General features: G+C 38.2%; 3 protein-coding genes across 4 annotated transcripts; 2 read left to right on the forward strand and 1 right to left on the reverse strand.

Moving 5' to 3' along the window:
- The first annotated feature begins 3,038 nt into the window (after nucleotides 1-3,038).
- On the forward strand, nucleotides 3,039-45,031 carry reep3b (receptor accessory protein 3b). 2 transcript variants are annotated; one of them, XM_028475947.1, is made up of 8 exons: nucleotides 3,039-3,330; nucleotides 17,336-17,408; nucleotides 25,958-26,034; nucleotides 30,583-30,703; nucleotides 30,805-30,918; nucleotides 36,079-36,241; nucleotides 43,445-43,581; nucleotides 44,177-45,031. In XM_028475947.1, the coding sequence occupies exons 1-8, from the start codon at nucleotides 3,299-3,301 to the stop codon at nucleotides 44,246-44,248; spliced, it is 789 nt and encodes a 262-aa protein (XP_028331748.1). In that variant the 5' UTR covers nucleotides 3,039-3,298; the 3' UTR covers nucleotides 44,249-45,031. The 2 variants fall into 2 exon arrangements, with proteins under 2 accessions (XP_028331748.1, XP_028331749.1); XM_028475948.1 differs by lacking the exon at nucleotides 3,039-3,330 and adding an exon at nucleotides 14,944-15,081.
- A 4,751-nt stretch (nucleotides 45,032-49,782) lies between these two features.
- On the reverse strand, nucleotides 49,783-60,155 carry nrbf2b (nuclear receptor binding factor 2b). Its single transcript, XM_028476433.1, has 4 exons — nucleotides 59,950-60,155; nucleotides 58,791-58,875; nucleotides 52,129-52,169; nucleotides 49,783-51,360 (listed from the first exon to the last, which is right to left on the reverse strand). The coding sequence occupies exons 1-4, from the start codon at nucleotides 60,004-60,006 to the stop codon at nucleotides 50,701-50,703; spliced, it is 843 nt and encodes a 280-aa protein (XP_028332234.1). The 5' UTR covers nucleotides 60,007-60,155; the 3' UTR covers nucleotides 49,783-50,700.
- Nucleotides 60,156-62,108: 1,953 nt separating this feature from the next.
- LOC114481522 (NHL repeat-containing protein 3-like) lies at nucleotides 62,109-70,042 on the forward strand. Its single transcript, XM_028476432.1, has 3 exons — nucleotides 62,109-62,488; nucleotides 66,679-66,881; nucleotides 68,942-70,042. Exons 1-3 carry the CDS (start codon nucleotides 62,248-62,250, stop codon nucleotides 69,539-69,541), a joined length of 1,044 nt encoding a protein of 347 aa, XP_028332233.1. The 5' UTR covers nucleotides 62,109-62,247; the 3' UTR covers nucleotides 69,542-70,042.
- Nucleotides 70,043-72,089: the final 2,047 nt, after the last annotated feature.

A 72,089-nucleotide genomic window follows, 5' to 3' on the forward strand; every position in this document is an offset into this window, starting at 1 on the left:
AGACTTCCAGCAACTCAGGATGCAGGACAAAGTCGCAGGAATCGCAAGAGTCACGTTGCTTGACGTCACTTGACGTTGCGTCATTTACATTGATCTTGAATGTAATCTAGTCGCCAGAGTCGCTGAAGTTTGGTGTGAACGCACAAGTGATGCTGCTGCCCAATTACTGTGCTCCGGCAATCAATGTCACATTTTGGCCTGACTCCGATGGCAAGTAAGCATGAGAAATTATACCTGAAAGTATCCCATATAGGTCAAAGGAAAAACAACTAAACTGTTGGGTGCGGAGTAGATACTGAGGAAAGGGCTTTAGGACTTGCAGAAAACTGCAGATTTTAGGCTAATAGCCCTTCTTTCTTCAACAGGTGCTGTCCAACCTCAGCTAACACAGGGTCACCAGCAACAATATATTTTAATTATTAGTAGTCATACCCTGCCTTGGTCTCTGCTTGGTGGGTTTCGTAGGGCCTTCCTAGTAGATTTCCCCTGGCAGTAAGCACAGTGCTTGGAGTCTCAAACATCTCTGCTGCTCTTTGGAGCTTCTGAGCCACGTCCAGTTCTTTATTGTATAAGCTCTGAAGGTGTCGGCCTATTTTCGCCACAGACTTGCCTTTAAGCAGTACATACAGTAATGTCATAGACCGTTTTTCCATCCCAAAGAGAAAATGATAATCTGGTTATCAGCGACACAGCTTAAAGTTGTAACTGCAACTGCATTTGTATGTCAGGACAACATTAAACCAAGTAAAGCTTCTCATCATTGAGTGTGATGACTTATACTGTAGCTCCACAAACTAGAGGCAGCTGTTCTTAATTTGACATACACAGAGTTTTGGCCTGCCGGATAGTGTCCACAGTCTGAGGTGGTGGTTTGAGTAGAGTACATTTGAGTAGCATTTATCCATGGTCAGAGAGGATCATGTTTCTTGTTTTACAAACCCACCCCTCCTCTGGTGCTGGGGTGTTATAAGGTCAGAAAAAATGGTTTAAAAAAGTCCTCTTTGGAGTTGTTGCTTTTCTGTCTCCTGGAACTATGGTGTCCAATCTACTGAGACCCAGATCTGGTTCTCACCCTCTTTGAAAATCCAAATAGATCAGCAGTCACTGAAAAACCTTTTCTCCAGACAAGAAGGATACATTTCAGGTTGTAAATAAATCAAAATTCTGTTTTCTCTGATTACGTGTTATATAGAAGGCTACATTTGTGTTTTAATATTAGATACCGTCTTTTGTGTTGTACTACTGTGCGTATCATTTCATGTTTTGTAATTTAAGTTGATTTGTTTTGTGGTTTTTGCTTGTTCATTTTCAGTTCGGTTTTTGTGGTTCTTGTTTCTGTTTTTTTGCTTGTGGCTTTTCAGTGTGATTCTGAAACTTCAATATGAAGTAGCTCAGTGGTACACAAAGGTACAAAGGTAAAATGCTGTCATTAGAACTAAGGGTCATGGATTCAAACCCTGGTGATTCATTTCTATTAGTCTTGTTCTCGTTACTCTCAAGTTACTTTATTATTATCTGGTATAGGTTTTTTAGTTTTAGTTTCTGTCTATGAGTCAAAGATTCCTGTCTGTTTCAACACACCCTGTCTTGTCAGTATACGGTATATACTGTATGCTGAGAGAGTGAGTTGGCGCCCCGATCTCAGCCAAGGTGTGCCCAGTCTCCTGATTGCCTTACCACCACAATCAGTTAAACAGCAACACTGAGCACAAGAGCTCACAACAACAGCTTCATACACGTCAGCAGGAGCTTCAACACACATCCTTGTGTTGTCCCAGTAAGAAATAAAGCCAGATTAAATAAAATGTGGAGAAAAGCACTACAAAATAAATGAATAAAAAAAGATAAAATAAATCAGGTGGACCTAATGTAAACACTGTGCCAGAATCACGTGACGTTACATCTGGCTGAACATGGCTAGATTGAATTTTAAGGTAGAACCAGAGATATAAAGAGTACTGATATATCCTACTTAAGTAGAAGTATTGTTACTTGGTTGAAGTGTACTCAAGCGCTTTGAGTCACCAAAATAAGGCTCTATATGAATCCAATTAATTATTATTATTATTATTTAAGTACAAGCACAACTAAGTCCTACAAAAAATACATAAATACTGTTCTCTTGCATACAGTAAACATCTCATGTATAAACTTAAAAAGGAAGAGATGAGATTTTGCACAACTGGAACTTAATTCCAGTTAAGTTTGTACAGATGCCTTTTACACAAAGGCATCTGTACAAAATAATAGTTTTGTCAAAATGTACAATTCTTTTTTTTAAATAAAATAACATCCATTAATTCAATTCAAAATAAAACAAATGATCATGCTCCAAGTAAAGCTACATTTATGAACTCCAAAACTGAGAAAATAACCTCCATTCAATGCTGTTTTGTCGCCGTGTATTGCGTTTAATCTGGTTGATCGGCTATGATGTGATGCATTTGATTGTTGTCTGGCCATTTTATTTTTTGTAGTTTCACAATGTCCGTTGATCAATTTTAAAACAAAAAATAATAAGTTCATCAGTAAAGGTTGGGTGTATGAATGTAACAAATTACTTTACATCTTTTAAAAGGTACTTAGGTACAAGTAAAATGACTGAAAATATACTCAAAAAAGTACTCAAGCAACTCAATTACAGTAACGTGAGTACTCTTAATCCGTTACTTTCACCTCTGGTTATGACGTTGTGCAAAAAGTGCTTAAAATGTATTTTTTATTTAATTTAATTTTTTAGAAATAAATGAACAAACAAACCAATAGATACATTTATCAACATATGTTGTTTATTTGCAATACATAAAACCCGTTTTTGTTATTCATTTCCACTAAGGACAGTTACCCTTTAAAACATCTGTCCATTAAATCCACTGCTCTTTTACTATTCGCTGATATTCGCCACGAATCAAAAAATGACCAATCAGGGCAAAGTTGTTCTATTTAAAATCCCACCCGTTTTGGAGGAGCAGAGTCACGTGAACTGGGCAGCCAATAGAATCAGCGCATGCTGTAAACAGAGTGCAGTAGCCAATAGGAGCAACGCTAGCGTCGAAGTTGGTGGAGGTGGTAACTGCTGGTGCCAGGATCGGGCAGAGGTTCGACCTCAGACCGAGGAAACTCACACGGGAGAGCGGCTAGTCATCTGTCTGTCAGACACTGTGTTTCTAGCAAGTTTCTGTGGCTATTTTACAGCCTAGTGATCCGTATCTGAGTGGTTTTGAGGAGTTCCTGGCCCGCTGATCGGTATCACATTAATCGCAACCGTCCTCCACCTGTGACGCACACAGGAGTCATCATGGTGTCCTGGATCATCTCGAGAGGTGTTGTGTAAGTACGCACCGCCTAAAACATTTATTCTGATATTCATTCGTCCTCATAGTGGGAAAATCAGCGCCTGGTTCACTTTAAGCGGTAAAGTAATGTTTTGGTTATGAGCTCAAGTTTCTTTCTAGCTTGTTTGGCTAACTTGTTGTGACATTATTCCTTCCGATGCCTTAAAACTCCCTACAAGGGTTTGCTTTTACAGTTTTGTTTAACTGTCCTTCAGGATGTCCTGACTGGTAATGCTTGCTGTATGTGTGAGCGTGTGTTTACTGAGTTTAGGTTAATGCTAATGCTAACGTTTCTTTGTGTGTGTGTGTGTGTGTGTGTGTGTGTGTGTGTGTGTGTGTGTGTGTGTGTGTGTGTGTGTGTCAGTCCAAAGTAAGCACAGGTCGTGTCTGTGCATGTCTGTGATAAAAAAACAAAAAAAACAAAAAAAAAAAACACATTAAAGCACAAAGAGAAATATTACAGTCAGTTTCATGCTTCGTTTTAAGTCCTATAACACGTTTCAAGGTGCACTTTAACAATGGTATTAAACTAGATTTTAACATCTTATTTTCCATTTAACACAAGAGGAAAGTTTAGTTAGTTTTTTTTCTTCTTCCTGCTTTTAATCGGTGATAATGTGGGGTTTGTGTATAAAAAGTCTTAAGAGTCAAACCTTTATCTACAGATACCACCATTTGATTTTAGTTCAAATAATTGAACTGTTTTCTTCTTCTCACGGTCATCTAATATCTTTCTCTCTCTGTCTGTCTCTTTTACTCTTGCCATCTCTGTAGCTGGATACTTTTTGGTGCAGTAGTTACATAACAGATTAAAATGGAGGATAGGAATGCTATGGAAATACCACAAGGAAAGGGTGGACCTAAAGAATACTTTTGACTTTTATCTCATGCAATAAAGCTGTTGTGAAGTAGGGGTGGGCAATATGGACCAAAACTCATCTTGATATATTTCAAAATGGCGATATACGGTATGAATCTCTATATTTCTAACTCAAAGTCTGACCAGAAAGACAATTCTGGGTTAAATTTGCTGATGAAAAATGGCACACACGCATTTATTAACGGCTGCGGCTATTGATTGATTGATTTGATTTTGTCTATTCATACGCAGTGCCCCTCATTGGCCAATTTAGGTCACGTGATGGGTGCACGACTTGACTTAAAGTTCCGTCAGTTTTATTTTAGCTCCTATTTATTTTTAGCTAACAGTTATTTTTACCCTAACCCAGGAAATACCCTAAATGTTTCATTTTTGTATATGTATTTTTAAAGGTGGAATTTGCCTTGTAAAATATGTTAAAATGAAAGAAAAAAAAAAGTCAAAAGCGGGATTCAAATCCACGTCAACGGAAGTAAGAATTCTTGAGTCAGCTGCTTACGACCACTCAGCCTTCCTGACACAGTGAAAAGACAGGCTCATTACGCTTATGTAGAAAAGGTCCGGAAAACGTACCCATAGTCCTGGGGGCTATTGATACATTTCCGTATCAATAGACACTTCCTTTATTAACAAGCAGCTGCACAATATGTGCCACTTTTGGCTTTTTTTCCTTTAAGGGACAGCACGTGTGATTGACTTCTGTAGTATGGCTTGTTTAGTGGAAGGTCTGGGTTAGAACACACTCAGTAATCCATCTAACTGCGCTTTTCATTCTGTTCTGAGGGGTAGCGAAAATGGCAACTCGTAAAATGAGCATTTTGTTAATACAAAATAAGGTATGAAATGGGCGATGTATTTTTCTATATCATCAACAGAGAAAACTTAATATATAATCAATAAAGGTCTCTGATTCTTGCCCAGGCCTATTGTGAAGCTTTATTTATCAATGCATCATTAATCATAAATAATCTGACAGTGTGTAGTTGCGTAAAAAGGCATTTTCTCCTGATTTACCAGAATGTTTTCATTCAAACCTGTACTATATGTCCACTGTAGATGCTTGAAGGTGTGACATAGTCCAATTGTTTGTATTTTGGCATGTGAACTGAAAATCAACATTCTTTTTACTTTTTACAAAATATTGTGGCAAATGCTCACATCACTATCATCATTCATCTCAAAAGTTTGTTTTTACCGCTTGCAATTGAGCCAATTTCACATGGGATGTTGAAACATTTTCTGTTTAACTATTTAATATTCTGAATCTTTCATTTGGGTTTTAACTCATTTAGCAGTTTTTAAACTATCGTAGATGAAGTGGTTTGGTTTCAGACTGGTTCTACATGAAGTGTCAAAGGTCACTTGTCATGTTGGATAAGTAAGACATCTAATCTACTGCCACATGGCAATTTAAGATTTGATTTTGATAAACTGACCTATATTTCACTAATAAATGTTTAACCATTCAGTTGTCCGTAAGTTTATAATGTGTATCATCTTTCACCAAGATTTAGTTTGACTCAGTTTATACGCGTCAACAAACTTGTCTCAGCAACTACAGATTTAATCATTTTATTAGTGTTTTCATCACAGTTTGGCTTCAAAAATAAAGAAAATGATTAAACAATGACCATGAAAAGTATTTTGATCATAAGAAATGAAATGATCCAATCTTTTTATTAATGCTTTCCTTACATACAGTAACCCAGAGCTGACCAGATTTAGCTCTCGGTTAGATCAATTGTGATGGATCTGACTTTGATCTATCAAGGATTTTCTTTCAACAGATACACAAACAAATTTATGCTTTATACCAAAAACTGATAAATTTTGCCCAAGTTGACAGTTAAAAACAAATCTGTTCTAAAAATAAGAAATGAAAAATGTGATTATGTTACAATATAAAAAATATTTTTCCTTCCATTATATTTGTGTCAAGATGGACAAAAAATGTCCTCAACTTATTGATCAAAGTCAGTTCAGGGGTCCACCACGTTCCTGGATCAGAACCAGGCTGTGCACATGTTGAACCCCTCTGTCCATGCCAAAAAAAAGGCAGCTATGAGTACGATCTTCACTCTGACACTAGAAAATCATGAAAACTATTCAATTTATTCCCTGAACCGCATGCTGTAGCGACTATAAGAGGGTGGCTGTTTTCACACTTCAGAGCTATTTCCAGGTTCTGTCAGGTGCACAGCTGTAGCACACGCACTCTCCTGTTTCAACCAATCCCCCATAATGCTTAGAGATGTCCAATATTTTAGAGAAATTGGATGAGAGCATCTCACGCTGCTCTTCACTCAGGCCATCCATTACGTCCACGAACAAAATGAGCAGTGTAATGGATAATTATGTTAGGTATTTGTGTTTAGTTGCACAATGTGCGACTAACTTATTTTCACGATTCGTACGTCGGTTGTTTTAGGGGCAAATGTGAGAAAAATGCTTGCACTGTAGAGCCCTGATACATTTAGGTAAAATTGTTATCTATGAACATTTTGTATTTCCTTATATAGGAATATCTTTACATTATTGCTCAGACCCCCTCCCCTGTAACCTTACGTGCGCCGCCCAAAAATCCTGACTACCCGTCAAGTCAACGCCTTGACGAGGCATTAACCGTAAACGATGACCAACATACTGTGGAGGCTGCCACAGGAGCAGACATGACATTATGTTTAAAGTGATCTTTACATTCCTGTCTCCCTCCAATTCCCCACTTCCGTGGAAATGGTTACCTCGCTGCTCTCTCTCCGCTTTACTGCGTGGTCTGGGTCCCTTCACCCCCGGTGTGACTCTTGACCGGAGCAGTCGACAGTCCGCTTGATACGCTTTTATTTTTTGTTTACAAGTTGCTTATGTTTATATTGAAAAATAAAGTGCATGTTTTGAAAACGTTGTTTTAATGTTTGTGTCAAACAAAAAACACATGGTTTCATGGCAATATTTTCTGGGCTATTGAACGCACCGCTGTATTGGTTGTATTTCAATAATTGAGCAATTTTACAAAGAAGTTTCACATAAAGGCTGCTCCGTGACATAGGCCGCACCCTATTGGCTGATGAGGGTGCCCTTCAAATGACTCGGCCAATCGGAACGGGCAGGTAGGCGGGCTGCTGTACTCTTGTTAACGGAGGTTTTCCGTGTATTTCCGCGTATTCTGATCAGTTTCAACAGATGAGTTTCCATCTCTACATTAAGTCTCCTAATCACTGTCCCACATCTGGATCCAGACTGATAAACCGTTCTGTCTGCCCCTGTGCACTTGATGCTGTTTATTATTAATTTCTATTAAAAACTTGGTGAAATATCTTACATTACATTATTCTACTTTTTATACGCTCTTCTCACCGTGAATGCATAGATGCACACCGTTCCCCAAACTTAAATTTATTATGGGTATTTGATTTTTGTTAAATATATACATATAAATAAAAACAAATATAGAACATATGTATGACTTCTGCTGTCACTCGCTCCCACATATGTTCCCTCCACAATAGGACGCTGTCCTGTGGACCATGATGCATTCGTCCTGAGTTATTAAACTAAAGCTATGAGAGCTTTACTTTTCCCCACATTACCCGAAGCTAGTTTCTGAACATTTATTTCACAGTGATGTTCAGTGGCTGTTACAGTTCATTCATTTCACTGTAGGGGCTGTCGGTATTATACTGCCTCCCGACAAAAAAATTCAGAGTGCACTGCCGCATTGGCCGCACCCTCAACTTTAAAGAAAAAAAATTGCGTCCTATACGCTGCAAAATCCAGTAGTTACGCAGCTGTGACGGACCACATAACGCATGCAGTGTAATTTGACACATTGACTTAAAGGGGACATATCATGGTTTTAAATCCTTCCTTTTTACATATAAATCATACAGTTGTGGTCTATATAAAGCGGAACTGCAATGCTTGGGTCTGAATTCCTCATTATTATAGCTCCACCCCTTTTCTACCCCTTTTCTGATGTGCTTCTGAGAGCAACCCGTTTTGGTGCGGTCTCTTTAAATGCAAATGAGACACTCCATACCCCGCCCCCTCTTCAGGTGACACTCGGTTCAACTCCACCCTGCTCGGCCATTTTTGTAGTTTGATAGAGATACGGCTATGTAGCGGCGCATAAACTTTTTATTCAGAGGTTATTTACAAAATGTCAACAACGGAAGACTTGTCCATCCAGCCTTACATGTTTGAGCCAGAGTCGGACCCAGCGGAGCGAGATGAAAATGAAGATGATGAACCTGCAGAACCCTAACAAGTGAGCTAACACAAGCACTGAGCTAACGCTAGTGTCAAGCTAGCGTCACAAGATGCATTTTAATACAGTCTTTTCAAAGACAAAAACGGCAAAATGAAATGACTAATGAAAACTTTAGACTTAAATTAAATCACGTAGGCCATATCATCAAGGATCTAAAATGAGCACACAGCGCTAACATATGAAGTCTGAAGACGGTGCAACTGCTAAGCAACTGCTAACAAAACAATGACGGGGACGTCTTATCACACTTTTTAGCGTTATTTACAGCTTACCGAAGTGCTCTGTTCGTCATCTCCAAAGATAGAAGGAATTGACCCCTTAATCAGACAAAGTCTTTGGCAAATCCTTCTTTATACTGGTGGAGGTTGCTGAAGCAGTCATCCATGAAGTGCTTCGCGCACACAAAAATGACCTTACCCACAAATGTGGGTACATTTCCGTGAAAAATAAAACTCAACCAGGAACATCGGAAAGGTTCTGATGCTGGGAGACGGTGTAATGAAGCGTGTGGGTTTCTACATCCAGCAACTGAACATTTTGACTTATCCTCTCGTAACTTCTGCATCCTTGAGCTTGGACTACAAAATAAAATCGAGAAATAAAAATGGTGGATTGCTCGAAGTGTTGGACCTGGAGTTGATGTACTAATTTGGCAGTTCAGCTGCAAATACTGTGATGTAATGGTTCAAAAAACATAATAGAGAATAGAAAAATCGAAACAGATTGAAAAATATGAGCAAAACAGAATATAAAGATATCTACGGAGCACCTGTACTTCTAAGCACTCTAAATATACAACAAAATGCATTTAAGGGCTAAAAAAGTGGATTTAGCATGATATGCCCCCTTTAAATGGAAACGTATCAGCTCCGTTGCTGTTACACAGCATTTACACATCCAGTGGAAATTTGGGGGCTTCATCAGCTGCACTTAATGAGCGAGTGAATGAGAGATTTAGTGAAGTGTTTCACCTTTATCATTTTCTGTTTTCTGTCTTTTAGTGCCGTTAATCCTGTATGATTTGAGTTATAGCTTTGAAAACTGAGCTAAATCAAGGTGATAAATATTGTCAGCTATTCTCTGCCTATTCCGCCCAGTGCTCGGACTACTTATATGTAAAAGCAGCCTTAGTCTGTTTAAGGAGTTGCAATACCAAAGTGTACACTCAGCCATGACAAGGTTTTATTTGTTCCACTCAGTCACTGTGCTTAGCAACAGAAATGTGGTTGTGTAATACAGAGTTTAACATAGTCACTGTTTTTTTTTCTTCTAAAAATCATTTCGTTTTTTTTTTAATTTGTTGATGTAATTTAAGGTAACAACTTGTTCATAGAGCTAAACTTTGATTATGCACAGTATGTGTGGCATCTGGTGCATTTCCTTCATTTTCTTTTTTCAAGCATTGGATTCAGTCGGAGCACAAACCCATACACCTCACTGTGCATGGGTTTGCCTTCAGGTCTCTAAATTCCACAATATTCTTGTACGAAACAAAGCCCGATTTGATGTGTTTTTTTATAATTTTTATGTGAAATTAAGTAAAGCATTTATAGCATTAACAGACAAAAAATAATGTTTGATATCAGGTATTGCTGGGCATTATATTTATATATAAACATATTTTTTTAAATTTTTTATTTCACGATCTAAATTTTTCATGAGGTCCAATACTGGTTTATAGAGGCACAAAGTTGCAGAGCAGCATAATGCTGCACCATGGAATGGTGCTTAGGATGAGACTGTATAGTTGCAATAACTAAGAAAGCATGTAAAAGTACAACTTGGTTGAAGCATTTGAATGCAGACATCTCAAATATCCCAAGTATCTTGCAAGTGGCCTGCTGTATATTAACAGTATTTTCCTGATGCCTGCAAATCATGCATAAACTCCAGGGAGTGAGGGAGAATTTAACTTTGTCGGGTTAGGTGGTAGAGAAAAAAATGGAAGTTATTAATTACTACTATTACTTTCATTATCACCATCATTGCAGCCCACTGATTCCCCTCCTCCCCCCCCACCTCTGTGCACCACGGCTCCAAACAAACCCCTCCACCAACAGCAAACACTCCCCCACAATGTCTAATACAGTGCCTGTGCTAGAGGGAGCATTAAAATGTATATTACACTTGCACCAACGTGACCAGAGAAAATGTTCTCTCTTGCAGTCTTGAGCCCTGTTGCCCTTCTTGGGGTCTGCTGAAGCTTATTCCACTTGCTGCGATCTGGGACCAGTCTATATTTGTCAGATTCTACTATAGTGAGTTATGAAATAAAATAAAATAAGACAACTTTTTCTTCACTTTTTCTCACATTTTACTCTGTGGCAATCACAGTATTTACAGAGGTGACATCGTGCTGTCATTTACTTGTTTTTATTTTATTAGATACTGAATTACTTTACATTTTCTGGCCACAACCACATTTACAAACACCTCTACTTTGTAATGAATTGAACTTTTTCTTTTCTGCCACGATCAAGCATAAAATCAGATTCCTTTATATGCAGAAAACAATCATCAGGTACTTTGCATTGAACATTTCTGCTAAAACAGGACAGGGTGAGATACAAGGTACAGAAACTTCTAGGTAGACTGTGGTTTATGAAAGGAAAAGGGTTTGGAAGTTTTGGGGGGGGGGGTTGCACATGTCTTTTTTTAGTTTTTTAGCTCTGTTGTATGCAGTATCAATCATACAGATTGTTTTATAAATGGGATCTTGGTCTTTATGTGCTAACTCAGCTTTGTGTATATTAGGATTTTGGTAGTGAGTTTTCCTGCTAATTGTTTAGATCTCTTCAGTGTTCTGCTCAGTGGTTGTTAATGTTGGAATACTGAGAGTAGTGGGAGCAGTTGGAACAATGTCTGCCAGTTATTTCCACACACACAGGAAATGTTGCTTGGAGGCTGAGACCTGTTATAGCCCCATTCGCTGGAGCAGCAGTTCTCTCAACAATTCTCTCTCTGTGTTTTCAGGGGAAAAGTCAAGTAACTAAATTCCTCATCCTGAAGTCTAAACCAGATGGTGGTAGTCAAATCTTGGAGCTCTTTCAGCTTTTCACCCCTTTATTCCCCCCTCCACTACGTGTTTTATTTAGGCTAGAACTACCGGTAGGCCTGGGTGACATGATGGCATTTGTAATATTTGTTTTATTTTTTAGGCAAAATAGAAAATGACCAATTAACCAAGGACAATATCATTCTCTGTTAAAGCTTAGTATGAGTCAAAATAGCATATATATATATACATATTTTTTTAAATGAGGTCATTTTGGAGTCATCCATATCAGTTTTCTGAACTATGTGGTGATTAACTGTCAGAGGCACAGTGGAGATATCCAGTTGTTCTCAGTATGATTCCCTCATGTTATGAGTGCTGGAAGCACCGAGCTAACGTGGGTGGAAGTAGTGCATTTATTCTGTAACAGAAACGCACTTTCCTGTAGCCTTCTCTCTCCCTCTCTTACATGCATGGAACGTTGCATAGTTCTATGTAGTTGTAATTGCCCTCAGAACTGCATTCAGAAACCCAGATCTAGCCTTACACATGCTGTCCCCAAGGAGAGAAAAAAAAGAAAAATGAGCGGCACATGTTGTTGATGTGTAGCTGGTGATAAAAGAGTCTGTTTGTATTTTTATTCATACTGGTTGCCAGATCTTTAAGCACATAAATAACCACATCTCTCTATAAAAGCAAGGAATCTCTGTCTGTCTGTGTGTCTGTCTTAGTGTGTGTTCCTCAAATATTCAGACTGACCTGAGAGTTTCAACATGGCTGCTGCTTGGTTCAGGGGTGTGCAATGTCTGATTTGTTTGGACGCCCCACCTCCTGAGTCGACGGACTCAGTGATGATGTCATCAGTACTACCTCTTCAGTGATGATGTCATCAGTTAGAACATTGGTCCTTCCTCTAGGGTGATGATGTCATCAGTCCTACATCTACATGACATCCCATCTTCATTCACAACCGCATTTGGCCAGCCATGAAAAAGCTACTTACTTACTATGTATGTATTTAGCTTTCCAATTTTATATAGCTGACCATTATTGAAAGTTGGTACCTTTGTTTAATTTTTTTCAAGTTAATGCCAATTAAATTGCATAAGGAGTCACCAATGAAACCTGCTGGATTATAAAGCTTGTTAAAGACTTTTGATCTAAATTTTGGCAGTGCTAGGAAAGTTCACTTTCTAAATGAACGACTTCCACGTCATGGCCACAAAGTTTAAAATGAACAAGTTCAATTTAGAGTTGTAATTTAAGATTTTCAACTAAGTTCTGAGCTCCAAATATGAACTACTTCATAGTTGAGTGTCTGTGTGTTTTGCCACAGGCTTTTAGGATCCCAACATTTCTCCACATTGAACTAAAGCACCTGGCGGGATTGAAATGGAATTTGATGTGAATTGTTTGCAGGTTATGAAAATTATTGCCCCTTGCAGTGATGTTGCTAGGTACACATCCTGCGTCCCTGACGCATAAAAATCTAAAAGGACGCAGTAAATCCACTATCCCTGGGACGCACTTCATTTTTCACATGAAAAACGACACATTGTGAACAACAACTTCACACAGTAACTAGCAAAAGAAACCTAGCCGTCAGCGGACCCCTTTCTGCATTAACTTAGCGCACACATGTTTAGCCGCTACAACAACAACTCGCAAGTTAACACAGATTTAATTTCAAAATGTTTCCTGGGACCGCTTATTAAGTGCACCGCCCTCCCCCCTCCGTGAGAACGTGATCAGCTTTAATCATCTTCACCTGCTCAGTGTTGGAACTGTTGTGCCTGGCTAACTAAGAATAACTCAGTCCGTGTTTTCCTTTAGTTCTTTTTAATCCAGCCTTTTGTCCATGTCTATAGGGCGACCGTGGCTCAGGTGGTAGTGGGTCGTCTTCTGATCGAGAGGTTGGGGGTTCGATCCCAGTACCTGACTATGTGTCGAAGTGTCCTTGGGCAAGACACTGAACCCTAAGTTGCTCCCAGTGGTCGACTAGCGCCTTGCATGGCAGTCCTGTCCCACTGGTGTGTGAATGTGAGAGTGATTGGGTGAATGAGCTGATATGTAAAGCGCTTTGAGACTGCTTCAGTGTGGGGATAAAGCCATATATAAAATCAAGTCCATTTACCATTTAGTCCAAGTCCATTTACATTCACAGTCAGCAAGCTACCTCAAGTACAGTTTCTGTGGGAACTTCTGGTATACAAAATAAAAGTCCGTTGGAGCCACGTTATTATAATTATACATTCTAACAACTTCAGAGCTACAACAATCAGAGCTACAGAAAATAGTTTAAGTTAACCTAATTTAAATTATTCTATGTTGATCAAAACTTAATCATTAAACATGATCAGACAATTGATCTGATCAGTTGACGGTGTCAGACATAATTTCTGCTGAATACATCAGAGTATTTGTTTGGGTATTAAATAGTGCTGTGATTTGATCCTGGTCCAACTCAACATTTTAGTCAACTTATTTAAACTGGGTGTATTTTAATGAAAATGTCAAAGTGACTGCCCTCTTTGGGTTGATACTTAGTTGTTACAATTGATGTTTGCTCTTGGCCGAGAACGACATTCTCTGACGTCATAGGACCTATGTGCATCACGAGTTAACACTGTCGGCCCCGCCCCTCCTTTCAAAGCTGGTAGACGGGACCTGTACTTCCTGTTCTTAACCGTCAGTGAGCATTGATTGGCAGCTCCTTGCACACTGTGTTCAGCTGCGGTAATGTTTGTGACTCTGTGCTTCTGTAAAGCACTGATTCTGTTTTAATCATAGGGTTCATCAAGCTATGTGTGTAAGTACAGACACAATGTGCATGCATCCCTGTCTGTCTTTGAGTGCTCGTGCATGCACTTGTTGCCGTGTGTCTGTCTTCCTGGATTGTGAGTGTCAGTTGGTTTTCCTGGGCTCGTGGCTGTTTGCCTGTGCATGCTATAGTGTCTGTAGGGTGGTGTATGCATGGGTGAGCTTCCCGTAGAGATTGTGTGTGTGTGTGTGTTTGTGTTTGTAGCACACTGCTGTGGGGCCTGGATACTGTGACTGGAAGTGTCTTACTGCTCCAGGAGCAACGCCCATAATCAAGGCATTTTTTAAATTTTCAACTGAGTGGCTGGTCAGTAATAACCTGGTGGTTTGGTAATATTTTAAGTATTTTGAATAAGAAAGTTTTATCTTAGGCTTATCAATCTTACTACCAATTACATGAATACAATATTCACACTAACACACAAAAACTGCTCTTCCTTCATAACTTTTATGAGAGGGAAAGCTACACTTTGAGCTGAAAACCGTAGAATCACATTAGTGATGGAATGACAACTCACTCATCGAAATCATGTGATGTCATATGACACATCTTATTGTAATATTCAAATGGTTGATAGTGTGTTGATCTGCACAGCGGGCGGGTTCAAATCGGCAGGGTTTTGTGCTAGTTGCCAAACCCAGTTCCTGACATTCCTGGGACCTGTGATACCGGTTCAGTTCAGAAGTGAGGATGAGGATTTTGATACAGTTGTGCCCATCAGTTCCAAAAACTGTGTTTATGATATCTTTATATTCATCTGAACTGGGTCAGGTTACACACTAGGTGAGTAATTTCAGAAATTTTAGTTGAACATTTTCTGTGCCAGTTTACACTTTTCGGTCGCGTTTACATAATTACATTGTGTTGCTTTTCCTTAATGAGATGACATTTCAAGGTATTAAATGTTCCGAAATATTGCCACACATGCTTAATGCTGTTAATGGAGTTAAACATTGTAATTAATTTTGTATTTATTCACTGCAGAAATGCGCCAAAATACACACGCACTGAGATCACATTAGATTTTTGTGCGAGATTTGACTTCCAGTCATTTGCTAGACATTAGACCTCCCAATTTATGAAGTAAATGTTTGATATTGTCCTAAATTATGTGGATGAGGGTTTTATTTATGTTATAGAGAGATTTCCATTTCAGAAGGTAAAGTCTGTCATATTACATTAGATTTTGTGTGAGAATTGACATTTCCATTCCTCTGACCATTTGTTTACAGAGGCCATTTGCATGTAAACATGTGATATTTTCCCACAAGTCATATATGTAAGGCTATATTCAGTGTCAGATAAAAATATTCTGCTTAATTTTGTTTAGAAAAAAGAATGAATTAATGAACTGGACTTTCCCTACGTGGCGGAGCATGTGGTCCCCTCCCAGAAGTCAAAGCTTGCAGAGAAATTTGAGCTGCTTGTTCTTTGGTTCTTTAAATAATTTGCTGCCAGTTGTAAAACCCCTTTACACTGCACAATACAGAGCACCGACACTGAACTTAAACTCTTCTGCTGGAAACGCATTTACAATGAGCCTCGCTGTGTGAACTGGCTTAAGTCTGTTATGGTCTGTTACCTGAATTGATGCATAATCAATCATGATGCATTGATTCATCAGTATATTCTCCATACCGCTAGGACATTTTTTAAGACGTGCTAAAATTAGCTTTTCTTGTACCGTGCAGCTATAAAGCAACTTTTGACCTAAAGCCTTTTAATTATCGACTAGATACGTTTTTCCTAAATTGTATTGCTGGCTGTTGCTCTAGCAATGTGTCTGTTGGCAGCAGAGCAGTGTAAGATGTATTGACCTGGAATGACTTGAAGCCACACAACCTCTGGCAGCTTTGCCTGTTTCTATAGCAACAGCAGTAAATGCAGTGGCTCACCTTCAGCTTCGGGAACCTGAGTCAGAGGGAGTGTTTAATTTACTCAAGACAATGTACAGTACTCACAATGCCTTCGTATTAACACGTGTGTGTTCATGCTATGAGCTATAGGTTTGGCCTTTCTGTAGGCTTGTGACTAAAAGTGGAGCATTATTAGAGTTGCACCATATAAAAGACATACCTGCATAAAGCCATGTGGCTGCAAAGTACATTTTGAAGAATGAAATAAGATTATTATGAGTAAAGTTTTTTTTTTTGTTAAGTGTAACTCCATCTACATCTGCAGAGAACACTGTGTGCTTTTGAATTAAGGGTGGAGTTTGTTTTAAAGAGAAGGCTTGGAGGAAGGGAGTGTCCTGCTCTTAACTTCCACACAGTCATGGAACTAGTCATCTATTTCTCTCCCACACTTTTTTATCTTAGTGTAAAGTTTTTGTTACGTTGGAAACAGTCTCAGTTTTATTTCTATGAGTTAAAAGTTCTTTCAAAATTTCTTCTTCAAGACCTGAATTCAATAAACGGATACCTCTGTCCTGCATGCTCAACTCCACTGATTAATCCCAAACTCTAACAAAAATATTTTTCCCCACTCTTGTGGCTTATCAGATCCTCTGCAGACAAAGATTCCAACTTTGAAGCAACTTTGAAGGATTGATTGTTTTATCGTAGATCACCAGCTACGTCACTTGATTTCTGAAAGTAAATACCATGGAATTTACTGACTGAATCACAGTTAAAGTTCACTTCACATTATTTCTGAAAGTAGGAAGTTTCTATAGTTGCCAAACAATTTGTTAACGTTCGTTTTAGAAAAAAGAGATTTTAACTGTGGCTCAGAAAGAAAAATGCGGTTGATCCTCACAATAATCTCATCAAATAAATCTGTTACATTGTTCATCATTTTGTGCTTTACCATTTCATGGATTCCAATGACATTTACAAGGTCTATGATTTCCAGACAGCCAAAAAAAGGAAATCATGGCCCAGTCCGCCTCCTTCTAAACGAACGGTACCGGAGAATGTTCAGGCAGTTCTGATCCTGTATTATTTTTAATTTCAGAGAACCTTTTGGAAGACTGATGCGATGATTTTCAATTTTAAAAATGTTAGAAATGTAAAGGTTTTGTATTCTTTCCCTGCAGGCTGGTGTTTGGGACTCTCTACCCGGCATACTACTCTTATAAAGCTGTCAAGACCAAAAATGTCAAGGAATATGTAAGTAGAACAACTAAAATGCAAACTTGTCTTGTTATGGTTTAACCAAATTACACAACCATATAGTTAAAAAGTACGAGAACTGATTAATCAGTACTAACATGTCAAAGAGCATCAACTTTTTTGTTAATATGTAAAACATGTTCTACTCGCTTTCAGTGGATACTTAATGATGAGGCTGAACAAGGAAAAAAAAAAGGTGCCAACTGTGGTGGATGGTTCCTGGATTTGTGAACAATGTGTCTTTGGTAGATCAGTTTATAGTGATACTAGTTATTGGTAGTTCAGTTTATAGTGCGACTAGTTATTGGTAGATCAGGTTATAGTGCTAGTTATTGGTAGATCAGTTTATAGTGCTACTAGTTATTGGTAGATCAGTTTGTAGTGCTAGTTATTGGTAGATCGGGATATAGTGCTAGTTATTGGTTGATCAGGTTATAGTGCTAGTTATTGGTAGATCAGGTTATAGTGCTAGTTTTTGATAGATCAGGTTATAGTGCTAGTTATTGATAGATCAGGTTATAGTGCTAGTTATTGGTAGATCAGGTTATAGTGCTAATTCTTTACTTAAAAGCTGAACATTCATAGTGAAGAATCTGCTTCTATTTCAATGCATAAAATAATAAGGAGATATGACAGATTTTTCCTTGATGAGCAGCAGTTTGCACTTAGCATTTCTCTGACACTGCTCAGAAGGAATGCCAAGGAGCCAGAACAGTGAACACTAATTTCAGCATCTGAACATGCAACTGGTTATTGTTAAAAACAAAATTAAAATAGAGATAAGTTGTCTGGTGGTTTTTCTTGTAAAGCTCAAACCAGCCCATGGCTGCTTTTCTGTGACTTTTAGTGTAACACACCCTGCTAGAGATGACCAAGTTCATGACGGCTTTGGCTCTGAAAGTTTCTTCCAGAAGGGAAGCCCCTCCTTGTTCTTGGTGTGTGTTTTATGTCTGAGGTATCCGTGTTTGCGTGACAAGCTTGTCTCTCGGTGTCCTGTCCTTTTACACATCTACAGTATGTATCTGTGATGCTTCCCAGTCACCCAGGTCACGTTGGACTCTGAGAGCTTAGCTGAGGAGTATGGAATCAGAACAGTATCATAATGAATGAACTCTTGCAGGGTTATTCACAAATGCACGCGATCTGTTTCACAAATGCACACGATCTGTTTCACAAATATATATTTGTTTTGCAGTTGTATTTCAGATTCACAAATGCACGCGATCTGTTTCACAAATGCACACGATTTGTTTCACAAATATTATTTTGAGGCACACTTGTAATATAAATCCACAGATAATGCAAATTGCTGAATGTGCATTTACAAACCGCTTCTGTGCTGTGAAACCTCTGTGTATTTGTGAGAGAAATCTCTGCGGTGAATTTTGAGACTTGCCCTGACGCCGCAGGTCAACGAACATCACCATTGGCTGATAAAACTGATTGACAGATTCATCAGCCAATCAGGTGTGTTTGCTTTCAGCCTATCATATGGCTTCTTACAATTGCAGAGCTCTGATATTTGCTCATGCGCAGTGTTCAAACAAGACGAAGACGCGCTACAATGGCAGACAGAAGAGACAGCATTGAGAGCCCGAGCCATCCTCAATCTGTAATTCTGCGTTTACACCAAATGCGTTTTCTGCGGGACCGTTCGAGTCTGTCGCACGAAACCTTCCGCAGGATTTCCAGGATCAAAAAATGTTTCCCTATTTGCTTCATATTCGTGTCTGAAGCGAAGCTCCGCCCACAAGATTCCCAAAAAGGCGACAACCAGGCTCTGTTTGTTTCCACTATCAACTATGGAGGACCCCCGTCAATTCACTGCTCCTTACCCTCGGAAGGGGAAGAAACGTCGGCTTTCCTGGCTTCACCAGGTTAACCAGCGCCACATCCAACTCGGTGAGCTTCACTGCCTGCTTCAGGAGCTACGCCTGGATGATGATTGCTTCCAGCGCTACCTGTGAATGAGCAGCGCCCGATTCGACGACCTGCTGGGTTGGATTGGCCCACGGATGTCCCGGCAGGATACCAACTACCGGAGCTCCGTCTCTGCAGCCGAACGACTGTCTGTCTGTCTCCGGTAAGTTTCATAAGCAACCGAAGATGCCATGATTCATCAGACACATCTCTTAAATACACATTAAGATAGATAGATACTATATTAATCCCAAGGGAATTTAAAAGCAGAATTATTAAAATCATTGTTTTCTGGAGATACCTATTCTGGGAGATGAGGCCTGCTTTATTATAGTCTTTATCATAAATATATTACAATTAAAATAAAAGTTAATCATTATAATAAATGATTTACTATTGTTATTTTTTGTCCTCTGGAGACCTATTCTGGAAGATGAGGCTTGTTTCATTAATAATATTTATTGTTTTTAACTCATATTATTAATAATTCATAAATCATTAGTTATTTACTACTGTTAATTATTGTCATCTGGCAACACATTCTGGGAGATAAGGTCTGTTCTCGCTCTAATCTCTCCCCCTTTTATGCACACGTACACACACCCACATTATATATCTGATTATCAATTGATCTGAGCTTTTTTATGTTGTTCACTGTGCAGATACCTGGCCACAGGTGACTCCTTCAGGACCACAGCTAACAGCTATGGATGAGAGGTCTTCACATTGTACTTCTCTGCAGGAGCCGTTCCATGGCTAGACATATTGCACCAGCACACCCAAAATGACTATTTTAAGAGCCAACCACCTACTTCTATAGAGCAAACTTCCTATTGTATTAATATGTGTATAATAAATATGGAAGAATGGGGGGAGAAACGTCTGTCAGCTTCATTTTTAACCAGAAAGAAATAATCCAAGAAACCTCACCTCTGAAATTAATTTAAGGCATTAAAGGTCTCCCAGAGACTCAATATGAGGTAACTATATATTCTTGTATGAACAAAATATATAACCTTGATGTGGTGTACACATAGCTGTTAATACGCATTGATAGAAATTCAAAAGAAAGCAAAAGTACACTTCAAAATGTGTTTTTAATCAACAATTCTGAAAGAACACCATGTACATTAACATTATAATACCTCAATTTTAAACAAACTATTTACTTCAATATTATAATACTTACATAATAAACAAACTAGTATAAACAATTATTCAAAATGTGGTTCCTGCCATGCAAAGAGTGCCGCCCACCCCAGCCCATCCAAAAACCTAATTAAAATCCTCCAAATTTAGTGTTACCGGATGATAATCAAGAAGTTTATAACTTTGAAATTTAACGTTCCCTAAATTCTGGTGGCACTTTTTGCAGGGTAGGAAGCAGGTCCCTCAAAAACATCTCATCCTCAGTCAGAGCTGGTGGTGAGGAGGAGGTCTCCTGAAGGTCTGTAGGATAAGCTGCTCCACCTCTCTTGGAGAGCCTTGGCTGGCCCTCTTCTTTGCTCTTTTTTCGTAAAAAAAAAAAACCAAACAAACATATATATAATCAAGTCACTGTTACTTAAATAAAATCATAGATATATTTTAATTAAACATTAAATTAGGTCATGATCAACATTGTCATCACTGATATACCAAGCATTTATAGATACATTTTATTTATAACAGAATGCAAAACAACTTCTGTCATGTTCATATCAGATGGTTTGGCTGCACTTGTTTCTGCAGGAGATGCTGCTGCAGCACCATCACCATCTTCTGCTCCCTGAACACTATCTCTTCCCCCTCCCTGTCCTTCTCCATCACTCATTTGATTGTTTACCTCTGAGTGACAGCAAACACAATATATGAAACACATTACTATACATTTTAAATCATTATACTAGATTTAGAACCCCCACTAGAAGAAGTGGTACATAAAGGCCTGAATATTAACCTGGTATATATTTCTATATGTCTGCACTGATAAACAAACCTCCAGTCTCTGATGGTTGACCATACTTTGCGGTCCTGTCTTCCTCAACCCTCTACCCCATGTTGCTGCTTGTCTCTCGCGGTGAAACAAAGGGGTCGATGAAGGACATGACCACAGGGTATTTCCACCGTTTGGATGTTCCTGCAGCTGACCCACTACGCTTCTCCTGACTTTTTTTTCCTCTCATAAACCATCAGTGAAAAAAGCTGGTGTTAGCGGCTAATGCTATCATTAGCTAATGCTATCCTCGCTCACTGCCAACTTTCAAAGATGAAAACTACAGAGAGAACATTTACCTGCTGCTCCACCTCCTCGCTGATTCTCCTCCACACCAAATCCTTCCTGGTCCTGGTCCCTGTTAAAATAACAAGCCGTGTCATACAGCTCCCGGTGGTCACACACCCCTACAATTAGCTTCTCCTTCGCGTGTGCTGCAAAAAACGCGTTTGGTGTAAAGCATATTACAGATTGGGGATGACTCGGGCTCTCAATGCTGTCTCTTCTGTCCGCCATTGTAGCGCGTCTTTGTCTTGTTTGAACACTGCGCATGAGCAAATATCAGAGCTCTGCAATTGTAAGAAGCCATATGATAGGCTGAAAGCAAACACACCTGATTGGCTGATGAATCTGTCAATCAGTTTTATCAGCCAATGGTGACGTTCGTTGACCCGCGGCGTCAGGGCAGTCTCAAAATTCACCGCAGAGATTTCTCTCACAAATACACAGAGGTTTCACAGCACAGAAGCGGTTTGTAAATGCACATTCAGCAATTTGCATTATCTGTGGATTTATATTACAAGTGTGCCTCAAAATAATATTTGTGAAACAGATCGTGTGCATTTGTGAATCTGAAATACAACTGCAAAACAAATATATATTTGTGAAACAGAGTGTGTGCATTTGTGAAACAGATCGCGTGCATTTATGAAAAACCGTGCAAGAGTTCATTCATTATGATACTGTTCTGATTCCATAGAGGAGACTAGATTTGGAGTTCAGCTTAAAGATGTTCTTCTGTTCTAAAATAGCCGACCTAATCAGAATCAGAGGTTTTATTGCCATGTTTGCATGCAAACTGTTTTTGCATTGGCAATGCCGACTATCCACTTTCTGTGGATGCACTAAAGAGTTGGGAGGCAGGGTTCTTGTTCTGATTAAAGGCAGTTTGGTTCCAGCTGATGTTGGTGGTGCAGACAGCATGACAGAACCTGTTGGAGCGGGTTCTCAGCAGATCTATCTAGGGATGTAAATCTTTGGGTGTCTCACGATTCGATTCCGATTCTTTGGGTCACAATTCTCGAGTCAACCAATTCTCGATTCAACCAATTCTCAATTCAAAAATTGATACAATGCATTGTGTGTTAAGGCAAATTATGACATCAAAACAATACAGTTTGTATAAGATCATTTTTAAATCAACTGCAATGCTGTAATTACACAAAGGCAAAATTAAGACAAGAGGTAACATTTATTCATGCTAAACAAATAAGTTTAGGTCGATGGGGGGGTCGATGTTTCCTGGTGAGATTGTGTCATAGACCAGAGGTTCTCAACTGATTTCAACCTGGGACCCACATTTTGCCACGGACATTACATCGCGACCCCCACCCCTAGATCTACAGTATCTATGAATGTGTTTGAACGTGTGTCCCTCTTCCTTGTTCTCCAATTACACTCCAATTAGTTGGTGCAGGGGTTAGCACGTCTGCCTCACAGCAAGAAGGTATACAGTTGGCATGTTCTCCCCGCGCTTGCATGTTTTTTTTTTTCTGGGTACTCAGGTTTCCTCCCACCATCCAAAAAAACATGTTAGATTGAGCATGAACCCCCTCAAAAAATGAAATGGCACAACTCAATTGGTCATCCTTAAAAGAATAATAAATCATATATTTCTTTCCAAATAAAATCTGCACAAACATGTTCCTAAAACAGCTCAAGAGCCTGATTAGTTTTGTTGTTGTTGTTTTTTTTTTTTTTTTTTTTTTTTTTTTTTTTTTTTTTTTTTTTTGTTGTTGTTTTTAACTGAAGCGCTTGTTAGAGCCGATGTGCAATGAAAAAAATGTGATAAAACCCAAAATATTAAAACTGGTCAATAATGTAAGAAAAAACCATAACGTGAAAACCTTTTGCCTTTTATGTGAACAAACTTTACCAAAGTTATCAAAAATGTCATATATATGTGTATGATACTACTCTCTACATTGTAGCAATAAGCCTTTTAATCCATAAGTCATTGACTCACTCTATGATGTGATTAAATGATTAGGGGAAATTATATCTTCCTGCCCCAAAACTTTTTATGTTTTGGGATAAGCATTTTGTTACATTATTGACCAGTTGTAACATTTTGGGATTTATTTGTCACATATCTGGTCATTGTTACATTATTGTTGTTACATATGGGGCTCTAACAGGGTTGTATACATATTTTTTGATATAGGAAATGCACTAATTAATGCAAAAGTATAAATAATAAATATAGGTGGGTGAATAAATCACTTTGTGTAGGATCTTAGTACAAGTAAACCAGTATAATAAGTGCATTGAAAATGGCACAAAAAACTATTGACAATAGATAATATAAAGTCTCATCTATCTCTGCCTTTCGCTTTCTCGCCCGCACACATGCACACAGTCATTCTATTAGCTTGAGTCACTGTGTGCTTTGCTCTGGTAAATACTAAATACTAAATACCTCAGCCGGTCATGTGACTGCCTGCCTCAGCCTGCTGCTGGTTTCCATGCTTTTATGTGGAAATCCCGGCAGAAGAACCAGAATGCCCTAAAACACAAAGAGAAAGAATGTTGTTTTTTCTCCTCTTCATTCTGTGCACTGCAGGAAAGAGTTTGTTGGACAAATAACTGCAATTAATTCTTCAATATTTTACTATGAAACTTGGTAAAAAAAAAAAAGATAATTTCTTTGTTCAGACCTCAATTATTACCTAAAACTAAATGGACCTTAACTGTCCATCGTTAAGGACTTTTCTCACAGAAATTTGTTCACTTTATTAAACAAAATATTTCCGTGATTGTTGAATTTTACATTTGGGAGATACACGTTCATCAAAATAAATGTTTTCCAATAGCGATGCACTGAAAATTCAGCCACCAAAAGTTTTTGGCCTAAAATGACCCAAAAGTTCATTTTAATTACCTGATTAAGGTCATATTAGACATTTTATTTTGTTTTTTAATTTTATATTGTGTATTGTTGAAATGTACAATATATCTTAGAAGCATTTATGCAATTGTATTTCTTTAATTTCAGTGACGTTTGTACAAACAGCCATAAATGCAATGGTCCTAATAATTAGCATAATCATTTCTTTCTCTGTTCTGGTTTTCAGCATTGATTTTGACCAAGAACTTTTATTTCTTTTTTTCGAAAATGGTGTTGCTTTTGAAACTTTTTTTCGTACACAGTTTTGCACAGTTAATATTCACACAGTACAGAAGCATAAAAAAATCTCAAACTCTGTTGTTTCTCCTGATGACAGTGAAACATAGTCACAGAATAGTTCTACACTAATCTCAAATTGTAGGTTTTTTGGATCTGTATGCACTCCTTTAACTGACTAACTCTGAGTATGTGGAACTTCTTTTCTTTCCCCGGTCTTCCCCTGTCCTTTTCTTCATCCTGCCCTCTGTCCTGTCTATTCCCTTGATAGTTGTTGTGTTCCTAGTGTTCCATTTAAATGTGAAGTTACTGTTTTTTGTGATCCCTCTGTTCCTTGTCCTGTTGTATATTGTTTTGTGATTCGCCTTGTCTTATTGTTGTGACATTTTTCACATCAGCCTGTCTAGGGACAGGCTGTCATATCTGACATATTTACATGTGTAATATGTGCGGTCAAAATTTAGATAAACAGATAATAAATTCATTCTATTATCAGTTCTTTATGGACGACAAAAACAACAAAAAAACAAAGAAGCAAATGACACGCACAACAATAGGAGGTGCTGAAATGAATATCAATGGAAACTGATGACGAGGTGGGTATTCAATATTAGTCATCTGGTTAGGGCTCAGTCATGGATGCTGAGGAATGTCTCGAGGCTTTTTTTTTTAGCTATTTTGAGGCAAGAAATCTTCTGTTTCAGCATTAATCAAGAATCACATTACACTGGTTCTAAATACTCTAATATTGTCAAAGTTGAGAACGTGTGGCACAATATTTAGAAAAAAATATTCCTTAAATTAACCCAAACGGATTCCCTCAAAAAAATCAATCAGAAGTTTATTGTAAATCGAATCTAGAATCGTGAATCAAATTGAATCGATTTGGGAAATTTGAATCGATACCCAACCGTAGTTTAAATCCACCTTTAAATGATCCTGGCCGTGTTTTTTCTCTCTGACTTCTTCTAGTTTTCATTCATTAGTTGTGGAAGTTGTCTACTCTCTTTCATCCACACTTGCTTTTGCTTTTCTTTTGCTATCTCTTATCAAAAGTGAAATTCCAATATGTAAGCTAAGCTGTTGCCATATTGAAGGCTGTTAAAAGCTGCATGTACGAGCAGAATGAACCTCATGGTAATGTTACTTCTGATCTACTTACTAGAGAAGAGAGGCTTTTTTGTACTTAAGGTTTATTGGCTAAAAGAGCTCAGATGTTTTAAAGACCTGGCGTTTGTGTGTTTCTAGGTGCGATGGATGATGTACTGGATAGTTTTTGCCCTCTACACTTTTGTGGAAACTATTACAGACCTAACGTTGGCATGGTAAGTCCAGTTACTTTGTTTACTGCTGAAACTCATTGGTGACTTTAATGTGCCTTTGGCCACCTATTAGTTGTAATAAAGGGAATTATTTAACATTGATGGGTATTTCAACCTTTTATGCATGTAAACAAATGGCACGAGAACAAACAAGCCTAAAAAAATGGCTGATCTGTTTAATAGAAGTCCAGACAGGTTGTACGCCATCTTAAATGTTCAAGGAGGTTAAATTGTAAAACATTTAGCCTAGTGCAGGGGTCACCAACCTTTCTGAAACTGTGAGCTACTTCATAGGTACTGTGTAGTCCGAAGGGATACCAGTTTGAAAAGCACTTCTTAGATACTGCAGTTTCACTTTAATTAGAGGGTAAGAAGCAGTAGCTAAACTTAAAAAGGTAGGAAATGGTTAAGTTTCAACATGAAACACTTTATTTCTCCTTATGAATGCAAGAGTTTCATTTTCAACACATTTCATAGAAAATGATCATCTTCCTATTTTACTAGCTAGTAACAACGACTTTTAACGAATCTTATAACATGTAACATTTGTAAAATATAACAATTAAAGGTCCCATATCATGCTATTTTTCACCCATCTCCATTTGTTCTAGAACCCCAAAAACATAGTATTTGAGGTTTATTTTCCCAAACTCGCCTGTTTTCCAGTGTTTTAGCCTCTGAAAAGTGACTTTCTGAGCAACTCTACACAAACAGGCTGATTTGTGTCCTACTTATGCATATTCATTAATGGGTGTGTCTATAGATGGGACACTGACTTTCTCCTCCTCGTACGGTGACGTAGGGCCAGAGGACGACCCGCCCTCCTTCCACCCACTCCATAGCCGAGTTCATGCTGCTTTATAAACACGAGACAGAGTGTGGGGGCGTGGTGTTCGCCGGTACATTGATTGTAAAAAATACATACATAGCATTGCGCGAAGGATGCTGACACGCTCCCTTTTGGGGGTGTGTCTGTTTACATGTCAATCACGGCAGAGAGCTTCCTGGAGGCGTGGCTTCTCCAGATCAGTGCCGTGTCAAATTCGTCATCAAAGTGGAAACACGTCATCAAATTGGAGCGAGGTGTTTGGGCTCGCCCTGCAGCAAGAAAGGAGAAAATCACCCTCTAACGATTGAGGGAATCAATGAAAAGAAAGACTTTGGGCATGTGTATGAAGCCCAAATAGCACTTTTATGATGTTTAAAGCACAGAAAAGTCTATTTAGCTTAACATGGGCCCTTTAAGGCATATTTTACAAAAATCCACCTAGCCTTTAAAAAAAATAATAATAATATATATATATTCCTGAAGGATCCCTCAAAGGGTACAGTCCCATCCAACTATCGGCCAATAACCTGCCTCCACAACGTGGAAGCTCATGTCTGGCATCATAGCAGCTAAGATAAGCGGGCATATGGATCAATAAATGAGCACAGCTCAGAAGGGAATCAGTAAAAATACCAGAGGTGCCAAACACCAGCTCCTAGTTGACAGAATAGTCGCTAGAGACTGCAGAACCCGAAACACTAACCTGAGCACTGCCTGGATTGATCACAAGAAAGCCTACGACTCAATGCCACATATTTGGATCATTGAATGCTTGGAACTTTACAACATAAACAGGACTCTAAGAGCCTTCATTGCAAACTCGATGAGGTTGTGGAAAACCACCCTTGAGGCCAATGGGAAACCACTTGCACAAGTTTCCATCAAATGTGGCATAGACCAAGGAGACGCCCTGTCCCCACTGCTGTTCTGCATAGGCCTGAACCCTCTCAGCCAAATAATCAACAAGACTGGCTATGGATACTGACTCAGGAACAGGGCCACCATCAGTCACCTCCTCTACATGGATGACATCAAGCTGTACGCTAAGATTGAGCGAGACATAGAATCATTGATTCCTACCACCCAGATCTACAGCGCAGACATTGGGATGTCATTCAGACTAGAGAAGTGTGGTTTGATGGTGACTAAGAGAGGGAAGGTAGTCCACACAGAAGGGGTCTCACTCCCAGAAGGAACAATAGCAGACATTGAGGACAGTTACAAGTACCTCGGAATCCCACAAGCAAATGGCAACCTCGAAGAGGTGACAAGGAAACCGGCTACGGCAAATACCTCTGAGTAAGGCATGTCCTAAGAAGCCAGCTCAATGGCAAGAACAAGTCCCGGGCAATAAACAGCTATGCCCTGCCAGTAATCAGATACCCTGCAGGAATTATAAACTGGCCAATGGATGAGATACAGACCACAGATGTTAAGACACGAAAGCTTCTAACCATGCACGGAGGGTTCCACCCCAAATCCAGCACCCTGAGACTGTACGCTAGCCATAAAGAAGGAGGCCGAGGACTTGTGAGCGTGAGAGTTACTATCCAGGATGAAACATCCAAGATCCATAAGTACATCATGGACAAGGCTCCAACAGATGACGTGCTCAGTGAATGTCTCAGACAACGGGGAACAGAAGATGAGGTGCTGGAGGTTTCGTCATGGGAGGACAAGCCCTTACATGGGATGTACCACCGAAACATAACTGAAGTGGCGGATATCAGGAAATCGTACCAATGGCTAGACAGAGCTGAACTGAATGACAGCACAGAGGCACTCATCGTGGCTGCACAGGAGCAGGCCTTGAGCACCCGAGCAATAGAGGCCCAGATTTACCACACCAGACAAAACCCCAGGTGTAGATTGTGCAAAGAGGCTCCTGAGACAATCCAGCACATAACTGTAGGGTGTAAGATGCTGGCGGGGAAAGCTTACATGGAGCGCCATAACCAAGTGGCTGGCATTGTGTACAGAAACATCTGTTCAGAGTATGGGCTGGAAACCCCAAGGTCAAAGTTGGAAACACCTCCAAAGGTGGTAGAAAATGACCGAGCTAAGATCCTGTGGGACTTCCACATACAGACGGACAGAATGGTAATGGCAAACCAATTGGACATTGTGGTGGTGGACGAAGAGCAGAGGAAAACCGTTGTGGTTGACATAGCAATACCGAGTAACTGTAACATCAGGAAAAAGGAACATGAGAATCTAGAAAAATACCAGGGGCTCAGAGAAGAGCTGATGAAGGCATCAGTGGTGGCCGTGCTCGTCTGGACACTCGGGGCAGTGACCCCCAACCTGGACGACTGGCCACAGCAGATCCCAGGAAATACATCAGACATCTCGGTCCAGAAAAGTGCAGTGCTAGGAACAGCAAAGATACTACGCACTCCTAGGCCTCTGGTAGAGGACCTGAGCTTGAAGGAAAAAGAGACCGCCCGCGGTGGGTGAGGAAGAGTTTATATATACTGTGTGTGTATATATATATATATATATATGTATGTATATACAGTATATATATATATGTGTGTATGTGTGTGTGTATGTATATATGTATATATATGTTTATATGTATATATACCACTGACCATACACCAAATTTATCGCACGTAAAAACATTTGTCACAAAGTTTCAGTGAAAATAAACATTTAAAGATGGTGAATTTAATACTAAAACTGTATTACATTAGCAGTATTTAACACTACTAAGTACTAACTACATCTGTCATCTGAGTTTATCTTTGAATCAGAATCAGAAATGTTTTTGATGGCCATGTACAGTTTTAAGGACAGTACGTGGAATTTGTCTTGGTAGTTGGTGCACAAAACAAACAACAAAAAAAAATAAAAAAAAAAAACAAAGAACAACCCAGCAACAATAATAATAATAATGATAAATATAAAGGATGAGGGATAAATAAAGGATAGATAGAGAATAAAGGATAAATATATATATATATATATATATATATATATATACATACAGTGCAGCAGATAATGTCATCATGGAGGTGGTGATCGCGTGGGGGGGGGTTCAGTGGGTGACTTGGGGTGTGTTCATGTGGCAGAGGGAAAGAAGCTGTTTTTGTGTCTGGAGGTTCTGGTCCTAATGGACCGAAACCTCCTTCCAGAAGGGAGAGATTGAAACAGTTTATGACCGGGGTGGGAGGGGTCGGCCACAATCTTTCCTGCACGCCTCAAAATCCTGGAGGCGTACAGGTCCTGGAGGGAGGGCAGATTGCAGCCGATGACCTTCTCTGCTGAGTGGATGATACGCTGCAGTCTGGCCTTGTCCTTGGCCGTAGCTGCAGCGTACCAGATGGTGATGGAGGAGCAGAGGATGGACTGGATGATGGAGCTGTAGAAGTTCACCATCATCTTTGTTGGCAGACTGAACTTCTTCAGCTGCCGCAGGAAGTACATGTACAAGTACTTTTTTGATAAGGGAGCTGATATTCAGCTCCCACTTGAGGTCCTGAGTGATGATGGTCCCCAGGAAGCAGAAGTACTCCACAGAGCTCACTGTAGAGAATCCTGGAAAGTAAAACAGATTTTAGATGGAGCTCATTGGTGACTAGAGCTCCTGAGGGCCCCTACCTGGTGCAAAAACAAAATGCTTCTCTTTGCTAAGGGTGCGAACCTCATGGTTTCCTTTATTCTAAAACACACCATCCTGACATTTTGTCAATGTGACCTTCTGTCTGTTAACTGTCCAGGTTCCCCTTGTATTATGAGATGAAGGTAGCGTTTGTCATCTGGCTGCTGTCTCCCTACACCAGAGGAGCCAGTCTGATTTACAAGAAATGTCTCCACCCTTTGCTGTCCTCCAAAGAGCGGGTAATGCATTCATTCAGCATTTCTGTATTTCTGAGCGTTGCACAGTCCTCCTGCTTTTTACTTGATGAAGCTTTTACTAAAAATGTTTCCCCCCCTTACAGGAAATAGATGAGTATATTGTGCAGGCCAAAGAGAAAAGTTATGAGACCATGGTGAACTTTGGCAAGCAGGGACTGACCATCGCTGCCACGGCTGCCGTCAGTGCAGCTGTCAAGGCAAGTGTCTCCTAAACTGAAGTCCATCAGTATCAGTTCACAATTGTTTTACATTGATCTGTGTATATGCTTTTTACTCTGAAGCATCAGCTTCTTCTAGTGGCTCTATTTAGTCAAGCTTCTCAGAGAATGGCAGAGAAAAGTTCAGCTAAACCCACTGCTACAAAAGTGCACTGATTAGCATTAATTAGCTTTGATCTCATTAATGGCAGCAAGTTCTTGCATTACTGAACAGAAAATGAATCTTGGAGAAAGAAAAAGGTACTTTGATTGTTTCTGGTCATGATGATGGAAATGTGTGAATCTGCACCAACTTCTGATCTGATCCTCTTTTAACTTGTTGTCCCTGTCCTTTTTGCCCTGGCTTTCTTTTTTCTTTAGGGTTTCTGTTCCTCAGCTGATCTGGGAGGTAAAACCAGTCAGTGTAAGCAGCATGGCCAGAATAACTCTTTTCCATTTCATGTTTCCTAATGTTCCATTTTCTGGTAAAAACTGTTCTTGTTGGTTCTGGTACCAGTGTCTGGCAACAGAATCAAAAGGATTTGTAACCAATTATTTGCACAATAATTTGTTTACATCCCAGATGTTCAGTTTTTTTATTTTAAGCTATTGACAATTTCCTGATTTCTCTTTCCCCTGTATTTTGTTTTTCCATAGTTTGTTTCCCATAAAAGTTTGGTGTTTTTCATTATGTTGAATGAAATTATTTGTGTAGACCATTAGCAGTTCGTTGAGCATTATTTATATTGATTATATAATTAACTGTTAAGATACAAACTTTAATAATAATAATGCATCAATTTTATATAGCGCTTTTTTTGGACACTCAAAGTCGCTTTACAGAATTAAGGGATTATTCTTTCACTCCGCACTTAGTGGTGGTAAGGTACTGTTGTAGCCACAGCTGTCCTGGGGCAGGCTGACGGAAGCGAGGCTGCCAAAGTGCGCCATCGGTCCCTCCGACCACCACCAACACTCACTCAAGCACTACATTCATACTAGGCAATGTGGGTAAAGTGCCTTGCCCAAGGACACAATGACAGATACCACTGGGGTGACTGCCACCCCACTGTGGCACCTGGAATTCTCAGTGGTTTCCCATTCAACTACTAGCCAGGCCCAGACCTGCTTAGCTTCCGAGATCTAGCGGTATTGGGCAATGACTGGCTGGTATGGCCACGCCACTTTATTGTACACATCCTGATTATTAACAATAACGTTTAGTTATATTGTTAGTGAAAGTGATTTAAATTTTTCTATGTAACATGACATTTCTCGGTTAGGGCAAATTGTAAAGGAAAACTTTTACTTAAACTATGCAGATGAAAATCAAAACAACCACTTTACCTTATGTAATGAAAGAACTATAATATCAAGTTCACTGTGATCAAACACTTGGTAGTCATCCAAAGAACCAGTACACTAGGAGATGGATTCACTAAGATCTGAAATAAAGGGTGGTTAACCAGTTGTGTCCCTAAATCCTTTGGTAACGCAGTTTCTTTACCTGCTGCGAGGAACTGTTTAAGATAGGATAACCAAATTCGGTGTGTGGCGAGAGGGTATCAATACCTTGATGGAGTTCAAAAATGAAAAGTGTGCAATTGTTTTTGTCTGGAGTTATTGCCCTTGTTTTGTTTTTCTTTACTATATTCAAGGTGTCTTCAAAGGGGACAGTTTTTCTTCGAAACGTTTAAGATAGTTAGTAATTTTACATTTTGATGTCATAATAGTGATAATATTTTCTTATGTATACCTCTAAGTTCTTCTTAGAAGGTTGTGAGTTTTAATGACAACCAATCTGGCGGGGGATGTTGATGACTGTGTTTTTGTTTGAATTAGTTTTTTATACTGGAAAGGTTAACTGGAGCCTTTTTTCATTTCTGCCGTGTTTTGTGTTAACATTTACTGCAGCGGATCTCTGCGTGTGTGTTTGCACCTGCTTGTCAGTCGTACTTTTTTACTGTGCTAAAGCAATCACCGCAAACAGTTCCAGATTTGATGAATTGCATTGCGCCCACTGCATTAACTTATTTGCATGTCCTCCTCCCATTTTTTTGCTCCTCCTTGTGAGCTCTGCCTACTATACATGTTCATTAGAGGGAAACACGCTAAATGGATTGAGGGTGCATTGCGACGTGCAGCAGCCTCGCACTCTTGATTACCTAGGGTTTGCACGACTTATTAGCGCATTGAGTGAGGTTTGCACATGTTTTAATAGCCCTAAACCTTTAGTGAATTCGCTTCTAAGAAGACTGGGTACTTTATCATGAGATTTAACCTGTTCAATTATCAGGTCGACAGTTTTGTGGTTCTAGAAACCAAAGAAAATATAATATTCAGAGCTATCACTTGTTTGTTTTAGTTAATGAATTAACTTACTGCCATTTTCAGTGAGAAACAAATCTGTTTGTTTTGGAAAAATAAATCTACTAAACATTTGTTAATTGAACATATAGCAGAATTGCAACATATTCATCACCCTAAAACTGTGAAATACAACTCGCTACAGCTTTAATGAGAAGAGTGAGGGTGAGAGGATGAACAGAACTCTGCAATGTTTGGATGAATTTCATATTTGCTGTATTTTTGGATGGGATTTTTTTTCTGTCTGAGGCTGCATGAGGGGTCTCTGCATTTGACTCCTAGCTGCTGTCCATGGCCATGCTAGTAGCTCAGCTATCCACATGTAGCACTGCTAGCATCTTGGTCCGCCGTACACCTTGAATATTGTGTGTTGCTGTCGCTGGCAGGTGACGCTTCAGCTGTGGGCTGACTAGTGTTAGCAGTTCATGTGGAAGGACTTTTAATCTGTTTGAACCACTTACACATGTTCCTCGGTTAGCCATGCATGATGGAATGAGTGACAGTCAGTGACAAGTGTAAATCAATCACTGAGATTCATGGAAGTCTATGTGAGAGCAGGTGACTGGCCATGTAATTAGTTTTCTCACCACTAGAGATCAGTCTTACAGAGGCCAATGTGTAGTTTGTAGCAATGCAAGGAGGCTCCTGACTGCTGCTCGATTTATATTCTAGTTTCCAATGTTGTCAAATTGCGTTAAATTTTTGTTCATGCACCCCATGACAATTTGCGTACCCCTGTGGTAAGGGTGTACGATCTGACTATATTTGATCGTGAATGATTAAAACAAAAAGACGATCTGCCAAATCCCGGAGAATGTAGAACCGTCTGTAGTGCACATTTTATCTCATACGGTGCCTTGTCTGTGCCATATGTCTGTGGCCCATAAACAGCATATCTAAAGGTTTTTTCCTCTTCCATATCACACCATTTGCTAGTCAGGCTCATGTTAGTACTACACGCTCACCGAAGAATTATTAAGCGCTCAATCAGCACAGAAGTATGCTCCGTTTACGCGCTTCTGATCTTTTTTATTTAGGATGATCATTTTAAGTAGGTGAATTGGTTTGTTTTATTGGTAAATAACTTTACAATAGTCCAAATGATCTGAATGGATACAATCAGGATTTTACCAAGAAAAAATTGTGATATAAATTTGTTTTCCATATCGCCCACCTCTACCATGGGGGTTCCGTACCCAACTTTGGGAACCACTGCACGAGAGTATTCTAGGATTGTATTATTCATTTTCTTTACAGTACGGTACTATCGTAAGGACACCTTACACGGATGCAATAAAACTGTTAAAACAATAATTAGAGTAGAAATTATTTTCACGCCTGTACAACTGCATGCTGATTAAGATAAAAGTCCCAAATGTCTCCAAGAAATGAATAACTTTTGTCAGAGCTGGAGAAGAGGCTCCATATCAGAGCTCCTTTCCAATGCTCGTCACTGGCAGCTCTAAGTTGACTTTGGAAAGAAGCTCAAGGTTCTGGCCAACATTACAACCAATGGAACTTGGCCTAATTATTGTCATAACAACAGATCCGAACAAGCAGGTGGTTCTTTTGGAACTGACTGCCCTTGGCAGGACCGGATTAAAGAGGTCAATGAGGGCAGGAGATATAAATATGAAGAGCTCATCACAGAATGCAAGAGCAATGGCTAGAAAGACATTACAACCAACACTAAAACTCTGTGGAATAGAAGGACTGCAGACGAGATCACCAAGAACATGCTGGGGGCTACATCCGTTGGGTATCTATGGGGGTATCCATGAGGGTATCCATGGAGGAACACAAGCTGCTTACTGATCACCCCTATCTTGGCCAAGGTTGTCTGATTGAAGACCCAAAAAACTCCATCACTGATAACATGTCCAAGCGTCACCAGTAGGTGTACTGAAGACCTATGACATTTAAGCAATATCACACTCGAGGTCGTGCAGTTTGGCGCTGCCAAAACAAATAGGTCCACAACTGGAAGGGAGACCAGGCTGTTTCCAGGCAACACATAAACATTTTCTAACTGACAGTCGACTAACTGTTATTAAAACGCCTGAACAGCGGATTGATAATGTCTGTAAGAAGTCCCAATGCTGTTGTTGCTCTATATCAGCACTCATGAAATATCTCTTGTCCAATCAAATTACTTGGTAGGAGCTAACTGGTGTATTAAAGACTATAACATCATAGTCTGTGAGATGTGTTAAGAATATAAAATTATAAATATAAACAAATTGATTATTCAGTAAAGACAAATAACCTCAATAGATTATCAAAAAAGCAAATAACATGTGGAAGCATTGGTTTAGCTGTCTTTTTAAAACATAGAATAGTTACTTTGTCTGTCTTCTTTTAAAAATGGGCCACAAGTCTGGAATGATATTAAATTCTGTTAGTAAATACATTTTTCACAGCTTTCCACCATGTGGGAAAATCTTTGTATTCACTTATCATCATTCTTCTTCAAACTGGTTAAATGCCAATTTAAAACGGGTATTTTATTAACAATGCTGGAATAACTCACTACAAATCTAGTAATGGCTAGGCCTGTTCGTTTGCTTCAGTTGAAATAATAGCTGCTTTTTAATGTCTTTGCCATTGTTCCCATCATTCATTACATACATTTGAAATAATTTGCTGCAATAAATTGATGTGTCTGGAGGGCAGATTTTTATGTATTACTGGTTTTATGTTGCATTTCAGTTTGATCATACCTGCACTTATGGTCAGATACACTTTTTGATTGAAACAATGAGGGAAAACTCATCAGAAATTTGTGTGCCCCAGGGTCAAGGAGCCATCACTGATAAGCTGCGTAGCCTGAGCATGCATGACCTCACGCAGATAAACCAGCAGGATGATGCAGGAAACCCACTGTACCCATACAGCTCCCACTCATCAAACCCAGCCATCAAGAGGGCTCAGAGCACGGACACTGGAGACGCTGCAGGTAGGCCAACGTCAACTTGGAAAAACATTTTTGTTTGATTGCAAAGAATCTGCCACTAGGTAAGATATCTCAAATATTAAATAATTTAAAAACTCTGCCAGTGTTGGGTCATGTCCTCAAATGAAAGGCTTCTGATCAGTCGTTTCAAACATTCAGTAACAGTGAGTAGAAATGTGTTGTGACCAGGGATGGGCACCGAATTGGGTCCTTTTTTAGGTACGGACGGAAGTCCTTCGGTGCTACCTGCTGCTACCTGCTAGTGGAAGAGTAGGAGATTCCCGTGCAATATACATGAACACAACAATGCACGCACATGATGACATTAGCTAAAGTATGGCATATATGTGAGAAAATACGGGTGGAATTAGAAGAACAGCGGATGAAATTGAGAGAGATAAGAACAAAACAAAAAATAGTTCAGAAGAAATATTTTTTTTTATTATTATTATTTTAGTCCACAAATTTGAATCGATCAAAAGGCTGTTCATTATTATCTGCCTGGTAAACATGCTGCTGACTAATGAGTAGATGACAGGTTGGTAAATCACATTGTGTCTATAAACTGTATAGTTGCCTAGATTACTTTATAAATAGATTGCTTGTGTTATTTTGTCCATTGTTTGTCTACATGAGTTTGTTGACATGGCCCAGCATTAGTGTGTTTATCTATACACACACACTTACACACACGGATGCTTTTGGGGATCCTTTGGATGTTCTGGGGCCGGTGGTTCACCTCTTGCTGAAACATGTTATAACTCATTTGTGAAGCACATTTTTTGCTGGTTCTTTTCCAACACGGAAAGTCCCTGATCACATTACATCACACACTTGGATTTTTTTTGACAGGTTTTTTATTCTCAGTCACGTCACAGAACTGGTTGCATTTACCTTTAAAGCTGCTATCCGGAGTTTCAGAGAAACTTCTCGATGTCCCGCCCTAAACAGCTCCACTTCCTCCTATTGCCTCTCCCAATTTACCAGAAGCCACACCTCTACTTTTTGGAACATAACAAGGTTGCATCGGGTTGCATTGATATAGGTCTATAGGTCAGGTAAGAGCCACAATCATATTTACTTGGTTGCTGTTGTGACGCGCGGCCTTGTTTCCGTGCACAGTTCCACATTCACTTTGATTGACAGTCTCAAAAACAGGAATTCAAAGCCTATTGGCTGGGCGCGGTCGTTTCTATTTGCACAGGGGTCCATAGGACGAAGGCGGGACTTATATACGTTAATGTATATAAATGACCACTGGCAGTAAACCATAGTAAAAGACTAGTGAGGGTATTTTTTTCGCATTTCATAAGAATCATACATAAAATTTGATTTCTCAGAAACTCTGGTTATCAGCTTTAATGGTTGAAATTAGTGGTGTTATGCACGTGTTGTCTGTGTTGCACAGCGGTTTTAGTCTTTTGTTTCTGAACTTCTGCTGAAGAATCCTGTTTGAAACAAAGCTTGAAATAGTTAATAAAAGAAAACTTAAGAGTTGTCAGATTTGTGCATTAAATGTCGTTGGAAACTGTTTTGATGTAGCTTATGTTTGAGGGTTGATCAGGATCAGACACTGGATGAAGCCAAGCCTTGAAAACAACAGCAGCAGCAGTAGTGAAAATAGTTAAAGGGATTTCTCTTCCTTTAGGCTGGTTGGAATGAGAGAGACGGAGCATTATAAAACAGCCCAGACTCATACACCACAAGTAATGTGAGATTTATCACAGAGAATAACTGGACGTTCAGTGGTGACTTTAAAGATACACTTTTTTATCTTTTTTATAACCATCAAGCAGATAACTTACAGTCTATTTCTAACAGAGTAAGGAGCAGTTATCTTTGAGTGTGATCAGTGTGTCTTTGTGATGAGTGTGGTTTGTAAAACAGATTAAGGTTGTTTCTGATTCCTTTGCTTGGCCTTTTTTTTCTTCTTTTTGCTTCACTCCACCTTGTTTGGTGGAGCAAAGGGGGGAGAGTGGAAAAGGCCTCTTATGGATTCCAGATGTGGCAACAACAGCATTAACTAGCTCCAGAAGTAATAGAAAGCACACTGCTCTCACTGTAAATATCAGGATGTGTTTCCCCACTGCTCCAAGGGTGTGATCATGTTTTTAACTTATTCACTCAGTCCTCCACTGATTATTAGCAGTATGGAGGACCTCGAGCACCTTCCACTATCTTTACTCCAGTTTGGGCTTCTCCAAGTTGGATATTGGACGTACTAAATCCTCACAAACCAGCCTGGCTGTACTGTACTTGGACCAATGAAAACACAGCGTTTTAAATTACTGTCCGACTGAACCGGACACTCTTTGTTGTGCTTTTTCCATTAAACTCAACATGGTCACCCTACCCAAGTTATTTTACTGACATTATGACTGTGTTTTGTTTATATTCTAATACATCCCAACCCTGTGGGCAATTGTTTTTCAATGTGTTGGGCTGATTATGGTAACATTGGGGTTTACCATGTTTGATTTTTTTTTTTAAATGATGTTTCAGCTGGGTGGGGAAGCAGGTAGGTCTAGGGAGTGTTTTTTATTCCTGTCCTCTGGGGATTTTGTCTTCTGTGTTATTTTACCATTTTTCTGCAAATCAAAGTTGTTCATCATTTTTATATTGTGCTTAAGGTAATTAAAACTCGTACCTACTTAAAACAAAGTTTTGCATCAGTCAGGGATTCGACTTAAAATTGACTAACCTTTCAAAGGTCGTAAAGTCATTTATCTTCTCCAACAAGAGACTCATGTTAAAGCTGAAGTCTGTAACCCTTGTTGTTATTCTGGATGAATGAGTCTTTCCAGCCTGAGAGGAGTCAGACTTTCTGTATTTAGACAAAGGAAGGAAAATATTAAGAGCTCTGCAGCAGCTAGAAAACTGTAAACACTAATGGCATGTTCACACCACACGTGTCCAAAGCATAAACAGCATCAGGTTTACATAGGCAATACATGGTGGACGTGCTTTTAGGGAGCGTCAGAGGTCCCACGGTGCCTCCTGTGCGGCACGTTTTGAAGCTTTTTGCGCTGTGGACGCTTTTGACGTGCGTCCGGCGCCTCCAACGCAGCCGATGCTGAAGTTGGGATTGTTAAACTTTTGGGGCATATTGCGACGCGTCCACCAATCAGGAGCGCTCCCCAACCGTGACGTATTCAGAATAATGACAAGAAAAAAAAAACATTAATCGGAGGCGTAGAAAGATGGACAGGCGCTATTCTGCTGGAATAGAGTGCCTGTAGGCGTACCGTGGGCGACCGTGGCTCAGGTGGTAGTGGGTCGTCTTCTGATTGAGAGGTTGGGGGTTCGATCCCAGTACCTGACTATGTGTCGAAGTGTCCTTGGGCAAGACACTGAACCCTAAGTTGCTCCCAGTGGTCGACTAGCGCCTTGCATGGCAGTCCTGTCCCACTGGTGTGTGAATGTGAGAGTGATTGGGTGAATGAGCTGATATGTAAAGCGCTTTGAGACTGCTTCAGTGTGGTGATAAAGCGCTATATAAATCAAGTCCATTTACCTGTAGTTGGTGTCCTGGTAGGAGATGCGAGCGCTGATGTGGGTCAGCAGGTCGTCAAACTGGGCAAGGGAGAGACGGAAGTAGTGCTGGTGAATCCAGAAACGGTACCGAGTCGCAAATAAAGCCAAGCCACTCTCTGGATAATGTAGAGCCGATGAACAGGAGTCGGAGGCGGCGTGTTCAGCAAGAAACTCCAAACTTTATTCTCCATTCACCCACACTTCTCTATAGCCCTCTAACATCACAGTGCACACGCTGAGTCACACCAAAGTACATCTAACCGGAAACACAGCCTTCTCAACACAATAATGTTGTCCACCACTTCACAGTCATTGGGTGAATTATGAACGTAACTGATCGCCACAATATCATCCATTGTATAAAAACCACCGGCAACATCGAAGCCCCTCCCCTCGATGCGCTCCCTTCCCAACTTATTTGGAGCGCGTCCCGAGCATCTTTGACGCTGGTGACAAGCATACTGATTCAATGAGCACAAGCATCCAACTACGGGCGTGAGGCCTGATTTTGACGCCCAAAATGCGTTTGGTGTGAACGTACCATATCCATTGCCTTCCATTGGGTCTGAGTCAAAAGAACCAATCAGATGGCTTCATATTTTGTCCTGCGTAAGTTCAAATGTTTGGGGGCATGGCTTTGGACGGAGCACTGATGTGGTACTGCTTTAAAATCTTGCCATCTTCTCCAACATTACAGAATATACCTCAAGTCTTCAAGTTGCATTAATTTACAGAGAAGAAGATTTGGCTTTGTGCTCAAATCCACATTCCAGAAAAGGTCAAGAGACCTGGGAATCTTTATTTATTGGTCTATTTAATAGGGACAGTCTATCTATAAAGCAAGGAACCTCTGTCTGTCTGTGTTTGTTTGCGTGTGTTCCTCAAATATCTCAGCGCATTAGGATCAGACTGACCTGAGACTTTCAACATGGCTGCTGCTTGGTTCAAGGGTGTGCAACGTCGGATTTGTTTGGACTTCAATGATAGTTTATTAATTATTTAATAAAATTGTTTTAAATGCAACTTTGCAGAACAGCTCAATGTTGACAGGTAGTCATGGTAACTCAGGATAAGTTGAAAGCTGTGTAGAATCTACAGGAGTGACTGCACAAAGGGCTTTTAAAAATGGCGAAAGTGGGTCTAATATCGTAAAAATTAACCAGCAGGTGTCCTCAGTTAGCAAGGTTAGTAACTAAGGTGAGTAATAATAATAAAATAAAAATAGGCTTTCACTATATATATGTAGCCTATATTTCAGTGCTAAATATGCTCTGCACAGTTGATTTAGTCGACTAGCTACACACACACACACATACACACACGATTTCTCATTACTCTCCTCAGTTACAACCATAGCTCACTGAGGACACCTGCTGGGCAATATTAAATTTGCATTAGTAATTGAGTTTTTACAACCTCCCACTTTCCTATAGCAAGACATACTTTCTACAGGCACTACACTAGTTAATATAAATACAGAAAATGTACCAGATTTAGCCAGAAGGCTATTTTTCATCTGACTGGTCCAGGGTTGGGCTCAATTACATTTTTCAGTTAGAATTATGTTTTTAATTACAATTCAATTACGATTACAGTGACCTGCGTTTTTTCCAGTAAGAATTAAATTAATTATTATGTATCCTCAGAAAGTCAATTACAATTACGTTCTCAATCACTATTGTAAAATATGGGAAAGCTTGATATGAAACATATTTTAATCATTTTTAACTACAGATGTGTAGAACTGTCACATGGTTCCCCAATTTTGCATGAAATTATAATTGACCATTTTTATAGAATTTTCATAGCAATTACAATTATAAAGTCAACTATCTGAACTCAGTTACAGTTTAAGTATGATTACTACAACAACAACTTTTTTTTAAAATTACGACTACAATTACACCACAAATGTAATTAATTATCAATTATGCGGTTACAATTATAATTGACCCCAACCCTGGTGTGGTCCCAACTGTGACAGTGATGGCCTTTTTCTATCACTTCTATCACTGTGTTCTACAGATATGTATAATCGTACTCTGCCTTTCCTCACATTCAGTGTATACAGGCCTGTGTAAAGCTGTGGTTGAATCTATGCAGTGACACTATGATAGTGACTGGTTGTTGTTTATGGAGTCACAGGAGTGCCAAAATGAAAAGGAAATGCACGTGGAAATATAAAGCGAATCAACAATTAAAAATGTGGAAATATAAAGAGAATCAATAATGAAAAAAATTACAATTGTAGTATATTCTTTTTCCATTTCGTTTTTGCTTTTTCCATTTTGCTTTTGCTTTATTCCATTTTGTCATTGCTTTTTCTCTACTGTCTTTGTTATTTCCATTTGTGTTTTGACATTGCTTTTACTTCATGACTCAAGTGGTCGGTAAAAGCAACGTCAAAGTAATGACCCGCTCACAGCAAGAGCTGTTGTACAGGCCTATGACTGATTGAGCTGCTGGTCGAGAGTCACATTCAAAATGTTATCTAATTAAAACACAAAGTGCATTGAAGTTATTGATGAAAATCAATTTATTTATTATCCAAGCATCTAACACACGCACAGCTCTGTGTAAGTTTTTTTTGCGCGCTGGTTTAATTTTAATCCAATCAAGAGATAATCTTTATAACGTGGACCATTTACAGTCGTGATAAAGTTCAGACATGCACTGACAGCAGAGTTGTGGCACAAATATAACACCATACGTGCCGTGCTTCAGATTGTTGTGTAGGGGCACGGTACAACAGTGATGACGTGACAGAAACATAAAACACACTTACTGCTCCATCATCTCTGCTTAGAAAACTCTTCAGTGATCAGATGTATTAAATCCAGCTGCTCTGAGTCAGTCCACAGACACGTTGGTCCGTTTCCAGACAAGAGCGCGGTGACCGCGCTGTTCACGTCATCACAACATTGTTACAGCTTGTTTTTCGTGTTCTTTTGTTGTAGTGAACTGCCGTGAAGTGTCTAAATGTGTGTGCGTGCACTGTGTTGATGCACTGACTCATATTCTGCTTGCTTTTAAAATGTAATCCCCCGAAATAATCCCTGTTTTTATAAAAAAAAAATTTTTAAAAAAAACCTGTAATCTGATTACACGTTTTTAATATAGTCAGTTTATTTATTTTTAGACATGGACCAAAAAAAGAAGAATAATAACAATTAATAAACAGAAATATTAAGGGGTAAAGCACTTTTGGTAGCTATAATTTTGAATACATGAATATTCTCACTGATTGTTCATAAACCTGTATTTCATCAGAATTTTTTTGCAGGTGTGGTGAATTTTTTTGATTTAATGCAGTGTTTTATTATTATTTTTTTTAATTTATTAACACTCCAAATACAAGTCATGGTTCCACTTAAAGTTTAGCTTTGTGTGTCTGTGTTGGCTTTGAATAAATGTTGCTAAACATGAGTATTTCGACAGGACTTATGGGGTGTAAAAGAACCTGTTGGTTTTATCAACTAATAATAATAAAAAATTACATAATTAATAATAATTACATCATAGATACCAGAAACCAGGTTTTATCAGAGGAAAGATGGAGTAGAATGTGACAAAACTGATAATATTTTGCTAGAAATTTGGTTGACTAAAAAACCTCGAGTGATCAAGTGTGATTGTTGTAAGTTTTTAGTCACTGTGACTTCTCTTTGTTAGAGTACTATTATGATCCGGAGGAGGAAAGGGTGGATGAAGACGCTGAGCCCATTTTTTCGGAGGATGAGGCTGTCACCCAGAAAGGATTGAGACGATCGCAAAGTGTGAAAATCACTCGATCCAGATTACGCAAAGATGTAAGTGTTGATCCACACTGTCAGTGGGGGGTGGGGGTTGTAAAACTGTTTGTATGTTTTATTCAACATATTTCATTCACCTAGGAATACCTTGTGTGGTTGTACTTAAGTATGTCTACAATGTTATGCAGGCCTATATCTTGCATAAATGTAACAATTTCATAAAATCATACTTATTTTGGATAATGTTGATTTCTGAATTGTTCCTTGTAGCCTGGTAGCCTCTTTTCCTTTGATTTACATTCAAACCTTTTGATATTTGAGATTATATCAAAGGAAGGTGATATAAATGTGCTTTTAGTCAATTTTCAGAAATTTGTAGTTTATTCACCACGACAGACGTCACTAACCTTAACTGCCGTCAGATTATTACGTCACCTAGTGGAAGTGCATCTGATTGTCAAAACAATGTGATGGCCTTTTCCTAACTCCTTTTGGAAGACTCCTAACACCTTTTCTTAACTCTGTGATGTCATCCATGGGGTTTAGGAACAGTGGACAGGAAAGGAGATAGGAGGGACTATTGGGACGCAGCTTAAAGGTTTAGACTCTAGTTACGTTCTCATCACTGTGTCCTCTGTGTGCTCGTCTCTAGGCTCGCTACGGATCTTTGAAGATCAAAGGCAAGAAGAGACCGGCTCTGAACTCTGTTAACTATGGGTCGTAAACACACACACACACACACATACATACACACACACACACACACACATATACACACACATGGCAGTCTGCTGGTTGGTGGAATATAACATCAGCTTTCCTGCCATGGTGGCCTTTCTGCTAATGCTAATACTAATGTATTTATCGGTTCATCCTGAACCACAGTGTTTTTTCTGGGAGCTTAGATGTTGATGTTGCTGATTGTACAGGATCATGTCTTTGTTGTGTCTCTGTGTGTGTTTCCGTTTGTTTTTTAAAGTTGTAAAATCTCTTTTAATCATCAATTCATGAAGTAAAAAATGTTTTTATTTTAATCTGTCCATCTCTCAGAAAAAGAATGTCCTCTATGAGGAGTTGTAACTTGTGATCATTGCTGGGATCTTCATCCAGACACAATGTAAAGTTTAGTCTTAAACACAATGATCAAATAGCCTCTTTGCTTTTAGCAACACTTGAAAGGATGAGATGATGAATTATTGTTGGTGTTATTCCTTCTTTCAAACAAACACTGCTACATTATTGTGTGCTGAACAGAAGACATGATCACTGTTATTATTATATACCCTGTTACTCACACTGTGCTGACCTACGTGGAGTCTAAAAAGCTCCATAATTCTTTTCTTTGTTCTGATCCTGTGTGAAGGTAAAACTCATCAGTAGCTCATCACTTCATATAAGACGCCACAGCGCAGGAGACGAATTTTAATCTCAAGGTTTAGGTGAATTTAGGTGTTTTATTAAAGCTCAAAGTGTAAATTTGAAATCAACATTGAGATTTTATTGTGGTAGAAAGACAGCAGGTTTTCTATTGTCTCATTAAAAATGGCCTTTCACTCGTGATTTTACTGTGGTTTTAAACAGACATGTTTAAATCATTACAATGTGTAAATGTAGTGATGTTGGCCTCGTTTTACTGATGACGTCTAATCATTTAGCGTCAAAGTCTTTTGCTCTTGAGAGACTATTTTAAGCCACAAGATGGCGCTATGTGATGTAGCAGCTGGAATGAAGTAGGAACAGTAAACACAGAAATGATTGTAGTCAAGGGCAGATATTGAGCTTAATGCGGAGGTGTTGGAGGGAGCTGACGCTGCCAATAATGCTTTAAAGCAGTGTTTCTCAAATGAAGGTACGTGTACCCCTAGGGGTACGCGATGACACAACAGGGGGTACTTTAGAGAGAAAGAGGAAAATTAACAAATGAAAGTATTCAAAATATGGTGCTTTATAATGTTTTTAGTTAAAAATTGAATCACACTGAATATTACCAGCAGCTCACAAAACAACAACAAAAACACACAAATAATAGAAAAATATACTGAATAATTAAAATAAAATAAAATAAAATAATGAAAAATACACCAAATGACACCAAAACCACACACACACACACACACACACACACACACACACACACACACACACACACACACACACACACACTAAGAGAGAAAAATATTTACCAGCAACACACAAAATGACAACAAAGACACTAAATTAGAGAAAAACACAAAATAACAGAGAAACATTCAAAACACCATAAGAAACCAAACCAACACCAAAAACACACACACTGAGATAAAATAATTTAAATAATACCAACAACACATAAAAACGACAACAAAAAAATACACAAAATGATAGCAATCTTGATTCGAACATGAACTGAAAATACAAGGATTTGTCTTGGTCCCACATCAGGAGGGATATGACTGGAAATAATACAAACGAAAGAAATACATTTATTCATTTACAAAATTAGATAGTTTAAAATGTGTATTATCACTCCTTCATTCCATCATTATGCTTTATAGTTGTTGTTTTTCATAGTATTCTGAGCTAAATGTGGTAGTTGGACGTTAGGGGTTACTTGGATTCAAAAGTAACTGAAAGGGGTACTTTGGCCAAAAAGCTTTGAGAACCACTGCTTCAAAGTTTTTTAATGCTGCAACAGCTGAAGGAGCTGAACATCTTCAAATATACACAGAGGAGAAAAAAATCTCATTTATTTTCATCAGTTTTCTTACTGTCTCTGTGTCTAATAATCTTATCAAAGTATGAACTCTGGACTCCAAACTCTTCAGTTTCACACCTGAAAGATTCTTGGATGAGAAACATGATAAAACGTCTTTAAGCATTAGAGCTTTAGTTAAACCTGTGCTAATCACAATGAGACACACACACACACACACACACACACACATCACCAGCCTGTCGCACTGAAACACACTTGAATCAACCCTACAACACAATGAGGGCACATCCAACTCTAGGATGGATCAAAGAATCAGCTGGACTGTGTGTACATCATCTCTGCCTTAATAATGCTACTTAATAAGGGCTTTTTCTTTCGCTGTTTGTTAGTTTTTTTTTATTTTTGTGTAACGTGATGTGACTGAGTAGCATAATTGCACTCCAAGGATATATATTTTAAGACGTTTTCTATAATCAAAGTTTTTCACATGATGTTTGTGATATGCTGTTTGTAACCGCCTTCTGCAACTGTTGCTTTTCGTCTCCTATAAACTGCTTCCATGTGGGGAAACGCAGCTCCTCAAAGATGGATGTAGACCTGTTTCTGTGCACCAGGACAATTCCCAAGATGTGGAAATTACACATCTTTCATTTCTAATTTATGGAATTAGGAATCTCATAATTTGTTTCAATTGAACAAAAAAATAAAAATAATTTTAAATGGATTGGTTGAATTAGAATAACTAATATATTCTAAAATGTTCCCTTTCCTAATCCATTGATATTGTTTAAAAAAGAACATTTTTCAACATTTCTGCATTTATGTGAGGCAATTTTAATTTGTTGCTGCGTAATTTATCCTAATGAATTTGTACCAACATGATGCTGTCAATGACTGCTTTTCTCAAGCAGGAACCTTTGTGACTGTCAATGGATTTCTGCATCTGACAGACGCTGCTTCTAATGAGATGCACATAATGCTAATGTGTGACTAATGATACCAAAGCCTGGCTCTGAGCTGAGATTCTGTTTTATTATTATGTGCGTGTGTGGGGAATTGCAATTTTGTTTCCAATAAATCAACATTGTGCTTTATTTGTTCTGCATCCTATTTATATTAAGTAGTATAACTACACACATCAAAACAGATGCTTTAATGTTATGTGTACAAAGTTGATGCACCTTACATAGAGTAGAAATGGCAGAAAGGGGACAGCATTATGAGATCAGGGGTTTGCATTCCTTACCCTACCCTTTTGCCCCTCCCCCATGGTCAGTGACCAATCACCATGCCCCTTTCTGATCATTAAATACATCAACTGGCTCATTTGTCAATTAGATTAGGAAATTCATTGTTTTTCTTTATTCTAGTGAATCAAAATTATTTCACAACTATGAGCCACGAGATGGAGAGAAGCCCCAGCAGAATTCTACAACCCTAAACTAGGGCTGGGCGATATGGACCAAAACTCATAAATTTGCTGATAAAAAAAAAAATGGCTTCAGACACATTTATTAACAAACAGCTGGACAGTATGTGCTACTTTTACATTTTTCTTCTACAGTTGCTGGTCATAAAATTAGAATATCATGAAAAAGTTGATTTATTTCAGTAATTACATTCAAAAAGTGAAACATTCATTTCACACAGACTGACATATTTCAAGTGTTTATTTCTTTTAATGTTGATGATTATAACTGACAATGAAAACCCCAAATTGAGTATCTCAAAAACATAGAATATTGTGGAGAGGTTCAATATTAAAGACACCTGGTGACCTGCAAAGGCCTTTAAATGGTCTCCAGTCTAGTTCTGTAGGCTACACAATCATGGGGAAGACTGCTGACATGACAGTTGTCCAAAAGATGACCATTGACACCTTGTACAAGGAGGGCAAGACACAAAAGGTCATGGCTAAAGAGGCAAAGGGAAAGAAAAGATGTGGTAGAACAAAGTGTGCAAGCAATAGGCATAACCACGCCCTGGAGAGGATTGTGAAAAAACCCATTCAACAATGTGGGGGAGATTCACAAAGAGTGGACTGCAGCTGGAGTCAGTGCTTTAAGAACCACCACGCACAGACATGTGCAAGACATGGGTTTCAGCTGTTGCATTCCTTGTGTCAAGCCACTCTTGAACAAGAGACAGCGTCAGAAGCGTCTCACCTGGGCTAAAGACAAAAAGGACTGGACTGCTGCTGAGTGGTCCAACGTTATGTTCTCTGAAAGTACATTTTACATGTCCTTTGGAAATCAAGGTCCCGGAGTCTGGAGGCAGGCACAGAATCCACGTTGCTTGAGGTCGAGTGTAAAGTTTCCACAGTCAGTGATGGTTTGGGATGCCATGTCATGTTCTGGTGTTGATCCACTGTGATTCCTTAGGTCCAAGGTCAACGCAGCCGTCTTCCAGGAAGTTTTAGAGCACTTCCTGCTTCTGACCAACTTTATGGAGATGCAGATTTCATTTTCCAACAGGACTTGGCACCTGTACCCAGTGCCAAAGCTACCAGTACCTGGTTTAAGGACCATGGTATCCCTGTTCTTGATAAGCCAGCAAACTCACCTGACCTTAATGCCATAGAAAATCTATGAGGTATTGTGAAGAGGAAGATATGACGTCAGACCCAAAAAATGCAGAAGAGCTGAAGGCCACTATCAGAGCAACCTGGGCTCTCATAACACCTGAGCAGTGCTACAGACTGATCCACTCCAAATCAACTTTTTTTATATAATTTTATGACCAGCACCTGTATAAGGGACAGCACGTGTGAGTGAGTTCTGTAGTCAGAAATAACATCTGAGTTTTTAAATTCTGTTCAGTGAAGTAGTGAAAGCAGCAACTCCTAAAAATGAGCACTTTAGTTCAAAATAAGCTATAAAAGACATCATATATATATATATCTCGATATCGTCGATATTGTAATTTCCTATATTGACAAAATAGAAAACTTGATATAGCTTAAATCTTGATGTATCGCCCAGCCCTTTATCTTCCTTTGTCCAGCTGTTTTTAAAAATATGAGCTAAGGTGTAATAATCGTCCGTGTTGAGAACATTCAGGTTGGAGTTCATGGTAAAGCTATAATCTGATCTCATTTTTCAGTTTCATATTTCTTTGCATATCACTACTTAGAATTAAATCTATTTTTGTTAGCTTGTGCTAACCACAGTTAGGTCTACAGTTGGTCTTTAGTTAGCATTTTTTATAAAGCTAAAAAAGTAAGCAAATAATGTGTTTATCTTCATTTACATTCCCAATGTAACACTTTATTAAAATTCCTTCACTTTTCCTTATGTCATTTTATTGCTAACAGTTTTGTTACTTTTGTATTTCTGCCAAAAATGAACCAGGAGCAGACTTAAAACGGTAATTTATTTAATTAAAAACATTTAATCTTTTTTTCCATATAATTTTAAACATTATTTAGCTTTTCTGTTGATGGTTATGTAAACATGAATTCATGTAAAACTGTCACAAATGTATCCACCAAAAAAGTACATAAAAAAAAAAAAAAACTTTACAACCATAAGCCAAACACAAAAAAATTGCAAATAATTCAAGACGGCTTTAATTAATAACTTTATTACTTATTGGTGAGCTGTCTGCATTTTTCCCAGACTAACAGACGAGCTGTTTAGAAACTGCAGTGATGCACAATGATAAGGACAGTTAATGCCATGGTTGACTGTAATGGAAACATATTTCTACATGACTTCAGCAGCAGTGCTGCTCACTTCAGGAAACAGAAGCAGAAAAAAAAAGGCGCAAGACCTGAAGTTCTGAGCTGGCTGAGATCAAAGCCCCCGACTACAGAACCAGAACGTTCCATGGTTTTCCTTTAAGAACTCAGTCTGCCAGGAAGAGAAAACGGCCCCAGATACAAAGTACTAAACAATGAAACACACACACACACACACTAAGAATACATGCCAATCACAGCATTTAAATGCAATTTTAACTGGTTTACACAAGTTTAAAAATGTCCTGATTATAAAACATTTCTCACACGCACACACACACACACACACACTCTTGTGTTTAAATTATTGAGCCATTCCTCGTGCATTGGGACAAGAACCAGCAACCAGTGCTGACGATTCTACGTTGCTTTGATCTCAGACTAGTTGCTACAGTAACGGGATGCTATGATAACTAAGCTAAGCTTGCTGTGTCAAGGATTAATGATTAGAATTGGTTCAAACAGTCACTTAGTGAGAGCAAATAAATTAAAATGATTTTTTAAGCTTAAACCTTAATTGTGGATAATTCCATCAGTGACCAGATCCATTACTGAGCAACTTGGTGTAGCGTTGGCAGGCTAACAGGCTAACAAAGCCATTTTCCTCATCCAACCTCTCCAGAATGACAGTTTTCTTTGCTTTTGTTTAAAAGATTCTTTGTAGAGAAGGATTGTGGCCTTCAACCTGAGTGAAATGTCCCCATCAAACTGTCGGTGTGTGAGAAAAAGATTCAAAGTGTGCTCACACTTTGTCCCTGTCCAACAGCTCCTGCAGTTCATTGCGGATATGTTCTGGGAGCTCCAGAGGAGGGAGGTCATCTAGACACAGATCTTCCTGAGCTGGCATTTCCAGAGGAGGCAGCTGAGGGATAGCGATCTCTTTCCCCTTCCCGGTGCTCTTCCTCTCCGCCCCCCCTCCCGCCTGAGGCAGAACCCACAGCTCTGAGCGCTCCACAAAGTCTGCTGCTTCAGAACGCAGGTGGACATTTTCAGACCTGAGCAAGTCGTTCTCAGTCACCAGGCGCTGGTTTTCATTCGTCAGATAGTCCACATGACGCCGCAGGTCCTCGATAGTAGTCTGTTGTTCTTCCAGGCGAGTCTTGTCGTCTTTGGTCGTCTTCAATCTGGGACATGGTGGAGTCAAAGACTGGCAGCCAGCAGTCTGCCGCATCTGAAGCTGATAGAGTAAGGTGTCGTACTCTCTCTCCCCACTTCCTCTGTGCACTGCAGCTGCCAGGCCTGAAGAAGTCTGAGGCAGCTGCTGATTGGACGCCTTGCTGGGCTGCACCGAGTCTGCCAAGGCCTTCATCGCCTCATGACGGAGTTCTCTCTTCCAGCGCTCTTTAATTAGCTGCTGCTGTTTGATATGACTGTCTCTTTGTAGCTCGATGGACAGACGGGCCTACAGACACAGAGGAGCAAAGGCTTCATTAGAAACAAGAAATAAAGAGTTTAAACTGAAGAGCAATCTGCAGAAAATAAACACTTTATTATTATTGAATGTACCGTACAAAACCGAACAGTTTTGATACTTTTGCATTTCTGCCAAAATAATCCATGTACTCTTTCATTCTTTGGTTATTCCGTTTTAAAACCAAATAAAATTAACAAATAAACGGTGTGGTTATTTTGTTTTACTGACTTAAAACCAAAACAAAAAAACTAAATTACAGAAAAATCAAAAAGCAGCTTTAAAATCTGCTTTAAAATTAAATTTTGTTCCGTTTGTGATATTTAAGGAAAACTAAGACGAGAGCTTCATGTTTTAATCTCACCACACAGAGCGGACCCACAGATGGGGGCGGACTTTTACTCCTGGACAAAAAAAAGGAGCAACGCATAAATTACATTACTGATGAACTGAAACTTTAGGCGGTGTAATGAATCAACTAGTGCTCCTCGTTTCTTGTGATCAACTTCCGTGTGTTTTGACGGCTGCTGTTAGTGGCTAGCAGTATTACAACGTGCAAAAAATATATTTTTACTGTCCTCAAAAAAGCTGTAATTGTTTTTGCAAGTGTCAAATCATTGAAGTTCTAACATCTATTGTTCCTCACACCAGCCTAAGAGTCGTTAGTCAGTCTCCAGTTTATCTGGATACTATTTGGACCAAATATCTGCCAACTAGTGTTAGGAGAGTAGAGTCACTATACAAACACATGGAGCTCACCTGCTCATACTCAGTTTTCTTCATGGCCTCTGTTAAAAGATCTGCAAAAAAAAAAAAAGGAACATCATCATCATCAACACCACTCAGAAGACAGGGCAGTGTATGTGTTGCAGCTAAGGTCTCCTTTGTAAAAAGATATTTCCACTAAATAGGACCAACCTGGTTGAAAACACACACACACACACACACACACATATATATATATGTAAATCAATACTCATAAGTAGATATTGTACTTCCATTAGCTCATCTTTTGTCATCACTTCAAGTTTCTTTTTTCCAATAGTCACAATCAGCTTCATTACCACAGGTTTGTCTTTATTCACAGAGCAGACATTATCTGCACGTGTTTTTGGAGTCATCTATTGTATTTTTGGAGACATTTTTGTGCATCTTCGTTGTCCTTAAGTTTATTTTTATGTCATTTGATTTGTTTCTTGGAGTCATTTTGTGAATAGTTTGTTGTCCTTTGTGTGTGTTTTTATAAAGTTGTGATTGTTTTTTAACTGTATTTTTAAAGTCTGTTTTTCATGTCATTTTGGGTGTTAGCCGATGACCGATATGGACTGCCGACTTTCTTGAGCCAATATTTGGAGCCGATACTACTTTTGCTCCCTCAATATACATCATAACTATTAAACAAGAATAACAAATGGTATGAGTCTCAATTTCTAAAAAAGGAACATTTATTGAAAATAACAAAGATGAGGTTGAACGACAAGTAAAAAAGATCAGCAAATAACTTTGTGTTTTTAAAATGTCACTTGTGATATTGAATATAACTGAGTTTAGGCTCCCCCCGATCAGTGTAACCAAAACAGAGGGCGGTAATTTCACACACCCCTCACTGAAAGTTTATACTCCCAGTTTAGGAGCTGCAGGTTATAGTGGAGGAAAGGACGCTCAGCATTTTCTCCAGTCAGCCTGTTCCTCGCTTTTTCATACTGACCTCACTGATTACCCTCTCACTGGGAACAGAGGACAGTTTCTCAAAGCTCTCCTTCAGTCAGCACTCTCATGTATCACTGTGATGCGTGTGTGTCCCAGTGAGTGAGACGCAGAGAGGGAGGGAGAAACACACGTGCCCAAACCTTCAGCCAGGTTGCTAAATACAACTGCGACAACACCACGAAACCGAGGAACAACATCGGCATTACTTAAAAGGGACATATTATGCAGAACCCCAAAAACATAGTATTTGAGGTTTATTTTCTCAAACTCGCCTGTTTTCCAGAGTTTTAGCCTCTGAGAACTCACTTTCTGAGCAGTTCTGAAATCGGGCATATTCATGAGTGGGCGTGTCTAGACACTCACTTCATGTCTCGCTCTTTTACAGGGTGATCAGTGATCATCAAAGCAGTTTCATTTCTGCTATCCACACACATTGTTTTCAGCCAAAAAAAACTGCACATTACAGTAAAACACATGGCTATTTAAGCGGCTATTGTGATTGTGAGTCCGTCTCAGCGCTTAGGCTCTCATAGCATCAGTCATTTAAACTCTCACCAGAGTGTTAAGCTGCTAAGTCACTTTCTCCTCCTCTGCTCTTCTAACAACAGGAATAGTGCATTTAATGTGATAATCATTTGTTTTCTCCAACCGCTGCGTTGCATTGTGTCACAAACACGTCAGGTTCGCCAATGTGCCGATCCACAAGAGCGAAGTACACCTCTGCATGAACAAATAGTGCTGACACTACAGTGTACGTTCACTGTGGAGGCGCGGCACCGGCAGCAGGAAAGTTCTGTATTTAGTTTTACCGATAGCCATCACTCCTTTGCGAGCAAGAAAAACAATGGCGTAGTATTCATCAGGTTGGGGGTGGAGTCCATGGGTGGAGTTACCAGCGGAGGGGAGGGTATTTTCTTTCCCTGAGGTTTTGTGATGTCACAAACCCTGCAAATTTGAAAAGGAGCAATTTTCTCTGTGTTGTAAAACTCACACAGACCACAAACAAACGACTGGATGGTTTTATTTCACATTGTCTGTGGACACTCAAGTTACTTTTACCCCCATGTTTGTTTTGGATTATTAATCTTGCAGGTACATTTTAGGCTGAAATAACTGATTAATAATGATAATATATACATTTAAATATGATAATGATAATAAAAATAAAATAAATACATAATAAATATTAAATACATATATAATAATAAATATATACAAAAATAAATGCTCTGAGAAAATATATTACCTGGTTGGTCAGCTATGATATGATGCATTTGATTGTTGTTTGGTCATTTCACCTTATGTAGTTTCACAATGTCCATTGATCATTTGTGAAACTACATGTGTGTGTATATATATATGTATATATATATGTATATATATACACATTCTAACGTTTAATCTGATTGGTCGGCTATGATGTGATGTATTTGATTGTTGTCTGGTCATTTCATTTTATGTAGTTTCACAATGTCCGTTGATCATTTAAAAACAAATAATATATATATTCACTCAGTTACAGTTGGGTGTAGAAATGTAACAAACTACTTTACTTCTTGTAAAACATACTTAAGTACAAGTAAAATTAGTTATTTAGAAATATACTCAAAAAAGTACAAGTACCCATAAAAGCTGCTCAATTACAGTAACTTGTGTAATCCGTTACCTTCACCTCTGTCAGTAAACAATGACCATGTTGCAAAATATATTATTCACCCACTCATCATCAGCAAAGTGTTTCCTTTTAGCTCAATAGAAGTACTATATTATTATTAATAATAATGATAATAATAATGTAATTCTACAGCTTGTACGGTACATACAGAAGATCAAAATTTGATATCTCTCAGACCTTTAGTGCAGATGATACAACACTCAAGACAATCTAAAATTAAATTTAAATAAATAAATAAAACAATGTAGATATATTTACAATAACATAAAACTGCCCCTTGGTGGACTGGCGCCCTGTCCAGGGTGTACCCCCACCTGGCGCTCTATAACAGCTGGAGACGGACACCAGCAGACCCACTCTGACAAGGAGCTAGCAGGTTAGAAAATGATTTAAAACTAAAGTAAAGGAATATACATAAAGTAGAAAGACATAGTAAACAATGCAATAACATTAATAATAACTACTATAATAATTACACCATTGCGTCTTGCATGAAGTGAGCTTTGAAGACGTTGGACTGGTTTTACTGGTTCATGCACCATCATCAGACTACATAATACAAACGAGCTCAGTCTACACATGACTCCATGCATTGGATGTTCTCCTTTTCCATTAAAGCACTTATATGACCGACAGATACAGTTTTTAAACGTATATTGCTTTAGCAAAGGGAAACAGAGAAGTACATTTTAAACATATTAATTGTGACCAAATGATTGATTTGAGATTAAATGAAAAAAATTGAAAAATTGAAAATCCATTTTTGTTTTAGATGTTTACAGTGCGGCTCTTTACTGTGTAAATCAACCAAACAGTTACTCCATTGGTAGCGCGTCACAAGCTGCTTCTGACGGTAACAAAACACTTAACTTTGCCTCCACAGATTGTTCTCAAAATGCTGTTACTCATTTATGAATACAAAGATTGTCTCTCCATGTGATTCAAGTCAACATAGTTATTGATTAAATCGGTGACATCACATTTCCTCTACAACCACATTTCACACAGTGTAGCAGGCTTGGAGTCAATTATAATTGTAACTGCGTAATTGATAATTAATTACAATTATGGTGTAATTATAACTGTAATTAAAAAATATGTTGCTGTTGTAATCATAATTAAATTGTAATTGAATTCAGATAATTGACTTTGTAATTGTCATGAAAATTCTATAAAAATTGTCAATTTTAATTTAAGGCAAAATTATAACTGGGGAACCATGTTACAGTTCTACACATATGTAGTTATTTATTCAAATATGTTTCATATCAAGCTTTACCACATTTTACCATTTAAAAAAAATTGAAATCTAGGAGTATTACTGACACAAAAAAGTCTCAGACGCCCACACCATAAATATTAGAACCAATATTTGCATTGATTAGGAAGTGTAACAAGTTAACCAATACATAAGAAACAAATTAGATGACAGATATAATTGTGTATTTTACACCTGATTCAAACTGACCTGTTACCATAAGAGATGCTGTTGTCCTTTGGTAATTTATACATTTGTTGATTGGTTTTTGGAGTCCTTTCGTGTTTTTATGTGTCTTTTTATGTCATTTTGGGTGTTTTAAGAGTCATTTTGTGCATTTTTTGGTTATTTTGGGTTTTTTAAAATCTTTTCATGCATTTGCATGTAATTTTGTGTGTTTTTAGAGTAATATTGTGTATTTTTGTTGTAGTCATTGTTATGTATTTTTCAGTCATTTTGTGCATTTACTTTAGGAGCTGCGAGAGGCCTTTGAGCCACCTTTGCTCATGTTTGATCAATATGAAGGAAATAAATAGTTAAAAGTCCTCTACAGAGGAGTAAATGCATTAGGTATGATATATACGGTCATAAATTTAAAATATATCAATATGGGCAATACTGTAATTTTCCATATCCATTTCCAAAATGGAAAAGTTATTATATCTTGAATCTCGATATATTGCCCAGTCCTAATCACACGTGACGAAAAGCAAATCAGCATATGAGCAAATTCCAATTATGGAAATGTCTATCATGCTACTCTCTGAGTTTTCCAATGTGTTATGTTGGAATAGTGAACATTAAAGCAGAAATACGTGTGTTATGAGTTTATCACACCACAGAAACATGTGTCATTGACCACTGAGCCAAATTTGAAAAATGAGAAAATCGTTAAGTATATAAAATTAGGTCTCAAAATCATGGGCAAATCAAGCACTTGTCTCTGCTCTGAGACGCTGGGGGCGTGTCGGTTAGAGGCGCTGGAAGCATGTCCACGCAGAAAGGGCGCCACCTCCGTGTATTAACCCTATGGGAGTGTACTGTTTCTATGGGAGAGAACAATGTGAAAGCGGCTCCAGTGTCAATAGTGCTTCCAAAAACGAGGTGTCAGCAGAAAGGTCTACTCTGCCCGATTCCGTATGAATTCTTCCCAGGTAGAGTCAAAACTGCGCCCGCTACAGGCAAAAAACTAAATTGCGGTGCACAAAAGTGCTCATTTCATGGAAAACGTGGCAACAGTGGACGCGTTTTATTCCCCCAATTCCAAATATGTGGTTTGTTTTCATCTAGGGGGCGAATTGCGCCCGCTGTAGGAGGTGTGCTTCAGCAGCAGGGTCGGGTTTATGCTAATGATGGGTCCATCACGTCACTATAATTTCTGACCAGCCAATTAAATCCTGAACACAGAAATTTGAAACAGTTCATGAAGCCTAGTCCCACTATTACATTCTAAATGGTTCAATGACTTTGTACATGTTTTAAAGGGGACATATCATGGTTTTAAATCCTTCCTTTTTAGATATAAAGACACTTCATACCCCGCCCCCTCTCGGTTCAACTCCACCCTGCTCGGCCATTTTTGTAGTTTGATAGAGATACGGCTATGTAGCGGCGCATAAACTTTTTATTCAGAGGTTATTTACAAAATGTCAACAACAGAAGACTTGTCCATCCAGCCTTACATGTACGAGCCAGAGTCTGACCCGGCGGAGCGAGATGAATATGAAGATGATGAACCTGCAGAACCCTAACAATTGAGCTAACACAAGCACCGAGCTAACGCTAGCGCCAAGCTAACGTCACGAAATGCATTTTAATACAGTCTTTTCGGAGACAAAAATGGCAAAATGAAATGACTAATGAAAACTTTAGACTTAAATTAAATCACGTAGGCCATATCATCAAGGATCTAAAACGAGCACACAGCGCTAACATATGAAGACGGTGCAACTGCTAATGCTAACAAAACAATGACAGGGACGTCTTATCATCACACTTTTTAGCGTTATTTACAGCTTACTGAAGTGCTCTGTTCGTCGTCTCCAAAGATAGAAGGAATTGACCCCTCAATCAGACAAAGTCTTTCGGCAAATCCTTCTTTATACTGGCGGAGGTTGCTGAAGCAGTCATCATTGAAGTGCTTCGTGCACACAAAAATTACCTTACCCACAGATGTGGGTACATTTCTATAAAAAATAAAACTCAACCAGGCACTTTGAAAAGGTTCAGATGCTGGGAGACGGTGTAATGAAGCGTGTGGGTTACTACATCCAACAACCGAACATTTTGACTTATCCTCTCGTAACTTCTGCATCCTTGAGCGTGGACTACAAAATCACAGCGAGAAATAAAAATGGCAGAAGTGTTGGACCTGGAGTTGATGTACTAATTTGGCAGTTCCGCTGCAAATACTATGACGTAATAGTTCAAAAAACGTAATAGAGAATAGAAAAATCGAAACAGATTGAAAAATATGACCAAAACAGAATATAAAGATATCTAGGGAGCACCTGAAGAGACTTATTTGATTTTTTCTGTACTTCTAAACACTCTAAATATACAACAAAATGTATTTAAGGGCTAAAAAAGTGGATTTAGCATGATATGTCGCCTTTAAGGAATACATTTATGACCTATTTAATGTGTTTAACAGAAAATGACTGAAATTGCTTTACAGGGATTTTAACACAAGTGCCACTCGGTGACAGGATAACTGCGTGGGATCTGTGGTGTAAAGATGGCCTGAAGTGAGGCCAGTGACTGTGTCACAACATCTACCTGCTGCCTTTCGATGACAGGACACGGCCTCTTCATATTTACCAGCAGCCACCAAACGCTCAGCCTTTCTGCACTGCTGGTGAGCCTGGATGGAGACAGATACACACAATTTGGGGGTGAAAAGACTGTCCTGTATGAGGGTGATTCTACTCAGATACAACCATTTTCAATTAAGAAATGTATCATTGTATTTTTACACGATAAATACCTCTATTATTCATAAAAAGACTTTTTTTTTTAAAACTGTGTTATAATCTCCATCAATCCATTTTCTGACCCGGTTGTTCCTGTTTTCAGGGTCGTGGGGGTCTGCTGGTGCCTATCTCCAGCTCTCAATGGGCATTAGGCGGGGGTACACCCTGAACAGAGCTCCAGTCCATCGCAGGGCAACACACAGACAGACACACAACCAATCACATTCACTCCTGAGGGAAATGTAGAGACTCTGCTTAACAGTCATGTTTTGGATTGTATAAATATAGAAAGGAATATTCAAAAAAATTATACAATAATGGGCTCCAAAGTCATTATGGTAATCATAGTTCAGGTGGATAATATAGCCCAACCAATATCGGATTTCCAGGGCTAATGTCAATAGCGATATTGGGGGTTTTAAGAAGCTAATTTTCTGATGTATCGGTCGATATGTGAAATAAGAACATTTATATACAGGATATAAACTGTACATAAGCACAAATTCCAATAATAACTAAAACATGATTCAAGTCAAAGAGCTAAAACAGTTTAACTAATAAAAAAAAGAACTAATTTATAGTAACACTGTCAGTGTCAACACAAGGACTGTAATACCACTGATAAATAAGAATAATGTATTTGTGGAATACTACGTATTGTAGCCCTGTGTTATGGACTGAGTTCACGTCGTACTAAAATTGTATGTGCGCATGCGCGCACATGCGCACTAACGGAAAGTTATTTTTTGCCAAAAATAAAAATAAAAATTCATTTTTGTTTTTAAAGTGAACGGACACGTGTTTTATTCGTTTATTTGATTAGGTTAGAGTTAGAGGGTTAGGGTTATAATCTCAGTACGGAGGTAAACCGGCCAAAGGAGGCCAGTCAGGGACACGGCTACAGGACAACAAGCAGCCCCGATGCTAGCGGCTAACAACTAGCTCACACTCAGCCGGACACTTACGAGATTCAGCGGGCTGTCAACGACCTCCATGGGGCTGTGTCCGTCACTGATTATCATTCGCTTTGTGATGAAATCAGTGCCATAAACAGAACAAACAGGGGCGTCAAAGACATGAAAATGAATACGTATTCATATCTATCAGGGTCCGCAGCCACGAAACACTTAATGTCAGGCGGAAGTCACACAGCTCTTCCTATCAGAGTAAAAGACGCGTTCAAGCAAATTGAGTACAGTATTCATAAAAATTTAAGGTGGGTAACATTGACTCATTACACTGATCCTAGCACAAAGAACTTGCTTCAAGCCACGTCCCCCTTTCTGGAGTTTGCAGGTTCTCCAGAAGCTTCTGTTTTACCCTGTATCTCCGGTTTCCTCGAACTGTTTGCAAATTAAAATGTTTTGATTTAATTGGGTTTCAAAATACTGCGATGGACCTGCGCCCTTGGATATATATCTCTGATATGTGAGGACATTATGTTTTCCATGCTACGTCTCCAAAATATCATTCGTGTACCAGTGTCAGTAACATACCGGTGCTCACATTCTCGCGCTGTTTATTTTTATAAACCACAAACCTTACTCGGTAAGTGTCGTGCACATCTTTCTGGACCCGTTTTGTGCGTGATGCTGGGGGGAAATTAGATGGTTTTATTGCTGCAGTCTGTAAGCGGAAAGGGTTAATGCACTGCCTGTTGTTTCTAACGTCATTGGTTGTGAGACAGGAAGTGGCTCATACTGAGAAACCGCGGTGAAGTTGGTTTGATATCGATTATTGGACAGATAATCATCTGTAAAAGCTTTCATTGCCCTCATTTTAAGTATTTAAAATGTATTTTTTAATTATAACCTGAGCTCACTTTCAGCTGCTCTGTCAGTTTTAGGCCTGTACAATATTATTTAATGAGTGAGTGAGATCTAGTAAGTTTTTTTTAAGAAAATGCTTTATTTGATATTGTGCATTGTAAAAATGTCAGTGCTAAATAGATATTTTCATATTTTGATTTGGTTTATTCTTTGATGCATTAATATTTATTTATACAATTACAATGTTTTAATTTTAGTGAAGTTAGTACACATTTATACCCATAAATGCAATGAGAATAATAATTTACATAACAATTACTTTTTCTGTGTTTCAGTTTTCTTGGCCGAAAAGCAAAATAAATAATTTTGCACCTATGGATCTATTCAGGATCAGAATCAGCTTTATTGGCCAGGTATGTTTAATACACAGGGAATTTGACTTCAATGACTTCTCTGTACAATGTAAATATTAAATAATAACAATCAACTAAAAATATACAAACAGGTAATTAAATACTAATATGTACAAGACTAGATAAGATAATATAATAAGATAATAGTGCAGTGGTGATATTTGTATGAAGCAATCAAAACATATGTACAATTTTTTAAGTAACTTGAAAAAATATTGAAAAAAGTTTAAAATCCCTATTTGGAGAGTTGTACCATATATTTTGAGGCTGTATGATGGACATTCAAATAAATGATTGACAATTGACCCTCTGGCTATTGAAGATATTAAAAATCATTACATTTTCAAAAATAAAACATTAATTAAAAAATAAAAACAGTTTGAATTCAAATTGTGAGAGTTTTGCCAGGGGGGAAAAAAGAAAAAAACTGTTCAAAAAAGAAAATATGAAGCATTTTCAGGTGATTATTTGTCCAATACAACTAAACGTTCCAATCTATATGGAAATCTCTATATGATTTGATGTTTTCTAATCATATAAACATTGATTTCTGGTCATTTCAAAATATGACCAGAAATCAATATTCAAAAATAAAAACATACATTTTTGATGAATAATTTAATTATAATAACAAAATATTATATACACAAATGCAGATATGCTAAATGCCCCCCTTCATGGTCTGTTTTAAAATTGTATTGTTTCAAAGATTCTGAGATAGAATTGAAAATGTCAATGCAAGATAATTATTGTACAATATTTTCCTTTTGTGTGTTTTTTCTCATGTTGTGCATTGATGTATAGCTGAGGAAGTTGTTGCACGTTATCTTGTTTATATATATATATATATATATATATATATATATATATATATATATATATATATATATATATATATATATATATATATAAATTGTCCCATATTCCAGTATGAAACCAACTTCACGGCGGTGTTTCTCAGCGTCTCAGAGCGCCATAAAGAGTTCCGGGTTTTACCCGGACCCACTATGATGAGGAAGTGTCTCCGTGTTTATTCCGCATCAAAGCGAGTGGAAACAGGCAAAGACCGAGCACAGCCCTCATGTGGAAGTCAAGGAGAGGCCATACGTGCTTCATAGCCTCCACCATGTCTTTGTTAGCTCTTCTGATGATGGTGCTGTACGGCTTCATGAACAGCCTGCAGGCGGACGACCAGCAGCTGCTCCAGACCCCGCTCTACAAGCTGGACCCCAGCTGGCCCAAGAACCCGGAGCGCTTCACCGGGCCGGTGTTCGCAGTGGCGGTCAACCCGCTCTCAGGCCTGGTGTATGTGGCCCAAAGAGGTGAGCATGTCACGGTATGTGAAGAAAGGTCTCCTCGGTTATCAGCTAAAGTAAAAAAAGAAAATAAAAGCTATTGATATCTAATAAATTGATCCTGCGACCCTGAAAAGGAGCAAGCAGGTTGGAAAACAATGGACACACAGAACTGAAGTAAATGAATGTACAATAAAGTAGAAAAGTACAGTAAACAATAAATATTCTGGTTATGTATGACTGTTTGCTACTCAGTCAGCAGAGGTGTAAAGAGAACTGATGTCAGGGTTGGGGTCAATTATTATTGTAATCACGTAATTGATAATTAATTACAATTACGGCGTAATTATAAATAGGAATTGTACTTGGAAAAATGTGTTGCTATTGTAATTGTAATTGAGTTTAGAATAATTTACTTTGTATTTGTCATTAAAATTCAATAAGAATTCAATGGCTTACAGATATCACAGCACACTGCTCTAGGCCAGCCTTGTCCCTGTCTACAAAATACATGAACGACCAACAAGGTATTTTCCAACCAAGCCAAGAAGGACTGGTTGGAAGTTAACACTTACACAAGCCCCCAGTGGGCCCCCAATGGGCCCCCAATGGTTTCACACATGCACGGCCTGGGCTGCCATGTGAGTGCACCCTTAAAGTCACTGACCTATTGTATTTTTTGGAATCCTTGTCTGCTCTACCTCCTAAAGGTTAGTTATTGCAAACATGTTAATCAGGGTTGGTTGTTGCAGTCTATTGGTGTGTATTCCTCGGATGTCATGTGAATCATCACACCTATAGAGGTACAGTTGTTCAGCATGAATCATGGTCTGCTGTAGGTAGGTTTTTTATTATCATGGATTGGCTGTTATGAGCTAGGTTATGAAGATAATTTTACTATTAAAATAAATAAATAAATCAAGCCTAACAATGTAACCAAGAGATGTTTTTTTGTGTTTTTTAGTAATTGAGAGCGTAATTGTAATTGACTTTCAGGTGGAAAAAAAAAATTGTAATTTAATTGTAATTTTAAAAAATGCTGGCCAACGTAATTTAATTGTAATTGAACATGGATGATTGAAGATGTAATTGTAACTGAAAAATGTAAATGACCCCAAACCTGACTGACATGTCCTACTCAAGTGAAAGTACTGTTACTTGGTTGAAATTGTACTTGAGTACAAGTAAAAATTAGTGCAATTAAATGGTAGTCAAAGTAAAAGTTAGTAATTACTTTTGCCCCATGTTTGTTTTTGATTATTAATCTTGCAGGTGCATTTTACACCGAAATAACAGATAAATAATACGAATGTATACATTTAAATATGATAATAAAAGTAAAATAAATGCATAATAACTATTAAATACATAATTAATAAATAATAGATACAAAAATAAATGCTTTGAGAAAATATGTTGCGTTTAATCTGATTGGTCGGCTATGATGTGATGTATTTGATTGTTGTCTGGTCATTTCATCTCATGTAGTTTCACAATGTCCGTTGATCATTTAAAAACAAATAATATATATATTCACTCAGTTACAGTTGGGTGTAGAAATGTAACAAATTACTTTACTTCTCCTAAAACATACTGAAGTACAAGTAAAATGAGTTATTCTTTTTACTATTTAACTGTCTGCACATTTCTTGTATATTCTGCACACCCTGAGTGATCTTATGCCAAATGTAACAAGTGATTTTCTCCATTGTGAGATCAATAAAGCATTATCTTATCTTATCTTAGAAATATACTCAAAAAAGTACAAGTACCCATAAAAGCTTCTCAATTACAGTAAGGTACCGTAGTTACCGTGTCTCTCTTAACAACCTGCGACGGATTATGTGCAAGAAGCGCGCGCGCATGTGTGATAGATAATGCAGGGAGGAGATGGCTGGCGCACACACACACACACACACACACACACACGCACACAGTATTTATAATAAAAATATACTAAATGAGTAAAATAAAACTAAAAACTAAACAATATTTACACAAAAAGTACACAAAATGACAACAGAAATGCATAGAAATATACAAAAAGGCTCCAAAAACACAAAATTACTCCAAAATACATACATTACAGAAAAATACACCAAGCAACTGCAAAAATATGAAAAATATTTATACAAAAAGTACACAAAATGACAACAGAAATGCATTAAAATATACAAAAAGGCTCCAAAAACACACAAAATTACTCCAAAAAGCATACATTACATAAAAATACACCAGACAACAAAAAACATGAAAATGACTCAAAATACACAAAACTAAATATTTATACAAAAATACACAAAATAACAACAGAAATGCACAAAACTACACTAAAAAAGATACAAAAATACACAAAAAGATTCCAGAATCACACTGCAATGGCAACAAAAAACAATAATTATACAAAAAATGCACAACAACAAGACAACAGAAAGATACAAAAATGCACATAATGACTCCAAAAACATACATTACAGAAAAATACATAAAACAAAAAAAAAATAAAAATGAGTAGCAAAAACAATAATTATACAAAAAATGCACAAAAACACAACAGAAAGATGCAAAAATACACAATTATACCCCTTATGCTCCCACATGAATGCATACTTCCAACGGGCACTGTACTAGTAATACAAACAAGCTAAAAGCTGAAACCCAAGGTTTCAAAAAAGAAACTGCGTAGTATGAATTATGTTTATCAAAAATACACATTTAAAAATGTAGTATGTCTTTAATGATTGGATCTTGACTTGAAAGAAGGTACGTGTATGTTAGTTTTCTTATGCTTAGAGTCTTAATGGTTTCATAAGGCTCTCAGCTATCATTGATTAAAAAAAACATGTCTGTGTTTTATTTAAATTTGTAGTAGTTATACACACTGTATATATGATGGATGGTATTGCAGCAAACAAGAGCAAGTGCATTGGTCCATTTTTGATATAAGCCACAATAACATGCATTACACACTTGTCACAAAAAACCTCCAGTTAAATATTAATTGAAAAATATTGCACGTATAATATTGTCATTAACATTCACTACGAGTTATATTTAGTATATATTTCTAAAGATAACGGGTTGTAAGGCTGGAAAATTAATCAAAATTCAAATACGATTTTGAATATTACACTCAACGATTACAAAAATAACATAATCGGGGTAAAACAGATTACAAATATATATATATATGTATATATATATATGTATTTTAATTCTACATGTTTTATTTGCCATAAAGCATAGTTCAAATGTCCTATCCCTTCTGTTCCTATCTAACACACGCAGTTTTGCATTTGTTTACAAAAGTGAACAAACTTTTTTCAAATTTCACTTTTATTATTCTTAAGTGTTTAAAGAATATATATTAGAGTGAACGGGGATCTCCGTCAGTCTGCCCCAGGGCAGCTGTGGCTACAACAGTAGTTTGCCACCACTAAGTGTGGAGTGAAAGAATAATGCCTTAATTCTGTAAAGCGTCTTTGAGTGTCTTTGATAAAGCGCTATATAAAATTGATGCATTATTATTATTATTATTAACATACTTGAATTTATAATTTGCAGTTCCCTTGAAGTTATTTTTTGGTTTTTTAAATGCTACAGTTCTGTGGCAATTTACAAGTATCTGTAGCGGTTCGGTTGCAGTGCACTGCATTTGTTTACTAAAGGGAACATAATTGAATAATATCTTCATTCATTTTATTTATTTGCATTCAAATAATATATATATATATATATATATATATATATATATATATATATATATATATATATATATATATATATATATATATATATATTGTGTTGTGCAAAAGTGAGCATACTTAATTTTAGTGTTTGAAGGATTTTATTTATGTTTTAAACATATATTTTACATTGTTTTGTACAAAAAATTAATAACTTTTTGGTTGACAAATAATCATTTGAATAATCGTGATTTCAATTATGACTGAAATAATTGTGATGATTATTTTTTCTATATTCGAGCAGCCCTAACGGGTCGTATTACCGCCATTGCAGAGGTCAAAAGGATCATTGCCTTAGAAATCCTAAACGTTTTTGGAGCACAGCAACACAGTGACACACTAATGTTGATGTTTATAGACAGAATAAAACACATTTCATTCTTATATCACTTTTGATACGGGTAACTGTTACTGTGAGTGAGCTCTGAGGCTGATACATCTGCACTCACTGCTTTGTTTGCTTTGCTTCAGGTGAAGGGGTGCCCAAGGTTCTGGTGTTTTCAACAGATGGAGATTACCTCATGTCCTGGAATACAACCACCCTGGAGATGCCTCATGGCATATTTTTAGCAAATGCAACCTCCCTAAATCCCACTGTGTGGATCACTGATGTGGGAGATGGTCCTTACGGTCACACCATCAAACAGTACTCACCAAAAGGGAAGCTTCTGCAGGTGAGGCCTTCAGCTAGAATACAAATCTCAGAGATGAAGAAATCTGAGGGTATTTCCACTTTCAGCTTTAAATGGAACAATGGCATGGCATCATAGTTTATAACTGCTTCTCTTATTAGGCTGTGGGGGTCAATGTCTGCCTCTGAAAGCATTAGGCTCCCCTAATAATTAGCTTATTTATAATTGTCCCCTGCCACAAATTGAAAGGGGGACATAGGTTTGAGCTCCGTCCCTCTGTCCGAGTTAAACGGGACAGCATTTCTCAGAAACTGTTTAAGATACGATAACCAAATTTGGTGTGTGGCTTCAGGCTATCAATACCTTGATGGAGTTCGAAAATGAGAAGCGCACAAATTTTTTCCCCCGAGTTATTGCCCTTGTTTAGTTTTTTTACTCTTTTCAAGGGATCTTCAAATCCATTTAGGAAAAGGTTGTGAGTTAGGGATGTAACGATTATTCACAAGGCAGTTAAAAATCAATTCATAGGTACCACGGTTCACATCGATACTCTGAAAATTTAATTGCAGTACTTTTTTTAAACAGCAGGGGGCTATATATTTATCCTTCTCTTGTCCAGAAGTGTTGGCAGCCGGCGGAATCTGCTACTACTTTCTTTCTGGCCGCCTTATACTCTTAAACATGTTCATAAATTATTTCTTACCCCTTTAGCACCGAAAGAATATCTGTAATATTACGTGAATATCTGTAAAAGTCACGTTTTTCTATTAGCTCTGTCTGCATGCCAACCGACCAGTGGGTTACCAGCGCCCTCTGCTAGTCCAAACAAATATCTGACGTAAATACAGTGCAATGACTTTTTTTAAAGTCCAATTGTTAAGGCAAAAAAAAACCTTTTTAGTTGCACTTTTAAAAAGAAAAAGAACTATTATGCAGTTTTGCATTATTTACTATAGAAACAGAATTTAAATTAATAGGCTTCTTCTTCATTTGTATTATTCCTTTATTTATTTCGTTCAAGATTTATTTTTAGTTAAATTGCATTGTTTTGAATAGTTTATCAAGGGATTCTTTTGACAATGAAAAATAAGAGGAAAATAGTACAGAATATTTTTCAGTCATCATTTGTCTACAGTCCCATTTTGTAAAATAAATCTTGAGAGAATTGTATTGTGAACCCAGTATCGCGAATCGTATCGGTAGTTGAGTGAATCGTTACGTCCCTATTGTGAGTTGTAATGAGAACCAGTCTGGCGTGGGATGTCGATGACTGTCTTCTTGTTTATACAAATATTCATCAAACACCGGTTCTCTTCATTATTTGATATTTATTTCAGGGAATATATTTCTCATGTGTGTACAAGAATAGGACGTTGTTTCATTGCATGTTTTTCAATTTTTGTATGGGAAGCACTTTGTGCTACATTTGATATCTAATAAAGTTGATATGTTGAAGACGAACAAACCCTGAGGATAGACGTCCTTTTGGGTAGGAGTCCTTCAACAGTCTGTGATTTACTCGCTAACTTCAGTCACCTGAGTGTCAGTTGCGCCCTGTTTAAGGGAGAGTAAAGGTCCCTTAGGAGAGCTCTTCTTCTCTGCTTCATTGTCTACTACCAAATCGGTCACAGATTATTTTTCGGGTCTATTTTTATATATAACTATTTTTATCCTCTTTCCGTAAACAGAAAAGGGTTACATTGACATCTTTAACTTTTCATGATTTTTTTAGAGCAACCAAAAGTGGCACAAATTGGCAATTTGACAAAGCTGCTAAATGACCTAAAAATCAGGCTGAATGCTTCACTCCAATAAAAAAACAATGGGATCATCAATCACGTATTTTCAAGATGGTGGAACACAGGTTCTAAAACAGTAAAGTAGTCCCATATTTAAAAGTTAATAAAACGATTGTGGTGCAAATCGTTTTAGGCAAAGATCTTCTTATAAGTAAATTTCAAAGATTTTAGGACACATTTGTTAAAACAGTGGAGGATCCCTTTAAGTTGGATTGTGGCATAAAACTTGTAGCCAGAGGTCAAAGCTTTTAAATAATGATGTTTACGTTTTGGTGACTTTATCAATGTTTGTGTATTTGTCAGGTTCTTGGTACTGCAGGAAAAGCAGGATCTGGGTTGGATCCACTGCAGTTTGACCAGCCAGCTGAGATCTTTGTTGACGAATCTGGAGAAATGTACATTGTAGACGGTGATGGTGGCAAAAACAACCGCCTCATCAAGCTGTCTAAGGACCTGAAGATTGTGTGGATGCATGGAGAAAAAGGGCAAGGCCTTGCTCAGTTTAACATCCCACACAGCGTGACTGTGGATGGGGCCAAGAGGGTGTGGGTGGCCGACAGGGTCAACAAAAGGATCCAGGTGTTCAACTCCATCACTGGAGAATGGCTCGGCACCTGGGGAAGCTGCTTCACCGAGGACGCACCATATTCTGTCCGCCTGACTCCAAACAAGAAGTACTTTGTTGTTGTTCAGCTCAACACCAATCAGATTACTCTTCTCTCTGCACCTCCTGTGGGTCTGATTGACCAGTGCAAAGTGGCCAGTGTGATCCAACTGGCTGAAGATGTCAAACCTCACCTGGTGGATCTGGACTACAACACTGGAGCTCTGTATGTGGCTGAGATTGGAGCTCAGCAGGCACAGAAGTTCACTCCCTTCAGTCTGGGTGAAAGTTTTCTTTAGTTCGTTATTTGTCTACTCCATTGGTACGACTAACGGCTCCACAACCTTCCAAGTTGTTTACATCAAACCAAATATTGCAGTGAAGTAAACAATACAGAACTTTATAAACATGTAAGTAATTGCACAACATCCGACTGTGAATGAGAGAATATTATAGGCTCATAGTTGTTGAATGCTAATTATTTTACAATTACTTATTGTTCAAGTTTTGTTCCTATGACCAACCATTAGATTAAAGGGAAGGTGTGTGGTTTAATGACTGTAATGTTTTTCAAAAGATTGTTAAGGAACAAACTTGAACTTGAAATGAAATATTTCTGTACAGGTTAAGTGAAGTACAACACGGAGAGCAAAGTAGAATGAAATGTTTAAATTCTAGATATTGTACTTCTGACCTTTTCTGTAGTATTTTATGGATAATTAGAGTATTATGCAATAAGACCTGGAACAAAATATAGACAAAGTAATAAAAACAAGACCACTCAGAGAGTCAAACCTCGACTAAGCTCAAAACTCCTCTTTTTCAGATATTGTCAGTTATCTGCATCATTGATCCTGATCATGGCATCATAAACTTTCACATTTTAAAGACTTGGAAGAAATGTATATCCCCATTAATAAGCATACAGTATGGACACCCCCAAATGTTCAATCCAGATCCGATCCATATAAAACAAACTGACCAACCAACTGAGGAACCAATCATAAAGATCGGTCAATAACGAACCGAAGATAGACATTTTTGAAGTTTTGCCAATAATGAGGACAATAAATCTTTCTCTTCACTTGCTCTATTTCTTGTTTAACATGGATTTGACTAAACCTTTGATTTCCTTGTGTTGTGTAACTGAAAATCACTAAACAGGATTTAATGGGGTTAGCCATCATTAGCACCCCATGAACACATGCATTATATCTTTATTACCTTGATAGGTAGTATTTCTTTTGCCCCTGGTTTTTAGAAGATACATGGTTTCCTCAAAAAAAAATCTCAAATGTTTGTTTCAACAATGAAGGAACTTTTATCCATCCTTTTATTGCACTTCATCATTTACCAAAATGTCTGTTTTTTTCCTGTGTGGTGTTGCCAAAAGGAGTATATTATGTGATTATAAGGGTGGAGGGAACGTTTCAAATATTTTGAAAGTTGTGGAGTTTGTTGTTGTTTGGGGGGGTGGGGGGGGGATACCACTTGAAATCTGAGCCTCAGAACCTGCAACGTGACTTTTGGATATTTTGGATACAGCTAGTTCACCAGTAGTGCAATATGTTTTTGACACTGTTGTAAATGTACTGTAAAATACAAACATGGTGCTTTGTCCATGGGTTTAGTTTAAAACTGAGGAAGTAGCAAGTGGTGCTGCTATAAGGTGTTGAGCAAGAAGTAAGAAGTTATTGCTTTGTATAGGAAGTAAATTATATAAACGTGCATCCAGAGGAAGTAAATTAAATTGCCATGGTTTTTCCTCTATAATTCCACAATTGAAAATGCATGGCTATTTTTTCTCAGCGTAAACAACTACCAATTTTTGGGCAGATGTATAAAAATCAATCGTGGCTTGTACTTAAACATAAAAGAATGCAGTTTTTCTACATCAATCATTGAAAAAGGGATGGGCTGCCTGGTAGGTCTTGCATGTGCAAAATAAATAAAAAAAATACACTGATGTGATGTGAAAACCATTTTTTTACTCTTAGTTTTGTGTAATCTCTTCATCTTCATTTTTGATGTCTCTCTCAAAATAAGTCATTTAAATGTCATTTTTGATTCGTTTGATTTATTTTTAAATTTTTTTGTGGGGTATTTTGGAAATTATCTTGAAGTCTACTGAAAACCTAAAGTTGGATATGAAATGAAATTAAAACTGTAAGCAGTGATAACGGGCCCTCGAGGCAGGAGGCCTCTGCTTCCTACTGGCCGCATTCAAAGTAATTTACATAGCACAAAAATAATAAATGTTAAAAAATGGCAACATTCATGTCGTAACATTTATGTCTCTGTGTCCCTGTTCTCTCTCTCTGTGTGTGTGTGTGTGTGTGTTTGTTTAGTGAGAAATCAGTCACACAAGCATTACCTTTGAAAAAATGTAGCATAACAGCAGAGAATATTATGACCAAACTTTGCTATATTAGGGTCAAGTAACTAATTAATACAGAAGCAAAAATTGCAATGAACTGCACAACCAACAGGTTTGGCTGATATGTACAAAATTCACCACATGTATTCTTGACCTCAAGATGAGCAAAAAGTTACAGACCACTCTCAAAACCAAAGAGGAAGTCAGCCATCTTGGGCCAAAGGTCAAAAATGGCATTTTACCCTGGATTTGCGCAAATTTGTTTCAGGGGTTTCATCTGATTCACTTCAAACACTTAGGACCCACTGAAGATGAAAAATCAATTTTCTTTAGCAAGCCACAATTTTAAAATCACTATAACTCTCACACACAAAGTTCAATCAACCTCAAATTTCACACAAATGACATTTGACCAAACCTATTCATGATGTCGGTGGGGGGCCTTGGGGTTGGGGGCGGTGGCGTAGTGC

The sequence above is a fragment of the Gouania willdenowi genome, chromosome 19 (genome assembly GCF_900634775.1).
Source record: "Gouania willdenowi chromosome 19, fGouWil2.1, whole genome shotgun sequence".
NCBI lineage: Eukaryota > Metazoa > Chordata > Actinopteri > Blenniiformes > Gobiesocidae > Gouania > Gouania willdenowi.

Coding starts and splice junctions, on each gene's coding strand:
- reep3b (XM_028475947.1), top strand. CDS start 3,299: ATGGTGTCCTGGATCATCTCGAGAGGTGTTGT. Junction 30,704..30,804: donor TGCTGTCCTCCAAAGAGCGG/GTAATGCATTCA, acceptor CCCCCCTTACAG/GAAATAGATGAGTATATTGT. Junction 30,919..36,078: donor CCGTCAGTGCAGCTGTCAAG/GCAAGTGTCTCC, acceptor TGTGTGCCCCAG/GGTCAAGGAGCCATCACTGA.
- nrbf2b (XM_028476433.1), bottom strand. CDS start 60,006: ATGATAATCAGTGACGGACACAGCCCCATGGAGGTCGTTGACAGCCCG. Junction 58,876..59,949: donor TTGACAGCCCGCTGAATCTC/GTAAGTGTCCGG, acceptor GTCTCCATCCAG/GCTCACCAGCAGTGCAGAAA. Junction 52,170..58,790: donor CTGTCATCGAAAGGCAGCAG/GTAGATGTTGTG, acceptor TTTTTTTTGCAG/ATCTTTTAACAGAGGCCATG.
- LOC114481522 (XM_028476432.1), top strand. CDS start 62,248: ATGTGGAAGTCAAGGAGAGGCCATACGTGCTTCATAGCCTCCACCATG. Junction 62,489..66,678: donor GGTGTATGTGGCCCAAAGAG/GTGAGCATGTCA, acceptor GCTTTGCTTCAG/GTGAAGGGGTGCCCAAGGTT. Junction 66,882..68,941: donor CAAAAGGGAAGCTTCTGCAG/GTGAGGCCTTCA, acceptor TGTATTTGTCAG/GTTCTTGGTACTGCAGGAAA.